The 72089-nt window shown below is 39.9% G+C and overlaps 1 protein-coding gene and 1 long non-coding RNA gene across 2 annotated transcripts; one reads left to right on the forward strand and one right to left on the reverse strand.

Moving 5' to 3' along the window:
- Positions 1-26511: 26511 nt before the first annotated feature.
- Positions 26512-32586, reverse strand: LOC115845584 (uncharacterized). Its single transcript, XR_009563271.1, has 3 exons — positions 32463-32586; positions 30697-30809; positions 26512-29471 (listed from the first exon to the last, which is right to left on the reverse strand). It is a non-coding gene; the product is annotated as an uncharacterized lncRNA (long non-coding RNA).
- Positions 32587-35114: 2528 nt separating this feature from the next.
- TARS1 (threonyl-tRNA synthetase 1) lies at positions 35115-57711 on the forward strand. Its single transcript, XM_030843607.3, has 19 exons — positions 35115-35487; positions 39115-39195; positions 40994-41184; positions 44322-44445; positions 45741-45862; positions 46360-46477; positions 47087-47151; positions 47236-47314; positions 48361-48507; positions 49891-49989; positions 51010-51176; positions 52161-52323; positions 52427-52564; positions 52924-53001; positions 53120-53220; positions 53335-53439; positions 54991-55063; positions 56624-56738; positions 57173-57711. Exons 1-19 carry the CDS (start codon positions 35470-35472, stop codon positions 57319-57321), a joined length of 2133 nt encoding a protein of 710 aa, XP_030699467.2. The 5' UTR covers positions 35115-35469; the 3' UTR covers positions 57322-57711.
- Positions 57712-72089: the final 14378 nt, after the last annotated feature.

Consider the following 72089-nt stretch of genomic DNA (forward strand, 5'->3'; position numbering starts at 1 on the left):
ATGCAAGTGATGGGTTAGTTCCAAATGCAGAGTGACCGGAGTTGCCCTAAGTGCTGAGCTCTCTGAATTTAAGGGCAAGTGGGGGAGGAAAGAGAAGTTATAGTATTATTAACAGCACAAAATCAAGTTATTGAAGATTCATTCAGTAATGAGTAAAATCAGCTCGGATACCAATCCTTCTAGTCCACATGAAAATATGAAAAAAAAAAATTATTAGATTCCCCAACCAAGCAATTAGTAATGGGGTTGGCCTGATAAAAAGATAAGAATTAATGGCCTAAAGAACGATGGTCTGGGATTACACCCACCTTTTAAAATAAAGCCAGATGAAAAGATGACTAAGCAGGGGAAGGGTGTTTAGGTGGTAGGGTAGAGCTTACAGTTGATAGCACACTGCTGGCAATATTATTTTCTTCTTGTCCATGTTATTAAATTCCTTAAAGGTCCCGTAGGCCATCTAGATGAAACTAAAACCACAAACCAGTGTAGTCATCTTGTTCCTAGACCACCAACAATGAAATTCCTGTTGCTAATGGTCAATTTCCTTGAAATCATTTTAGCAAATCGAATTCTAATAAAGAGCCTCCAGTTTTGATGTTGGCCAGCTTTCAAGCCCTACCCCTCCTACTGCCTCTTTTTGTCCCACACCAGAGCAAGCCATAACAGGGTACACACACTCTCTCCCTTGGCACCAACAGACTATTCAAACCACACAAATGTTGGCCAGAGATAACACTTATCCTGGCCCTATCCCCTAACCCTAATAAATAAAAACCAAAGTTACTCGTTTCTCCTTTCACTCAAACATTCCACACACGCCTGAGTACCAGGCCTATCCTTTCCCAGGAAGAAAAGACATAAAAACATACAGATTTGAAAGGAAACATAAAACTGTCTTTCTTTGAAGATGGCATGATTATATAAAATCCTAAGGAATCTACATGAAAGGAACAGGAAGTAATATGTGAGTTTAGCAAACTGGCAGCATACAAGATCAGTATAAAAATCAATTGTATTTCTATCAACTAGCAGCAATTGTAAATGGAAATTATTTTTTAATTATCATTTACAGTAATATCAGATCCATAAAATTCTTAGGTATAAACATAACAAAATATATGTCATGACCTGCACATAGAAAACTATAAAGCATTGCTGAGAAAATTTAAAAGACATAAAGAAATTGAGAGATATACCATGCTCATGGATCTGAATATTCAATAACTCAATATTAAGATGTCAATTGTTTCTAAATTAATTTATAGATTCAATGAAATCCCAATCAAAAATCCCAGTTGACAAGCTGATTCTCAAATGTATATAGACATACAAAGGAAATAAACTAGCCAAAATCCTTTTGAAAAAAGAACAAAGTTAATTTCATAACTTACTATAATGCTACAGTAAAAAAGAAAGAATGATACTGGCATACAGTTAAATATATAGATCAAAGGAACAGAATTTAAAATCTATAACAGATAAATTTATTCTATAAATATAAAGTATATATATACATCCAATTTATTTTCAATCAGTTGGATTGAAACAATGTTCCAAGGCAATTCAGTGAGGAAAAGGAAATCTTTCCAACAAATCATGCTGAAATAACTGATTATCAAAAAAGAAAAGAGAAACCTCTCAACTCTTACATTCTCCACTATGTAAAAATTAACTTGAAATGGATCACAGAACCAAATATAGTTTTAGTAAGAGCTAAAACTATAAAATTTCCAGAAGAAATCATAAAAGAAAAATCTTAGTGACTTTGGTTAGGCAAAGTTTTCTTAAATTGGATACAAAAAGCACAAAATATTTAAAAATTGAATCCCATCAAAATTTAAAACTTTTGCTCTTCCAAAGACACTGTTAAGAAAATGAAAAGGCAATCCATAGGCTATTATATGAAAATATTTGTAAAACATATATCCATTGAAGGACTTTTTATATTTTTTAAATCCCTTAAAATTCATTAAGAAGGAAACAACAACAACAAAAAGAGCAAATGTTTTGAACAGACACTTCACCAAAGGAGATATATGGATGGCAAAACAGTCTCAACATCATTAGTCATCAGGGAAATGTAAACTAAAACCATAATCGAATACTACCAGTCATACTCTAGAACTCTGGAATTTCTAAAATCAAAAAGACTGCCAATGCCAAAGGGTTGGCAAGAATGTGGGGCAACTGAAATGCTCATAAATTTAGATTTCTTAAAGAGTTAAGCATAAATCCACTTCAGTTTTAGTCAGAAACTGGCTGAGGTAGAATCCAGGGCCTAAGCATTTTAAAGCCTAGTTAGTCAGAAGCCAGGTAGGGTCTAAATCCACTTCAGTTTTAGTCAGAAAGTGGCAGAGGTACAATGCAGGGCCCAAGCATTTAAAGCCTAGTTATTCAGAAGCCGGTGAGGGCCAAAATCCATTCAGTTTTAGGCAGAAACTGGCTGAGGTAGAATCCAGGGCCTAAGCATTTTAAAGCCTAGTTATTCAGAAGAGGGGGGCTTCTGGGAAGACGGCGGAAGAGTAAGACGCGGAGATCACCTTCCTCCCCACAGATACACCAGAAACACATCTACACGTGGGACAACTCCTACAGAACACCTACTGAAGGCTGGCAGAAGACCTCAGACCTCCCAAAAGGCAAGAACCCCCCCGCCCACGTACCTGGGTAGGGAAAAAGAGAAAAGAATAAACACAGACAAAAGGATAGGGACGGGACCTGCACCAATGGGAGGGAGCTGTGAAGGAGGAACAGTTTCCACACACTAGGAAGCCCCTTCGCGGGCGGAGACTGCGGGTGGCGGAGGGGAAGCTTCGGCGCCGCGGAGGAGAGCGCAGCCACAGGGGTGCGGAGGGCAAAGCGGAGAGATTCCCGCACAGAGGATCAGGGCCGACCGGCACTCACCAGCCCGAGAGGCTTGTCTGCTCACCCACCGGGGCGGGCGGGGCTGGGAGCTGAGGCTCGGGCTTCGGTCAGAGCGCAGTGAGAGGACTGGGGTTGGCGGCGTGAACACAGCCTCAAGGGGCAGTGCGCCACGGCTAGCCGGGAGGGAGTCCGGGAAAAAGTTTGCACCTGCCGAAGAGGCAAGAGACGTTTTCTTCCCTCTTTGTTTCCTGGTGCACGAGGAGAGGGGATTAAGAGCGCTGCTTCAAGGAGCTATAGAAATGGGAGCTAGCCGCGGCTAAAAGCACGGACCCCAGAGACGGGCATGAGACGCTAAGGCTGCTGCTGCCGCCACCAAGAAGCCTGTGTGCGGGCACAGGTCACTCTCCACACTCCCCTTCCGGGGAGCCTGTGCAGCCCGCCACTGCCAGGGTCCCGGGATCCAGGGACAACTTCCCCGGGAGAACGCACGGCGCGCCTCAGGCTGATGTAAGGTCACCCCGGCCTCTGCCGCGGCAGGCCCGCCCCGCACTCCGTGCCCCTCCCTCCCCCCGGCCCGAGTGAGCCAGAGCCCCCTAATCAGCGGCTCCTTTAACCCCGTCCTGTGTGAGCGAAGAGCAGACGCCCTCCAGCTACCTACACGCAGGGGCAGGGCCAAATCCAAAGCTGAGCCCCTGGGAGCTGTGAGAACAAAGAAGAGAAAGGGAAATCTCTCCCAGCAGCCTCAGAAGCAGCGGATTAAAGCTCCACAATCAACTTGATGTACCTGCATCTGTGGAATACATGAATAGACAACCAGTCATCCCAAATTGAGGAGGTGGACTTTGGGAGCATCGATATATATATTTTTTCCCCTTCTCCTCTTTTTGTGTGTATGTGTATGCTTCTGTGTGAGATTATGTCTGTATAGCTTTGCTTCCACCATTTGTCCTAGGGTTCTATCCGTCCATTTTTTTGTTTGTTTCTTTTTGTTTTTTAATAATTATTTTTTTATTTTAATAACTTTATTATATTTTATCTTTATTTTATTTTACTTTATCTTCTTTCTTTCTTTCTTTCCTTCCTTCCCTCCTTCCTTCCTTCCTTCCTCCCTCCCTCCCTCCCTTTCTTTCTTTCTTTCTTTCTTTCTTTCTTTCCTTCTTTCTTTCTTTCTTTCTTTCTACTTCTACTAATTCTTTCTACTTTTCCTCCCTTTTATTCTGAGCCGAGTGGATGAAAGGCTCTTGGTGCTGCAGTCAGGAGTCACTGCTGTGCCTCTGAGGTGGGAGAGCCAACTTCAGGATACTGGTCCACAAGAGACCTCCCAGCTCCACATAATATCAAATCGTGAAAATCTCCCAGAGATCTCCATCTCAAGACCCGCACACAGCTTCACTCAACCACCAGCAAGCTATAGTGCTGGACATCCTATACCAAACAACTAGCAAGACAAGAACACAACCCCACCCATTAGCAGAGAGGCTGCCTAAAATCATAATAAGTCCACAGACACCCCAAAACACACCACCAGACGTGGACCTGCCCAGCAGAAAGACAAGATCCAGCCTCATCCACCACAACACAGGCACTAGTTCCTTCCACCAGGAAGCCTACACAACCCACTGAACCAACCTTAGCCACTGGGGACAGACACCAAAAACAATGGGAACTACGAACTGCAGCCTGCAAAAAGGAGACTCCAAACACAGTAAGATAAGCAAAATGAGAAGACACAAAAACACACAGCAGATGAAGGAGCAAGATAAAAACCCACCAGACCTAACAAATGAAGAGGAAATAGGCAGTCTACCTGAAAAAAAAATTCAGAATAACGATAGTAAAGATGATCCAAAATCTTGGAAATAGAATAGAGAAAATGCAAGAAACATTTAAGAAGAACCTAGAGGAACTAAAGATGAAACAAACAATGATGAACAACACAATAAATGAAATTAAAAATACTCTAGATGGGATCAATAGCAGAATAACTGAGGCAGAAGAATGGATAAGTGACCTGGAAGATTAAATAGTGGAAAAAATTACTGCAAAGCAGAATAAAGAAAAAAGAAAGAAAAGAACTGAGAACAGTCTCAGAGACCTCTGGGATGACATTAAACACACCAACATTCGAATTATAGGGGTTTCAGAAGAAGAAGAGAAAAAGAAAGGGTATGAGAAAATATTTGAAGAGATTATAGTTGAAAACTTCCCTAATATGGGAAAGGAAATAGTTAATCAAGTCCAGGAAGCACAGAGAGTCCCATACAGGATAAATCCAAGGAGAAATACGCCAAGCCACATATTAATCAAACTGTCAAAAATTAAATACAAAGAAAACATATTAAAAGCAGCAAGGGAAAAAAAAAAACAAATAACACATAAAGGACTCCCCATAAGGTTAACAGCTGATCTTTCAGCAGAAACTCTGCAAGCCAGAAGGGACTGGCAGGACATATTTAAAGTGATGAAGGAGAAAAACCTGCAACCAAGATGACTCTACCCAGCAAGGATCTCATTCAGCTTTGATGGAAAAATTAAAACCCTTACAGACAAGCAAAAGCTGAGAGAGTTCAGCACCACCAAACCAGCTTTACAACAACTGCTAAAGAAACTTCTCTAGGCAAGAAACACAAGAGAAGGAAAAGACCTACAATAACGAACCCAAAACAATTTAGAAAATGGGAATAGGAACATACATATCGGTAATTACCTTAAATGTAAATGGACTAAATGCTCCCACCAAAAGACACAGATTGCCTGAATGGATACAAAAACAAGACGCATATATATGCTGTCTACAAGAGACCCACTTCAGACCTAGAGACACATACAGACTGAAAGTAAGGGGATAGAAAAAGATATTTCAGGCAAATGGAAACCAAAAGACAGCTGGAGTAGCAATTCTCATATCAGACAAAATAGACTTTAAAATAAAGACTATTAGAAGAGACAAAGAAGGACACTACATAATGATCAAGGGATCGATCCAAGAAGAAGATATAACAATTGTAAATATTTATGACCCCAACAGAGGAGCACCTCAATACATAAGGCAAATACTAACAGCCATAAAAGGGGAAATCAACAGTAACACATTCATAGTAGGGGACTTTAACACCCCACTTTCACCAATGGAGAGATCATCCAAAATGAAAATAAATAAGGAAACACAAGCTTTAAATGATACACTAAACAAGATGGACTTAATTGATATTTATAGGACATTCCATCCAAAAACAACAGAATATACATTTTTCTCAAGGGCTCATGGAACATTCTCCAGGATAGATCATATCTTGGGTCACAAGTCAAGCCTTGGTAAATTTAAGAAAATTGAAATTGTATCAAGTATCTTTTTCGACAACAATTCTATGAGACTACATATCAATCACAGGAAAAGATCTGTAAAAAATACAAACATATGGAGGCTAAACAATACACTACTTGATAACAAAGTGATCACTGAAGAAATCAAAGGGGAAATAAAAAAATACCTAGAAACAAATGACAATGGAGACATGACGACCTAAAATCTATGGGATGCAGCGAAAACAGTTCTAAGAGGGAAGTTTATAGCAATACAATCCTACCTTAAGAAACAGGAAACATCTCGAATAAAGAACCTAATCTTTCACCTAAAGCAATTAGAGAAAGAAGAACAAAAAAACCCCAAAGTTAGCAGAAGGAAAGAAATCATAAAAATCAGAGCAGAAATAAAGGAAAAAGAAATGAAGGAAACGATAGCAAATCTCAATAAAACTAAAAGCTGGTTCTTTGAGAAGATAAACAAAATTGATAAACCATTAGCCAGACTCATCAAGAAAAAAAGGGAGAAGACTCAAATCAGTAGAATTAGAAATGAAAAAGGAGAAGTAACAACTGACACTGCAGAAATACAAAAGATCATGAGAGATTACTACAAGCAGCTCTATGCCAATAAAATGGACAACCTGGAAGAAATGGACAAATTCTTAGAAATGCACAACCTGCCAAGACTGAATCAGGAAGAAATAGAAAATATGAACAGACCAATCACAAGCACTGAAATTGAAACTGTGATTAAAAATCTTCCAACAAACAAAAGCCGAGGACCAGATGGCTTCACAGGCGAATTCTATCAAACATTTAGAGAAGAGCTAACACCTATCCTTCTCAAACTCTTCCAAAATATAGCAGAGGGAGGAACACTCCCAAACTCATTCTACGAGGCCACCATCACCCTGATACCAAAACCAGGCAAGGATATCACAAAGAAAGAAAACTACAGGCCAATATCACTGATGAACATAGATGCAAAAATCCTCAACAAAATACTAGCAAACAGAATCCAACAGCACATTAAAAGGATCATACACCATGATCAAGTGGGGTTTATTCCAGGAATGCAAGGATTCTTCAATATAGGCAAATCAATTAATGTGATACACCATGTTAACAAATTGAAGGAGAAAAACCATATGGTCATCTCAATAGATGCAGAGAAAGCTTTCGACAAAATTCAACACCCATTTATGATCAAAACCCTCCAGAAAGTAGGCATAGAGGGAACTTTCCTCAACATAATAAAGGCCATATATGACAAACCTTTCCTAAACATAATAAAGGCCATATATGACAAACCCACAGCCAATAACGTCCTCAATGGTTAAAAACTGAAAGCATTTCTACTAAGATCAGGAACAAGACAAGGTTGCCCACTCTCACCACTCTTATTCAACATAGTTTTGGAAGTTTTTGCCACAGCAATCAGAGAAGAAAAGGAAATAAAAGGAATCCAAACTGGAAAAGAAGAAGTAAAGCTGTCACTGTTTGCAGATTACATGATACTATACATAGAGAATCCTAAAGATGCTACCAGAAAACTACTAGAGCTAATCAATGAATTCGGTAAAGTAGCAGGATACAAAATTAATGCACAGAAATCTCTGGCATTCCTATACACTAATGATGAAAAATCTGAAAGTGAAATCAAGAAAACTCTCCCATTTACCGCTGCAACAAAAAGAATAAAATATCTAGGAATAAACCTACCTAAGGAGACAAAAGACCTATATGCATAAAATTAAAAGACACTGATGAAAGAAATTAAAGATGATACAAATATATGGAGAGATATACCATGTTCTTGGATTGGAAGAATCAACATTGTGAAAATGACTCTACTACCCAAAGCAATCTACAGATTCAATGCAATCCGTATCAAACTACCACTGGCATTTTTCACAGAACTAGAACAAAAAATTTCACAATTTGTATGGAAACACCAAAGACCCCGAATAGCTAAAGCAATCTTGAGAACGAAGAATGGAGGTGGAAGAATCAGGCTCCCTGACTCAGACTATACTACAAAGCTACAATAATCAAGACAGTATGGTAATGGCACAAAAACAGAAATATAGATCAATGGAACAGGATAGAAAGCCCAGAGATAAACCCACGCACATATGGTCACCTTATCTTTGATAAAGGAGGCAGGAATGTACAGTGGAGAAAGGACAGCCTCTTCAATAAGTGGTGCTGGGAAAACTGGACAGCTACATGTAAAAGTATGAGATTAGATCACTCCCTAACACCATACACAAAAATAAGCTCAAAATGGATTAAAGACGTAAATGTAAGGCCAGAAACTCTCAAACTCTTAGAGGAAAACATAGGCAGAACACTCTATGACATAAATCACAGCAAGATCCTTTCTGACCCACCTCCCAGAGAAATGGAAATAAAAACAAAAATAAACAAATGGGACCTAATGAAACTTCAAAGCTTTTGCACAGCAAAGGAAACCATAAACAAGACCAAAAGACAGCCCTCAGAATGGGAGAAGATATTTGCAAATATAGCAACTGACAAAGGATTAATCTCCAAAATTTATAAGCAGCTCATGCAGCTCAATAACAAAAATACACACAACCCAATCCAAAAATGGGCAGAAGACCTAAATGGACATTTCTTCAAAGAAGATATACAGATTGCCAATAAACACATGAAAGAATGCTCAACTTCATTAATCATTAGAGAAATGCAAATCAAAACTACAATGAGATATCATCTCACACCGGTCAGAATGGCCATCATAAAAAAATCTAGAAACAATAAATGCTGGAGAGGGTGTGGAGAAAAAGGAACCCTCTTGCACTGTTGGTGGGAATGTAAATTGATACAGCCACTGTGGAGAACAGTATGGAGGTTCCTTAAAAATCTACAAATAGAACTACCATATGACCCAGCAATCCCACTACTGGGCATATACCCTGAGAAAACCATAATTCAAAAAGAGTCATGTACCAAAATGTTCATTGGAGCTCTGTTTACAATAGCCCGGAGATGGACACAACTTAAGTGTCCATCATCGGATGAATGGATAAAGAAGATGTGGCACATATATACGATGGAATATTACTCAGCCATAAAAAGAAACGAAATTGAGCTATTTGTAATGAGGTGGATAGACCTAGAGTCTGTCAAACAGAGTGAAGTAAGTAAGAAAGAGAAAGAAAAATACCGTATGCTAACACATATATATGGAATTTAAGAAAAAACAATGTCATGAAGAACCTAGGGGTAAGACAGGAATAAAGACACAGACCTACTAGAGAATGGACTTGAGAATATGGGGAGGGGGAAGGGTAAGCTGTGACAAAGCGAGAGAGAGACACGGACATATATACACTACCAAACGTAAGGTAGCTAGCTAGTGGGAAGCAGCCGCATAGCACAGGGAGATCAGCTCAGTGCTTTGTGTCCGCCTGGAGGGGTGGGATAGGGAGGGTGGGAGGGAGGTAGATGTAAGAGGGAAGAGATATGGGAACATATGTATATGTATAACTGATTCACTTTGTTATAAAGCAGAAACTAACACCCCATTGTAAAGCAATTATACTCCAATAAAGATGTAAAAAATAAATAAATAAATAAGAAATTTTAAAAAAAGAGTTAAGCATACATTTACCATATGACCCAGAAATTAAAATTCTAAATGTTTACTCAAGAAAAATGAAAATGCATGCTTACACAAAGACTTGTGCTCCTGTGTTCATAAAAGCTTTCCTCATAATAGCCAAAAACTTGGAGAAAAAACAAATAATCATCAGATGGGAAATGAAATAAACATATTGTGATATACTCATGCAATAGAATACTACTCTGTAATAAAAAGAAACAGACTATGATAAACCCACAATATGGATGTGAATCTCAAAAGCATCATAAGTAACAGAAGTCAGACCAAAAAACAAACTACATACTGTATGACTTCATTTATGTGAAATTCTAGAAAAGGCAGAACTATAGTGAAAGAAAGCAAGTCAGTGGTTAACAGGAGCCAAGAAACAAGGAGAGGGAATGGGCTGCAAATGGACACAAGGGAACTTTTTGAGATGACAGAAATGTTCTACGTCATTCTTACAATGATTGTTACACAGCTGTGCGTATTTGTAGGATTTCACCAAGTTGTGCCTTTTGTCCTATGAATTCTATTCTAAAGACCTGTTCTAAGGAGAAACCTTTGATGTGTGGAAAGAGTTTGCCACAGTGGTATTTATTGCATTAAAAAAAAATAATAGCAGGGCTTCCCTGGTGGCGCAGTGGTTGAGAGTCCACCTGCCGGTGCAGGGGACACGGGTTCGTGCCCCGGTCCGGGAAGATCCCACATGCCGCGGAGCGGCTGGGCCTGTGAGCCATGGCTGCTAAGCCTGCGTGTCCGGAGCCTGTGCTCCGCAACGGGAGAGGCCACAACAGTGAGAGGCCCGCGTACCGCAAAAATATTAAAAAATAAATAATAATAGCAAAAACTTGGGAATAATGCCCAACTGTAAGGAGTTTAATTAAATAAATCATGGTATATTTACAAGATGGATATCTTTGAAGCTATTAAAAAATGATGGTGTTGTTGAATATTTAATAACACAAAGATATATGGTTACTTTAAGGTAGATAACAAAGCAGTATTTCCATAGTCCATTTTATTATCCATTTATGTGACTTTTACATGGGCAGGTGAATATATATGAGCCTATAGAGATATTTAGATCTCTATATATTATTAGAAAGTTATGCAACATTATATTAACTGTTTTTTTTATTTTATTTGTTTAAGTGTCTGATAATGAACATATATTTCCTTTGAGGGAAGAGAAAAAACAAAAGTCACTAGTTTAAAAAAATACATGTCCTTAAGCCTATAATTCACTCAAGACTTCCTTTTTAGCTCAATAAAGTCTTGCATTTTCATCATAAAAAAAAAACACATGTCTTGCCTTTAAAAGACTTGCAGTCTAGATAGAGAAAGAGACATGTAAATAGTGTAATACATGGTAGAATGAAATAAGTACCCATGGAAATAAGGGACAATTGGTTGGGTCAAGTATACTTCCTAACCAAAGCTGGAACCATTGTTCTCTTCAACATCCAGACAATGACCATGAGGTTCTATCTGAAGCACTGAGCCCACTTTCTTCACTCATGATGATTTTCTCTCAGGGGATCCATGATTCCTGACTGCCACCCTATCCCCTAGCCCAGTGCATCAGACAAGAGTGTCAGTATTTGAACTTCAGTTGTAGACTGAGTGAAAGTTCCCTCCCACAACAAGCCAAGGATATACTTGGACGCTTGCTGCAGTGTCCTTGAACTGCAGGTCAAGGACAGATTCTAGAGGTCCTCTGGAAATTCCGTGATAAAAGATGACCTGCTTGGGGAAATAAGCACTCCTGAAAGGCATCATATGCCCCAATGACTGGCACACAGTAGGTACTTAGTAATATTTGCTAATTGTTTAGTGGATATATTGAGAATAAAAGCATGGGCTCAAGATTTTATCTTGAGGCTGGTTTTTGCCCTGGCTCAATCAGGGAGGGCTTCCTGAAAGAGCTGTAATTCTTTGGTTTGAAGCAATGTCTGCACACTGCCTCCACCCTTGTTGTGCTCTTACATTTGGGGTAATTCCAAGACAGAAATGTTTCCTGCTGGCCACTAGGATGCTTTCCATCTCACCAGTTGGGATATTTGTAGACTAAACCTATTTCCAGTGTTTTCTACCAAACTTTCCTGTAGTGCTGAGCAGGGCTGATCAAGTCAAGCAATGAACAGTTTGGTCCAAATTCTTCAACTCTTTCTCAATATTCTAGATTCACTAAAACCCAAAACAATCCTACCTGGCAGTTTTGTCTTTCATTTTTAAACCTCAGTGGGTTTTCAACAAAACTGAATCCCTGTTGCAGATTGATTTATGCTCTAGTCCATCCAAACTCGACTTCGCCAGAATTAGACTTTGCCTTCTAATTAGAATTAGCGATTCCTCGTGCTGAGGAAAGGATAGCAAGGCATCCCAATTTACATTCAGACAAACTAAAAGTGAAAAAATCAAGTGCGGATAGAGACTGTGTAGTATAATAAAATCCAGATCATGAATCTTAATTTGTGGTGTAGGAAAATGAATGCTGTGTTAGGAGTGACAGGCTGAGTCCAAAATCTGCTTTTAGGGCCTGATTGATTAAGGCAGGTCACTTAAACTTTCTGGGCTCAGTTTCCCTCTTTCTTGTCTAGGGGAGATGGTTTCTTTTATTTGGGCCACTAAGTTCCCTTTAACTCTAGTATTCTGTGATTTTGTAATGTTCCCTAACAGATGCTTGGGGGAGACAGTCTTTGGCAAGATGCTTTCGCCATCCCTGCCTTGTCTCATTACTTGTCAGTGTGTGCGACAACAATAAATAACCCATTGGTTGCAAGAAAAGCATGTATTGGATCAAGCTGATGTGTCAGCTCTCTGCCGTCTGGAGAGGAAAGAGGAGGCTTTGATGTTGTCAGAATGGGTTCCACATTTTGACCTAGGGACCCCTCAGTTCCAAGTGGGCCCCGTTGCCAAGCAGTATTATGCAAAAATTATTTACAGTGAAAGAAGCATTTCGTACATCAAAACTGCCAGAGGTATTTTATTTTATTTTAAAAAGAGAGAAAAGTATAATCCCAAAGATTAAATCCCTGATCTGGAAATGGAAAAAGCAAAAACAAAAGAGCCAGAAACCTGCTCTTCGTATACTGTTCCTGTTTAATAGCAGGCAAAGAACAGGCTCAGTGATGCAGCCAGTCTGCCTGTTAATATGGAGCTAAACAAGATTCTTGGTTTATAATGGAGAAAACAGACATGAAACACTGTGTAATCCTACGTGGCTCCCAAAGGATTCAGGCCTTTCTCTGCTCAACCCTGGTCTCCAGATCAACCCTTTCTTTGGGCCGGGGCTTTGTGATGGCCTGTGAGATTGGTTCCATACAAGATGCAGCAGAATTCCTGTCACATGAGAATTGATACTTCTCTTCTCCTTCCCCAGGTGTGCTGTTAAAGATATCCAAAGGCCTACCTTCCTCCACATTCACTCAGCTCCATTAAAGCAGGATAGCATTTCCTGGAGTGTGTTCTATGGAACTCTAATCCTGACAAGTAAATAAAGGGATACATGGAAATACTAATAAATTTGAGACGTGCTGCATAATCTCTCCTTCTCTTGAGGTTCACTTATAATACCAAAGGCTCTAAGATGTTCCACACACAATAAATGGTAGTTTGTTACTGGCCAGGGAGAACAAAGACTATCGCACCAAAGGAGTCCTTCACTTCTCTGTAAAGATTGTCCGTATTTCCTGATCCCAAACTTCCTTCCTGACTTATCTCTCCTGACTGTTCCCTCCATTGGAAATAATCTCTCCTCCTCTGAACTAGATCTTTATTTGCATTTGTCTCATAAACTTTTTTTTTTTCCTTTGCGGTTCGCGGGCCTCTCACTGTTGCGGCCTCTCCCGTTGCGGAGCACAGGCTCCGGACATGCAGGCTCAGCGGCCATGGCTCACGGGTCCAGCCACTCCAGGGCATGTGGGATCCTCCCGGACCGGGGCACGAACCCATGTACCCTGCATTGGCAGGCAGACTCTCAACCACTGCGCCACCAGGGAAGCCCTCTCATAAACTTTTTAAATTACTTTTTATATTATGGATATATACAGATAGGTCTTAGCTGTTCTAATTGCCTGTACAATACAAAAGAGCAGATTCCTTGTTCTTCGGTGTTTACCACAGAAGACCTTGTACATGAGAGGAATCTATACATGCTTGATTAAATGGATCCATCAGTGTAGGAGTTAGCATCTTCTAAATATCCACACCGTCATTGGCAAATAACAATGGAATGTATGTAAATTCTTAAATCATTAAAAAAACCAGTACTATACTCAAAGCTAAAGTTGGGAAAATGAAAATATTAACACTAAAGGCAGAAGTGCGAAATGTCTCTCCTCTCTTCACTCACTAATTCAATTACAAAAAAAACTGGATATCATCACTCTTTCATCTTTAGGTCTGGAAATATGCTTCATATGCATGAAATTTATTTACCATAATTGAACATGACATCAGGGGGAAATATAAATTTCAGGAAATTCCCTATAAAGGGATGATATTATTCTTTGTGAACAGTATTATGTAGGCTCAGTATACACAGAACTATGGTATTAAAGGCTCTGATGCCAAACTTTGTTAGAATGGTGTTTGTTTTAATTTTATATTCTTGTTATTTAAAAAATACCAAATAAAAGATCCACATAGATGATCAATTTTGAAACAATTTTAGTTCCATAAAATATGCCTAATATTAAAACCAGATTGACAGAATTAGGTCAGTTTTTCAAGGATGGGAGAAATAAGTATCGAGCACTATGGAACAAATATGAATAAGATAAGATCTTTACCCTTGTTAGGCCTACCATACAGTAGGGTTTCTCAACCTCAGCACTATTTATATTTTGGACCAAAAAATTCTTTGTTGTAAGAAGCTGTTTTGTGCATTGTGGAATCTTTAATGGTAACCCTTAACCACATCCACTAATGCTAGTAGCACTTCCCTAATTTTGACAATCAAAAATGTCTATTCATTGTTACATATATCTCATAGGGGATAAAATTGCCCCAGTGGAGAAGTATTGCCATGCAGGAAGAGATTCTTAAAATTGTACAGGGTTTCAGAGTTACCTTTTAACCACCAATTCCCATTTAACAATCCTATTGGATGTAGGAAATGTAGAAAACCTTGGGCTAATTGTAGACTGAGTCCAAAACACAACAGTAAGTGTTTGATATTAATTCCCCTATTCAAAGATGAATAGAATAAAACGTAAAATATTTGTTCTTTCTGGGGGTTTGAATCATCCATTAACTATTCATTTAATGAGTTCTTCTTTGCATACAGCACTTAGCTAGGCATGAGGAAGATAGAAGGGTCTGATATGGTTCTGCATGCAATTAAAATCTCCTTGAGATGCAGCAGTAATAGAATTAAATTAAAAGCCATCTTAGAGATGATCTACCTACTCCCCTGTTTTTTATATGAGAAAAATAAGACCCAGAAAAGTCAGTATGACCTAAGGACATCTACCCAGTAAATGAACTTGGGCTAAAACATTAAGTGTCTTGACTTCCTGGCTTCAGGGAAGGGCCAATCGTATCTTTTCCATGGACTTGGTGTCAAGCTGGGAATGACATGAGAGGAGACAGACAGGCAAGACAGCATCTGATATGAGCCAGGAACTGAGTTCACACAGGGAAAAATAAGATTTGGGATCATTTTCTAAATCATTCTGAGGAATCCCAGACTACCTTCTTTTCTGGGGATCATCCCCACATTTGTTCTTCAGTCTTCAACTGTGAATACCCTACTGGCCCAGAGAGGGCCTTTGGGAGCAGCTTTACTAGAGGTGGGAGGCATCCCTAAGTTTTAAGCATCCTTGGAGCTGCCCAGCCCCAAAAGGCATCATCTTTATGATTCAAATTATGAACTCAAAAAATTCTCACACACCAAAGCACTAGCAACAGAAACAATCATTGTGCTTCTAAAACCGCAATTTTCATCACCTCCTTCCCTTTAGTATTTGACTTTGAACACTGAAATGGACTTGATTCCTTTTGCCTTACACAAGCTAAATTTTCCCTTTGTATCAAGGGATGAGTCTGGCATCAGTGAATGGATTATGTAAATCATAAGAAAAGTGAATCTGACTGTATGGTTTTATAAAGTTGAATTAATCCAATAACATAAATAAATAAACAAACAAACATAAAGCATGACGATTTCATCAAAACATGAAAAAGATCCATTGACAAGACTTCTTCAGGAAAAAGCTGAGGGAAGTCAGCTCACTAATATTGTCAGCTTCTCAGGAAGATTACTGGGAGAAAAGAAAAAGAGAAAGAGAGAAGCCACACCTCACTCTTTTAGTCCATTAAGCATAGAGGTGATCCTTCTAATGTGTGTGTGCACACATACATGTGGAAAGTGAGAGAGACAGAGAGAGAGGGATTCTGGGATAAAGGAGCGGCATGGATTTCAGAAGGAAAAAATGAAGAAGGTAGCTGGTCTAGCTCAGGTTAAAAAACAAAAATGCAGAGAGGCAAGTACAGCTCCAAATAACCAAGGTAAATAAGGTAGTATCGTCTTTCTCCCACTTTCTCAGGCAGAACAGGCCACTAAGGCATTGGGGTGATCTTGCCCACTCTTCAACCCTTCTATACATATTGGCTGAGTACCAACTGTGTAATTCCTTTTCTCTCTTATGACCAAAGTTCACTTGTGTGAAAAATTTTGGAGAGGAGAAATCAGGACACACAAATCCAGAGAAGATGTCATCATGCCAGTTTCAGATATTATTCCCAACCCTATGACTGAGTCCAGTGAAGGGGGGACTACAGGCAAAAGCTGTAGGAAATGTTTGTAAAGGGACTCCATGAGGTGTGGAGACCTGCTCAGTAAGGCATTGATGTTCTGGGTGACAAAGTGTGGCACAGAGCTAGGAAGCGGGGCTTTCTCTACACCTTTGTGTGAAGCATTCCTCCAGTACTGTGAGAACTTTGGGAAGCGTTAAGGAGACTGCACTCTTTATGGGTCAACAGCTTCCTCAGAAAGAGTACCAACAGTTGGGACACTGTTGGGGCATGTCTCTCAAGGAGACTTTGTATTTCTTCAACACCTCAATAAATGCTTATGAGCAGCCTCTGTGCCAATCATTCTTCTACATTCTGAGGATACTGCAAGAAGCAAGGGCAGAAGAAAGCAATCAGAGAAATAGAACAGCCCATGAGAAATTATTGGAGCTCTTTTGGAATATCCCAGAGGCTCCCAGAGTTGACTAGGGTGAAGTGGAGCCGGAGGGCTACAGTTGAAGGCTGAACTATGCAGATGGGGACACAATCCAGTTACATTTTGGTTCATATTCTTACTGTGAACCCACTGGTATGTGCACACTAGTGTGTATGCACTGCGTATCCACGCATGGATAAGGGCTGGAAGGAAATATACCAAAATGGTAACAGTTGTTATTTATGGGCAGTAGGATTATGAATATTTTTATATAATTTCATATAATATTATCTTTTCCAAATGTTCTATGGTGGAGATATATATATATATGTTATTATTATTATAAGCAGAAAAAGAATTTTTTATTTTGTAAAGGAGGAGGTGATACTACCCTGTCATTAATTTAATTTGCTTTGGATAGCATGATTCTCTAAATTCTGACCATGCTATAAATTTAAAAGAGGTGTCTTTCATGATAAACTTACGAAAACAAGAATTGACAAATTTCTCTGCTGCTTTGTAATTTTTTTTCATATAAACCCTGGTTTCATCTGTGTCACACGTTCCCTGGGGTGGTGCTAGCTAATGACCTGCCATGCCCCCATACAGGGGCCTTACAGGGGCCATCCCCTGGGGCTGTCCCCTTGGAGTCTTTCCTCCTGTGAACTCCTTCAGCCAGTGATAATAGTAGTAACAGTAACAGTGATGGTTACTGAGCATTTCTGGGGTTGGGGCCTGTACCTACATCCATGAAAACCCTATGACAGTGGGGTCAGGGGGGGACCGTTCACTGCAGGGAAGCCGCTTTTAAATTCTCTGATGATGTTCTCAGGCGGACGGGTGTAGGGATGCTGGTTTTGGTTTTTGATTGTCCTTTCTTTTTTAAAAAATTTTTATTAGAGTTGGTTTACAATGCTGTGTTAGTTTCAGGTGTACAGCAAAGTGAATCAGACATACATATACCTGTATCCACTCTTTTTTTTTTCCCCCATATAGGCCATTACAGAGTATTGAGTAGAGTTCCCTGTACTAGACAGCAGGTTCTTATTATCTATTTTATATAGAGTAGTGTGTCTATGTCAATCCCAATCTCCCCATTTATCCCTTCCCCTCATATCCCCTGGTAACGATAAGTTTGTTTTCTACACCCATGGCTCTACTTCTGTTTTGTAAATATGTTCATTTGTACCCCTTTTCTTAGATTCCACATATAAGCGATATCATATGATATTTGTCTTTCTGTGTCTGACTTACTTCACTCAATATGACAATCTCTACGTCCATCCATGTTGCTGCAAATGGCATTATTTTGTTCTTTTTTATGGCTGAGTAATATTGCATTGTATATATGTACCACATCTTCTTTATCCATTCGTCTGTTGATGGACATTTAGGTTGCTTCCACGTCCTGGCTATTGTAAATAGTGCTGCAATGAACACTGGGGTACGTGTTCTTTTCGAATTATGGTTTTCTCGGGGTATATGCCCAGGAGTGGGATTTGTAACTAAATGTTTAATCTTATTTCATCTTTTACTCCTTCCAGAAAAGTAAATTTTACCAGAAATGAAAAAGAAGAGGGTAATTACCTTTCTCTGGGAACAATCATAAAAATAAGCTCTGTAGGGCTTCCCTGGTGGTGCAGTGGTTGAGAGTCTGCCTGCCGATGCAGGGCACGCAGGTTCGTGCCCCGGTCTGGGAAGATCCCACATGCCACGGAGCGGCTGGGCCCGTGAGCCATGGCCGCTGAGCCTGTGCATCTGGAGCCTGTGCTCCGCAACGGGAAAGGCCACAACAGTGAGAGGCCCACATACCGCAAAAAAAAAAAAAAAAAAAAAAAAAAAAGCTCTGTAATTCCTTGCAAGATATATTCTACATGAATAAGAAGATAATTAATTGAACTCTTCAGATAATTCAAGAATTTAAATACCACATCTTTGCCCTGGTGTCTCTATAAAAAGATGAAACGGTTTACATGTGTGCCTTGTTTTATATTCTATTACCATAAACGTGGCAGTTCTAATTCATTTGTAAGTAGTTCCCCTTGAAACATCTGGTCTTCAAAAGTTTAATGCTACCTCTAATGTAACCATGTACCTTAATGTTTTATATACATAAATGTTTTATTCTCCTGGAGAACTTTAATTCAATCTAATACCTGATACAATTGATATTCCTTTGTTAGAAAAAAAAAAGCAATGAGAAATTTTATCTAGTTTTTCCCCCTTCAGATCTAATTGCAATTTTTTAAAAAGTGGCAGATTAATTTTCTTAAAAACAATGCAATGAGACTTTATGCCAACACAAGAAACATGTCTGTGCCAGGATTAGAGAAATGAATATGACATAGAGATACACAGCAAGCCTGGAAAGGCCAGGCTTGAGTGGGGCACAGAAATGAGGGTTCAGCATGGGGACCCCAAAATGTGGAGATTCCTGGAAGTGAGAGACTCCGGAAAGAGAGGTGATGGTGCTGATGTACACTGTTGTCCAAACGAATCACTAATTACTGCTTGATGATGGTTTTAGTGGCAGCTGTGCACCTGAATCACTACTCCCAGAAAATAAACTATAAACGCTGATTTGGTCAAACCCACCCTTCAACAGAGTTCATCCAAGACCTTCAGAGAATTGCCAAGGACGTTTACTGTCCACAAAACATGCATGACTCCAATACAAACTCCAGGGCAAACTCACCAAGCTTCAGAAGCCAGAATGTCTCCATCATAAAGAAAGGATGCTCCAGGTGACCTAGCCATGGAAGCATACATACATGGATATGTACGTATACTTTGTTCTGGAAGCCCAGATCTTGGGGTCTGTTTGTGCCTTCCAGACCTAATTGGTTAAGAGTAACCTTTGAAGTGAGGAAGTTCACCTTCCTAGGTCAGGTTCATTGGGAACTTTGATGTACTACAGACCTTCCTTTGAGCCCATGTTTCCTTTCAGAGGCCCTCTGATAAGATCTCCTGGGAAATCTAAAAGAAGAGTTGTGAAGGGCATCCCAGATCATAGCCAATGTACAGAAAGTCTTGACAGTTGTTTCTTTCTACTACATTGAAAATATGGGAACTCTCCAGTCAATACTCTGCTGTTTTCTCATTCAGTCCCAGCCTGCCCTGAGAGCCAGGCAGAGCCAGTTGGAAGACATGAGGTATTGGGGAGCTCTCCCCTCCCTGATGGAGATAAACCAACTTGGATTCTCTGTATACTTCTAAGTCTTGACAGATGAGCTGTTCTGCCTGAGAAACAGTCCAACAACCTTACTGTAAAAATGCATACACTTTCCACATTACAAATGCCAGACAGCTAAAAACACAAGCCCTTCAGTGACTGTCAAATCGCACAAGAGGATGCAGATGGCATTCATGTTGAATTACAATACAATTCACCATCTTTTTTTTTTTTTTTTTTTTGTGGTACGCGGGCCTCTCACTGTTGTGGCCTCTCCTGTTGCAGAGCACAGGCTCCGGACGCGCAGGCTCAGCGGCCATGGCTCACGGGCCCAGCCGCTCCGTGGCATGTGGAATCTTCCCAGACCGGGGCACGAACCCGTGTCCACTGCATCGGCAGGCGGACTCTCAACCACTACGCCACCAGGGAAGCCCCAATTCACCATCTTTATGGTATTTGCCAAAGCTTTCTCATTGTTTCCATTTCTTTTCTTTTTTCTCTTAGGGGAAAAACAGAAATAATATGCTTTGGGGTTTTTTCACTTAAAATGAGGAACTCAGATCTAAGTAAACAGTACATCTTAATACTTCTCTTGCTTTCAGGGGAGAAAAACAAGTGGAAAAATTATTAAATACATTTGGAGAGAAGAAGAATCCCTCCCTTGTAAGCTAAAATATGAATGAAACAAGTAGAGTCGTATATCTGAAAAAAAATTATTTTGACCCCTATTACCAAAGCTAAATTACAAGAATCACCTGGAAAATATGTTTGGTGGCAAAATATACTACGGCACTCACCAGTTGGAGTTATTAAGATTTGGGTCACATTTCCCAGTCTACAGTGATGTAGCCTAGCAGTTCTCTTATGGAAGCTCTCTTAGGTAGGTAAGTCTGTCTTGAGGCTGAGGCAGGTAGATGTGATGCCAGCACTCAGCTCTGCCATTTACCAGCTACATGTGTTCTTGTGCAAGTGGATTAACCTCTCTGAGCTTTGGTTTCCTCATTCATAGGCTGATGACAATAACAGTACCTTCCTCGGACTTCCCTGGTGGCGCAGTGGTTAAGAATCCCCCTGCCAATGCAGAGGACATGGGTTCAAGCCCTGGTCCAGGAAGACCCCACATGCCGCGGAGCAACTAAGCCTGTGTGCCACAACTACTGAGCCCATGCTCTAGAGCCCGCAAGCCACAACTACTGAAGCCCACGCGCCTAGAGAGCGTGCTCCACAACAAGAGAAGCCACTGCAATCAGAAGCCCACACACCGCAACTAAGAGTAACCCCAGCTCGCAGCAACTAGAGGAAGCCTGCTCGCAGCAACAAAGACCCTACGCAGCCATAAATAAATAAATAAATTACAAAAAATAGTATCTTCCTCATCAGATGTACTAATGTATGTAAAGCAGTCAACACGGTGCCTGGCACGTAATAAGTATGCAAGCATGCATTAAACCCAGAGTCAGCGAATTATGGCCTGCAGACCACCAGTTTTTGTAAAGTTTTACTGGAACACATTCACACTCATCATTTACATATTGTCTGTGACTGCTTTCTGTTCACAACAGCACTGAGTAGCTGCAACAGAGACCATGTGGTCTGTAAAGCTGAAAATATTTGCTACTTGGCCCTTTCCAGAGTTTCCAATTCCTGGATGAACAATAAAAAACAACTATTATGATAGTGATAGCTCAATTTTCTTTTCTTTTCTTTCTCTCTCTCTCTCTCTGTGTATGTGTATAGAAAGGAACTGACTTTCAAAGTATAGCAACTTACTGAAAATCACCCAGCAAGGTGGTGACGGGGATTCTCTTATCCCCATTCCCACTCCATATTCCTTCCTGCACTTACAGAACCTTAAAGGAGGTCGTTTCTTTCAGGAAGTATGTTTAGCTTGCGGTCCCATAACACATTTGCTATTTTTTTCAACTGATTGGCTTTCAATTCAAATTGAACTTACTAAAACCAAACATTATCATTTAGGGCTTTGAAGATGATTAAATGTTGTACATAGGTTTGTTCATCCCAAGAACCCTACCCCAAAATATTCTTGATAAAACTTTGGCTACGACATCCCCCCACTGTGCTTATCTCCCTCTGGGCTCAGTTTGCTTTGAAGTCAGTGGATGCAGAAAACGTCCCCAGGGGGAGTGTCCCCAACTGGAGGCTTGATCTCTGAAAGTAAGTTCAACAAAAGCCTCAGGGTCACTCCAATGATCATTGAGCCCGTAGGTTAAAAGCTGAGGAGTGCAGACAAATTGGCAGTTACAAATTAGGTGTCCAGAAAGACAGTTCAACTGAAAAAAGTATTTTACTTCTACAACACCCGGGCTCACTTACTGATAAGCTCTAAAGAGACACTTTTACAAAGTGAATTTGATGTGTAGCTTTGTTCTCTTCACTTCTATCCCCAGAACACCCTTGTTATTAAAATAAAAAGTAGAATTTGAACTAAATCCTTAAAAAGGGAAAACATATGCAAGTAACTCAAGAGAGAAAAGGTTAATAAACAGGTTTAATAATCCTGCTTATTAAACCCCCTCTATGGGTTTATCACTGAGGTTGAAAAAAGACAGCATCAGAACACACATAAATGGTTTCTCCTGGCCCATTGTGTTGTCTGCCCTTCTACTATGTAACCCTTACAAAGCTTTGTTAAAAACAAGAAACTTTTACAAATAGAATTATTTTCTTACCCAGATGTTATGTCGGTTTATTTGCTGAGATACAACGTCTTTCTCTGATCCAAAGATGAACTTCCAAACTATACTAAAGGTCATATAGAATAAAAGAACTTAGTGAATTGAAAAATTATGCTTTAGGGTTTGGAGTTGATAAAAAAAAAAAGAAATAGCAACTAGATTTGAACCATTGGAGGTTTTGATGTTAATTTTTTTTTTAATTTTTATTGGAGTATAGTTGATTTACAATGTTGTATTAGTTTCAGGTATACAGCAAGGTGAACCAGTTATACATATACATATATCCACTCTTTTTAGATTCTTTTTCCATATAGGCCATTGCAGAGTATTGAGTAGCTGTTAATTATTTTGACTCTTTAACATTTTATTCAATTTAAGGTAAATTTATTTTCTTCTTTCCTAAATGACTCTGGGATTAAGAGCAAGTCTCAGACTTGAGGCAGAATTTTACAGCCAAGTTACAAAAGCCTGACAAACAAAGTTTATAATGGGAACACACAACAACATGACCAGCACTACTGTGATGGAATCAAAATATGTGAGAAATAAATTTTTTTCCAGTAATATACAGGAGAATATGAAATTCCCACATTGAAATAAAGCATATTTGCTGGTTATTTACTAGGAATAACCAGTATTTCTATGTTGAGGGAATACAGAAATTCAATCCGCACACGCCTGAAAAATGCAAACACAGGTAATGGCCAACTTGTCTTGCTTCCTCATTGAAACCAAATGGAATTTGCCTACAACAAGCAACTCTTATTTTGTGAGTATAAATTCAACAAGAGATTTAAAAAGAGGGAGAAAAAGACTGAAGCCATACTACATAAAATAGGAAAAACAGCAGAATACCCCAGTTGTCCAACCCAGGGCAGATATAAAATAAAACTGAAAATAGCTTAAGGAAGATGCTCTACAGGTCTTGGTGTTCCTTCATGTTGCATTTGAGCAGGAAAAAAAAAAAAAAAAATGGGGAGAATAAAAGATCTGGTCCCTTAGCTTTACAAAGTTCCATCCCAGCTGGAGAGCCATAGTGTTACATGCATTCATGAACACAGATGAGTCACACCTCAGTACTGGTTCAGTGTGTCCCCATTTTCCAATCCCTGGCAGAATTTCTCTGATCATTTTTTATCTTTCAGAAAGTAGATCAGTCCTGTTATTTACCACCACAGAGAAGTTAACCCATGGCCCACCCTCCTTTCTGTTCTTCTGTCTTTTTAAATTCTGGGTTCTCCTGTTTTCTCAGCTCATCTCCCCACATAGAACTTTTCTTGGGAGGGGATGTGCGTTCACTTTTCCTTACTGTCATCATCTTAATAGCTTACAGTTATGTAGCACTTCCCACTTTCCACACTCTTTCAAACATCCCAGGGGGCTTCCCTGGTGGTGCAGTGGTTGGGAGTCCGCCTGCCAATGCAGGGGACACGGGTTCGTGCCCCAGTCCGGTAAGATCCCACATGCTACGGAGCGGCTGGGCCCACGAGCCATGGCCGCTGAGCCTGCGCGTCCGGAGCCTGTGCTCCGCGACGGGAGAGGCCACAACGGTGAGAGGCCCGCGTACGGCAAAAAAAAAAAAAAAAAAAAAAAAAAAAAAAAAAATCCCATAGCGCCCCTAGGCAGTAGTAGTATTATTCTCAATTTACTCAGGAAATGAAACCAGTATTAACAGACTCATTGTTTATATACAGGATCCATTCCCAGCCCCATCCCGAAAAAAGGATTTATTATAACTTCTCATTTATAAGCATTACATAAATGACTTTCTCATATAAACAAAACATTCCTTTTGGACACCAAAGCTCCATTTTAATCATTTTGTAAGAAATCCTTCTCAAAAAACTTATATGTCATAAAGGATAGTCAATGCAATTTAACCTTTTCTTGAAGAGCCGAATATAAATGTAAATATCATTATCTTATAATTATGTAATATAGTTTTGTTCCTTTGAGTTTAGCAATTTTCCCCCTTATTCCTTTCAGGCTATCTGCTGTAAATTCCCATTTTAGTGGGCCTGCCTCTTACAGTCCCATTTCTGTTTCAAACACCCTGAAGTCATCTAAACCAAGAATTAGACAACCATGTTTATTAAAAACTGCATGTCAGATAAGGTTCAAGGAATGACATAGAAATTATTGTTAATAAGTTTGGTGCAGAGATCTTAAGAAAGCTATTTCACTTTTCAAAGAAAGCCCTTTTCAACTTTTCCACCCAGGACCGTGTTAAGAAAGGAAAACCTGAGGTTGCCAAAGTCTAACCTTCAGATAAGCTAGGTGGTTGTGAACTTTGATTTCCATTTTCATTCACATCTACCCAGTTTCTTATATCCTCCTGTGAGTTACCTGCCAACAGGTCTCAAAGCAGAGTAGGAATCTATGAACAATATTACTTTTTTGCCCAGTGTTACTGGTACTAAATTAAGTCACAACAATTTGAACAATCTACTCCAGACCCCCAAAATTACTCTGAATAATTTCAAGAAGAAAAAAAAAATAATCAGTTGATAACTGATGCAAAAACATCTTTTCCAAGATTTACTTACTTTAATGAGAGGAAAGTCCACTGGAATAGAAGTCAAGAAGTCTAGTTTTAATGCTAACTAGCTATGTGATCTTAGCTAAATCACTTGATTTATCTAGTTCAAATAGTCTATTTTTGTTTTTAATTAACTGACATGATTGAACAACATGAATTTTAAGGTCCCATTCAGCTTCCCGTATAACCTGGCATTTAAAATAGGGTTTGATAAGCAAAATCTATGAAGTGTATGACATCTAGTGGCTTCTCAGTTCATGTACATCCTAACTATTCAACAATTCCCATGAAGTCACCATGGATTAGTACAATCTCATACATGCAAATATTTAGAATTTTAAAAGAGTGATCTAGAGGATAATCTAGTTCAACCTCCTCATTTTACACTCACGACAACAGAACAAATAGTGGTCATGTCCTTGCTTAATTAAGGACCCAGAGCTAGAGGTTACCCACAGTCTGCTGACTCTAAATCCAGTGTGTTTATCTTCTTTATTTTTATGTTCCCCACAAATGCCAAAAAAGGCAAGAAATAGTACCATAAAAGACCAAGAAGGATTTTATTCTTTTATGCAAGATCATGTCAATGAAAAATTAATCAGTTGATCTAAGAAAGAAATGCAAAATTTTATTCAAGCCAAATTGAGGATTTTAACCTGGAACAGCCTCTCAGAAAGCTCCCAAAACTATTTTGGGTGTTAGAAGTCAAAGCACAGTTATAGGGCTTCCCTGGTGGTGCAGTGGTTAAGAATCTGCCTGCCAATGCAGGGGACACAGGTTCAAGCCCTGGTCTGGGAAGATCCCACGTGCCGTGGAGCAACGAAGCCCATGTGCCACAACTACTGAGCCTGAGCTCTAGAGCCCGTGAGCCACAACTACTGAACCCACGTGCCACAACTACTGAGCCTGTGTGCTACAACTACTGAAGCCCGTGCGCCTATAGCCCGTTCCCCGCAACAAGAGAAGCCACCGCAATGAGAAGCCCACCGCAACAAAGAGTAGCTCCCGCTCACCGCAACTAGAGAAAGTCTGCATGCAGCAATGAAGACCCAATGCAGCCAAAAATAAATAAATAAAATTTTAAAATTAAAAAAAAAAAAGAATTACCAAAAAAAAACCCCACAGTTATATACGTTTTTGAGATGGGGCTATACATTAAATGATGTAGATAGTTTGCACAATCCAAATCTGAAAATACAAAATGGTGGATCACTGTGACCCTTTACAAGATTGTAAGGAGACAGGTTAGGGGGTCCCCTGAGAAAGAGAACCAGAAATGGCTTTCTTGACATAAGAGAATCCACTTTGGCCTAAGCCGTTTTGTGACCTAAGCCTGGCCACAATGCTTGCCCTTAAACAGGTCAAAGTAATTAATGATTTTAAGGGAGGGAATGCAGAAACTAGGGAGGAGCAGTCAAGAAACAATAGTGCAGCCTTGGGGCAGGGTCCTGGCTCCTCAAGGTATATACACAACATATCTTTGAGTTCTGCAGGAACTAAGGCCCCCCCCAACCAGGTGGAGGATAGAATGATGACTTCAATCAACCTGTGCCCCAATTCTAGGCTGAATTCTCCTCTGCTCAAGCCCCTTCACGAATATACATGTACCCTTAGCTTAAAACTTCCCCAATTTTGCTGTTTGGGAGACACTGCTTTGGGAGTGATCCCCAGTGTTCTCCTTACTTCCCGCAAGTAATAAATCCTTCCTTCTCGTGATCTTTAGCTCTGTTGTATCTACTGGCTCAACACCCACCAAGAGGAGAACCCAGTTTTCAGGTAACAAGGTCAAAAAGGAACATAATCTTTTAGGAGTTGTTGGTGCTAGGAGATAGTTGCTCTTTATGGCTGAGCCAGTATTTCTGCCAAAAGGGGGGTGTGGTTGATGCATAATGCAGCTACACAATGCACAGTAGAGGCGAAAGAGGAGGCCAAAGGGCAGAGAAAAAATTTTATGTTTGAATATTCCTTAACTTGCCTTAGAATATGAGTTTTTATTTCACCAATCATTATCTGTCATCATACCTGTTAGTGATTATCACACTGTTTTATAATGGTTGTTTACTTGTTTAAATTTCCTCATTAGTCATGAGTTTCATGAGACTAAGAACCCCAGGTCTCACTCATTTTTGTGGCCCTGGTACCTACAATTATATTGAGCCTATCACTGATGCTAAAATCTATATATTTACTATCTATCTATCATCTATTTATCTACCTACTTATCAATCAAGGATTGGTAACATATTGTCAATATATCCTTTTTAAATGTAGTGAAGAGTGTGCAATTTTATAAAATAAAAATGTAATTGTGTATTACTTGTATGGCCAAAAAGAAGATAAGTTTATTGGACTGTTTTCCCCACCTTCCATTGGAAAACCACTTATCTTCATCCTGCATCACTTGGGTGGGTCTCCCTTGGCCCCGGAGGAGATTCAGCCCCAGAAGTTCATGACCCAGGCTTGGCCAGTTTGTCTTCCCCATTTTTCTGGGCGTGTCTGTGAGGGTATTTCTGGATAAGAGTAACATCTGAATGAGTAGACTAAAGCAGACTGCGCCTTCCTAATGATCCACTGAAGATCTGAATAGAATAAAAAAGCTAAGTGAGAGGAAACTCCTCCTGCCTGATTATTTGAGGTGAGACATTGTCTAGTGGAAACTCAATTTCCCACTGATTAACAGGATTACGCATCCTGGCTAGGACGGTAATGTGGGAAGTTGGGTGGGGCTGGGGAAGTAAAGCTAGATCCCAAATAAGGGCGACCAGATCACTCTGCTTCCAGCTTCACTCCACTACAATCCACTCTCTCTGGTACAGCCAGCGTAACAGTCCTAAGACAAATCTGATAGACCTAATCCTTCTTATGTCTCTCCATTGGTCCTGAAAAAAAGTGTAAACTCTCTATACATTGGCCATCATCTCTAAATTCTGCTTCTCTGTCCAGGACCTTTTTTTTTAAACCCCTACCCCATTTCTACGTGGCCCGTTATAGACACACAATTTTAAACATGTTTTGGTTTTGTTTTGTCGTTTGTCATGTGCTGAGATCACTCTTCACTTGCAAGACTGTCACTCAGTGAAGAAAAATTAGAATTATGATCCTAGTTACACTATACATAAAAAAGAAAACAGGTAAAAGAAGCTATTTATTCCTGAAAACCTTTCTGGAACAACTAACCAATAAATATATGGTAAACACATGCTATGCAGTAAACCCTTAGTAAAGGTGCATTGGCTAATACAGTGACACATAAAACAGTGTTTCTGTCTTCAGTTAGCTGTATGAAGAATATGGAGACAATATTCCAAATATTAAAATAAAAGTTAAAAATGATAAAAGATACAAACACTAAGATCAACATAACAACAGGAATGCCTTCATATGCTTTCATGTGATACTCCATGATTGCCAGGAAATCACCCAGTGTTGAGGTGATGCAGTTTGGAAGAGTGGAAGAAACATACATTTTGGAGACAAATAGACCTGTGGTCCCCTCCTAGCCCTGATTTTACTAACTCTATAACTGTGACCAAACCACTTAACCTCCCTAAATCTGTTTCCAAAATGATGAGGTACCATGCAGAATAATTATGGGGATTAAATAAGTTGCTCAAAAGCAGTAGAGATTTCCACCTGGAACACAGATGTTTGAATGTGAAGCACCTAGGCTGGAGCCCCTGGGATGTAAATGACCATCCTACAGCCAGAGGGCCCCTGAATGGTGAGGAACTGGAGAAGTGGTGCTCCTTGAGCTCTGTGCTGAGATAAAAGAAGCAGATCACAGAGCAGGAAAGGACCCAGAAAACACAGGTGAAGGAAGGAGAATATTAGAACACTGTAAAATTGATCACGTGTCTCCCTATTTGCTACCTCTGTCCTCTGTCATTCCCCCATCTACTCTCTACAAAGGCAAATGCAAATGCTTAAAATAAGAAACACTATGGACTTCATTTCAGCGACATACACGAGAGAGGAGGTGAGAAGAATCCCATCTCACAATCTGTCTCGGAGGAAGAAAAGTCTCTGGAAAGAAAGTAGCTTCTGGCATCTTCAGAGAAAAGGGAAGTAAGCTGAGTCCTATGAGCCTGCACAGAAAAAGGGAGAGGTGAGAAACGCTGCAAATGTGACCCTTAATTGCCATGAGGCACATTCAGGTTCCCAACATCTGATTAACTTCCAAAAGAAATATATACCCAACATATGCTCTAGATACAAATGGTAACTATGAGGTTTGCTAAGACCTTATGCTGGCCATAGACAAATGGCAAGATTTAGATGGATCTGAAGGGCTAAGATCATGAGCAAGTGAGCAAAGGCCAGGATACAGAAAAACACTGTCACCTCTCCTGGGGTACATCTATTTCACTGAAATTTATGAGGGCAGAGAAGAAACATAAACTGGAAAGTTACGAGGGCCTAAGTCGTGAAAGCTCTTTATTGCTAGGATAAGGACAACCTTTGCTCTAGGCAATGAAAAATCATTGTAAGGTTCTCAGCAAAGAAGAGGTATGACAAAACTGAAGATTAATTCAGGGGGATTTTTTAGGATAGTTCCTAATGAACCTAGAGTAAACGTGAGAGGGTAATTAGCCAGAACATTCATTTCCCCAAACATTATTAACTTTTATAGCCCTTTAGAGTTTGCAAAGGACTTTTCATACACCTAGTTTCATTTTATTCTCCCAACAAGTTCCAGAATCACGTGTTATTCTTATCTACATTTTATAGCTGAAGAACATGAAGATATCAGACAGGGTCTGCAGGATCTGCCTGAGAGAGTGGCTGCTTCAGTATTTCCCTGCACTACACATTAGGCTGGGGCATTCTGTCAAGTACTCTCAAAAGGAATAATATTTGCTTTTTATAGTCTTTTTCTGCCCATGTGCAGGATATTAAAGCACAAAGGCAGCTAAGATACACACGGACTATAGAGCTCTGCTCTGTGGTAGTACTAGGACTAGCTGTAGTTTTAGAACTAGGTCTAGGTATGCAGAGCTAGATCAGCTGTCCCAAATTCCACTCCTCTTTGCATGACTTTTGAACTGTATTTAAGGATAAAAGCCTGGAGGGAGTGACTTTTTGGACTTTGTGGTTTATCCAGCGATTTCACCAGCTATGTGATCTTAAGTAGACTCTTGAGAATTAAAAAAAAACATTTTTTAATTAGTTTGTGTTATTGACAAAAAGTCAAGGATATAGGCCTTTATTACAAAGACAATATGTTCTTTTGGGGGACTGCAGTAGAGAAACAATTCAATTAAATTATTGCAAGCCCAAAGGTGAAGAAGGTAATTAAAATATTAAAAAGACCTGTGTCTGAAGTCTCTGTCTCAGGGAAGCAGGTGTTCTTAGGAGACCAAGAGGAAGGAGAGGTGCTTGGAAAATACACTTCAGTTTTAGTGTTAGAAATCAGCAGTGTTACACTGAAAGTAAAACAAGAGAAGACAAGCTGATTAAGCTGCAGAGAGAAATTCCCTTAAGAAAAAAATTACTATGGTAGAGGCAAGAAGGGAAAAAGCGTATCTTTAACGAAAGGATAGATAGGAAACGGAGGTAGAAAGGTAGAAGGTAGAAGAGAACTAAGGTATTCTTCAAAAAAGCAGTAGAAAATGGGGAATGTGTTAGATGTTATTAGGTCAAAACAATGAGATCCACTGAAATAAAACAGGATGGGAAGCAAAGCCACTAAACAAACTGGAAAACTCAGAAGAAACCAGGGTTCAAACACCACAGAGTGCCCTCTTCAAGGTGTAGATAGGCTTTCTATTTTGGAAGCACCTACTAAAGGTTGACACTGTCATTCAAAATGCCCACAGAACATCTGGACAGTTTTGAAAAGTAAACCAGAAACATTGGTGTAAAATACTCAAAGAGTTAGACAGTGAGTTTCAATTTGACCAAGTAATTATGCTTGTGCCCTGAGTAAACGTATGGTTTTATATATATATATATAATAAATCTGCATCAGCATCATCTTCTGTGCTGTGGTCTATAGTGATGCTATATGCTATGAATCTGCATGATGCTTGGTATCAGCTTCAACAGCATTCACAATTTTAACCATATTTTTCAGATACAAAATGATTTGCAGGATTAACTGCAAAGAAATCAGAAGGGAAAAAATTCATATCAGTAAGGACCATATGTCTGATAGCTCTAATGATTTCAGACTAAAACATAAGCCAAGATTTATTTGGAAAGCATTGTGTCACTCCAAATGTGACTGGTAAGTAATTTTATCATAATAATGAACACCTTATAAGTGGTGTCACATTTTCCAAAGTGCACTGCATGGAACAACTAGTCTTGTCAGATGTTGTTAGAAGTTAAGCACCCTTGCATCCCCTCCCCAACAAAAACCTCCACAAAAACACCCTCTTAGTTCTTTTTAAGTGAAATAGCACCCAAATTCCTTTATAGTAGCTGTAAATACTGCTAAATGAATCACAAACACGTTTTGCCTTAGAGATAACACTCGCAGCACCTGTCATGCTCAGCATCTCCTTCTAAAGGTGCCCACAGTCCATGAGGAAAACAGCTGATCCCTGCAGCACAATGGCTAAACCACATGACCAGCCCCTCTGCCATTACAGATAAGACCAGGGGAGGCACCCGACCTAAGGAACAACCAATCCATCCATAAGTTGGCCTGTGACTTACAATGATGTGGCTTGGCAATTAGACAACTACTCTGATTCTCCCTGGTAACTTGAACCAGGACATGTGGAATAAATTGGCCAGTTGGTAATAGGAGGAGAAGCAAAAGACAAGACTGACTGAATCTTGTTACTAGCAGAGTACTAGAGTTCAAAGCACAACTTCCTTATACTACAGAGCACCTCGGATTCTGATCAACCATCAAGCTGCAGTCTTTGCATGGGCCTCGCATGAGGCCCAGTTGTCAATTTTCCTGCAATCCACCTGGCCTGGCTACACAGATGAGATTCTCCTTTCCCTTTCTACTTCATGTTGTTTAAGAATAAATTTCCTATTTGTCAAAATCACCAAATGAGTTTCCTTCTTGCAACCAAAAGACCACGTCTCCCCATTCTCACTGTAATCAGATTCATTCTTACCTGGTTATGTTCCAGCTGAATGTTTTCCTAAGATGTACTAACAGCAAAGGAGAACTTTCCATGCAATCTTCCATTGTTACACACCCTCTGTACTTCCTTTCTTTTTTAATGTTCTTACCTGAGTGAATAAGAGATTATAGATCATCTTGAATCTTCTCTAATTCATATTTCTAAAAAGTTGATTATGTGCAATCTTCTATTATTTTTAACATTTTTTGTAGTGTAGCTCTTAAATAATTTTGTTCCACTTCTCAAAGCAGAGATGTTGAGAATCACTGTCCTAGAAAGTATGTAGAGTAGTAGACATAAATTATAACACTGGATGTCAGTCAATATTTTTTTTGTTGGTAAATACAAATAAAGTTGCATAAGAGCATGTTGTGCTCTGGATCTGAGATCTGCTGGAAGCTCCCATCATCTTTGCTTAGCCCTTAATGTGCATGATGAAAGTACCCCTTCCTAACACCAGAGGGCACTGTGCCATCAGGATACTGCCAGCAACTGATTTTTGCAGCTGCTTCTATCAATACATTCCTAAACCACATTCAACCTCTCAGAAAAGCCTTCTGCTTTTTCTTTTTGCTATTCTTGGGCCAGGACTGGTTCTGAGGTTACATGAGAACAAGGGATTAAGAGAGGCTGCTAAAGACCAAGTTTCACAGGGATAAGAACAATCTGTAATTTTTTAGCCATTATTATTCTGCCTCTAGCAAATCCAGTATCTTGATCTTTCTGGTCCTCATTATTCTCATTTAAAATTAAGATACAATTCTGGCTTCCTTGGTGGCGTAGTGGTTAAGAATCCGCCTGCCAATGCAGGGGACACGGGTTCAAGCCCTGGTCCCGGAACATCCCACATGCCGCGGAGCAACTAAGCCTGTGCGCCACAACTACTGAGCCTACGCTCTAGAGCCCGCGAGCCACAACTACTGAAGCCCGCGCGCCTAGAGCCAGTGCTCCACAACAAGAGAAGCCACCGCAATGAGAAGCCCATGCACTGCAACAAAGAGTAGCCCTCCGCTCACCGTAAAGAAAGCCTGTGCGCAGCAGCAAAGACGCAACACAGCCAAAAATAAATAAGTTGTTTTAAAAAATTTTTTAAATAATTAAGATACAATTCTCGGGAAAACATGTCTAATGAGCATAATTAAACAGTTTTGCATTAGAAGGTAAGACTAGATCCTGTTGATTCTCATTGCAATTTAAATATGGGAAGTCAGATTGGTTTACTTAAGCCTATAAAATTGTGTCTAACTACTGGAACTTCTTAAAGAGAATACCCACCAAGTACTATCAATAATCTACTCTTATTATAAAGCTTCTTCTAAATCTCATTAGTACAGGGGTTAGGGCTTCTTTCTTTCACAATCTAGATTAAGAGGTAGTTTTTCAAGCAAGGATTGTCTCAACACTCATTAATTCCCTCAACATATACTGAACATTAACTGTGTGCCAGGCTTATATCTGCTAGATGCTGGCAAAAATACACAAGTTGTGCTTTCGTGAAGTTTTCAATCTGAGGCAATAAAATATTTTTTTAATTGTAAAACTGAACTGATAGGTGCTATAAAGAGAGCTCCAGGAAGCTACCAGAATATATAACAGGGAGACTTGCCCCATCTGGTAAGGGTGGTCAAGAATGGTTCCCCTAAGGAAACGATTCTTGAGATCTAACAACTAAGTATGTGCTAAATATGCAAAAACGGACGTGGGGCAGGCAGAGATGAGGATGGGGAGAATAATCTCAGCAGGTACAAAAAAATCTGTGGGAGAAGACCTGAGAAATAAGGTCACTAAGGTTCAGTTCAGTGTATGGTGGGGAACTGGGAAAGCAGGGCAGAGGCCCTCAAAGCCATGACTATCTTTATACTGAAAAACACTTAAAGAATTTTAAGTTGGAGGTTGCCATGATCCTATTTGTATTTAAAAATACTATTCTGGCGCCATGTGAAAAATGAACACAAAGTCAGGTTAGGAGGCTACTGATTATTGAGCTTCACGGAAGGATGACCCTGAAGGTGGCAAGTTGAGAGCTGATGTTGAGAAAGTAAAATCCACAAAACTTGGTGATGGAGTATATAAATTATAAACGAGCTCATTGTGCTTCTGATTTCAAGTCACCAACTGTTTTAAATTGGCTGGTAAATGAAAATAGAGCCAGTGGATTACAAACACTGAGCCCTCTGCCTGAGAGAATCCCTGGGGTCGGCGTGGTTATTTTCTTAAGCAAAAGATTCGCTGCATTCTCATGGGCTCTGTGGAAATGCTCCCCGATAGATTGGCGGTGGCGGGTACAAAGGAATGTCCGAGGAAGGGCGCTCGCCCCTGGATCACCAAGGCTTGGGTCTTGGGAACCCTGGAGTGCAATAAGGAGGGCTCGGTCGATTCACCGCCACAGACTTCGGGGCCCTGAGTAGTCCCCAGAACTCAGCAGTCACACCAGGTCGGGTGGCGCCGAAGCAGCAGCGAACGTCGGCCTCTATTCCGGTGTTCATCCCACTGCCAGGGATGATAGTCAGCTTGCCGGAGATTTGCCGGAAGCTCAAGACAGCCCCTCTTCTTCGCTACGGTGGCCGAAAAGGCCCTGGAATAATAAGCCAAGTCAGCCTGAAGAAGGCGCACGCGCATTGCGGGAAAGGCTCAATACCTGACGGGCAGAGAGTGCAGGTTTAGCGTCTGTAGTTTCTTCTCCCGCCCCGCCGCACCCTGATTTTCTAGAAGGGTTGTCGCCCTACAAGCTTGGTTTAGAGAAAGGAGGACCCGCCATTCCCCGTTGTCAATTAGCTGCCCGTCATCCATCAGGTTAGGAGGCGGAGTTTGGGCGCTTTCCTGTTGCATCAGCAGGTCCCTCCCGGGCCACGTGGCGCAAGCGCAGTGTTCCTGGGCGTTCCAATCCACCTCTGCCTGGCGACCACTGTCCTTTCCTCCTGACCGAAGTTTTGGGGTTTAGTTTTCTCTTAGTGGTTTGCCAGTGTCCGAGGAGAAGGCGAGTAGCCCTTCAGGGAAAATGGGAGACGAGAAGTCGGTGAGTGGGTTGAGTGGATCCTGGAGGCCGGGCTGGGGCTCTCCTGGTACCCGTGTTGCCCAACCGGGGGAGGGAGGGGGTGGAGGAACCCGAGGGGGGCGATGGAAATCCCGGACAAGTCAGGGTCCCCTTTGGAGAGGAATCTCAAATGGATAAAGCCGGACGGGGCTTAAGATCGTCTCTGGGACCATCCTCTTTTTGTAGATGAGGACACTGAGACCTTGAGTGTCTTGCTCAGAGCCACACAACTAATTAGAAGCCGAGACAATTAGAATCTAGGGCTTCGGACTCCTAGACTAGGGTATGTGGCTCTCTTTCGTCGGGAAGAATGTTGCAGAGCCTCATTTACTTTTAAAACCACCTACGGGTAAAAAGCCCCAGTTTAAGGAAGGGAAAACCAAGTCATCGAGATCTGCCCAAGTTTTGGGTGGTTTATAATAAATGGTGGAGACTGGATGACCCCAGCTGACAAACTCTAGAAAAGTTACACACTTCCCTGCGTGGTGGTGGAGGCATGCCTTATACCATTCATAAATGCTCATTTCACCTCTGGACTTTCCCTTTAGTGTCATAATTTGCTTAGGAACATCTTCCCAGTCCTCTTCTGTGTACCAACTTTTGGGTTGAAATTTTAGATTGCTTTTACGTTGACATATAATATGTAAACTCGCCTATTTTTGTTTTGTTTTCATTGGAAGTAAAGAACAGTTGCCCATCACGATGTCACTTGTTATAGGAAAGGTGAAATGGGCCTCAGGGTTCCAGAGAGATCCATTTTAACGCCCTGGCTCTACTGTTTACTAGCGATGTACAAATGGGAAATTACTTACTTTCTTTGAGCCATTGTTCTCATTTGTAAAATGGAGAGGTATTTAGAAGACAAAAAAAACGTGATGTTAATTTTCTTCATCTTTACCATTATTCCTGTTCATTTAGCAAATATCCATGTGACCAAAACCAAAAACATTTAATCAGAGAAATAGAATTATTTCCCTCTCTTTCTGTTTTAAAGCTATACAGGCAGACTTGCAATTAATTTTTACCCTCTTTTTTTAAAATAAATTTATTTATTTTATTTATTTATTTTTGGCTGCACTGGGTCTCCGTTGCTGTGCGCAGGCTTTCTCTAGTTGTGGCGAGCAGGGGCTCCTCTTTGTTGTGCGCAGGCTTCTCGTTGCGGTGGCTTCTCTTGTTGTGGAGCACTGGCTGTAGGCGCGCAGGCTTCAGTAGTTGTGGCACGTGGGCTCAGTAGTTGTGGCGCACGGGCTTAGCTGCTCCGCAGCATGTGGGATCTTCCCGGACCAGGGCTCAAACCTGTGTCCCCTGCATTGGCAGGTGGATTCTTAACCACCGCGCCATCAGGGAAGTCCCTTTTTACCCTTCTTTTCACCTGATATATTTGACTAATTACATTGATCATACAGTATGGTGAAGGCATACAGGTAATCTTATAATCATGTTGGTTAGTACTTGATTAGAATGGACTTAAGGTGTGTTCATTGTTCATCTATTGACTATAAATGAACCTTCAGAGTTCATTAAATCGTGAATACCTGAGTGGGGCAAGTGTTAGCTCAACATGAAATTCGGAGTCATATTTTAAAAATTTGTTTTGATTTTTAAATTATACACGTCATAAGTTTTATGAAATTGAAAAGAACAATCAGATTGTCCACAAGGGATAAATGGATAAATAATGGAATGTTATTTGGCAGTAAAAAGCAGTGAAATACTGATACGTGTAACATGGATGATCTTGAAATCATTATACTAACTGAAAGAAGCCAGTCACAAAAAACCAATATTGAATGATTCCACTTATATGAAATGCCCAGAGTAGGCAAAACTGTAGAGACAGAAAGATTAGTGGTTGCCAAGTGCTGGGGAGAGGGGAGAACAGGGAGTGACTGTTCATGGATACATGTTTCCTTTTGGGGTGATGAAATTGATCCTGGTGATAGTTGGGCAACTGTCTATGCACTAAAAACCATTGAATTATATGCTTTATGTGGGTGAATTTTACGGTACAGAAATATATCTTAATAAAACTTTAAAAAAAAATTCAAAGATCAAAAAAATATATGAAACAAAAGTCCTCCTGTCACATCCCCAGTTCTACCCTCAAAACTCCTTCACTGCTGATAACATCCCCACTTAGAGCTGACCACTGTCAACATCTGGGTGGGTATCTTTTTTTCCTGCCACTTGTAGGTTTCCTGAACCTAGAAAAATCATCTAACTTTTTAAAATTTAATCTTACCTATAAAATGGGAATAATAATGATAGTCATCTCACAGTGTTTCTATGAGAATCAGATGTGATTGTGGAGGAACTTTGTAAACTGTAAAACTTTATGTAGTGAAATTTGCATTAGAATGTTTCTATCTGAGCAGTTACAAAGAAGTAAGTAATTTATTTCTGAGAAGATGCTCTTTGGAGTATCCCATAATGTGGCTCCGTGTTTCTCGACCTCAACGCTCTTGACATCACAGACTGGATAATTCTTTGTTGTGGGAATCTGTCCTGTGCGTTGTTGGATGGTTAGCCACCTCCGTGGCCTCTACCCACTCTCTTTCTGTTGTACGCAACACACCACACCGCCCTCCCACCTTCCCCCAACTCCCCACCCCCGGTTGTGACAACTGAAAAGGTTTCCAGACATTGCCAGGTGTCTGTTGGGGGCAAAATTGCTTCTGGTTGAGAACCACGGGTAAGACCAGTTCTTGCCATTGGTTGCCTTTTTGCACAGGACTTACTGTAAAACTTTCTATGACTTCCTGGAATTGAATTGAATTGAATTCTAATTGAAGTACACATCTTTATGGTAACTTTTAGTGCTTGCTTCTGTCTAAGCCCTCATCTGTCTTAACTGACAGTGTTTCCTAAAAGGTTTAGTAATTTTCGCTCTCTCTCTCTCTCTCTCTCTCTCTCTGACATTTCCAACAATAAGTTTCTGTGTACACCTAGAACAAAATTTCCTCCATTCTCAAAATCCAGCCTGTTGAAATCTTCTCCATCCTTTAAAGTCCTTTAAAGCCCTAACAGTTACTAGTGTCTTACCTTATCTGACATCTGATCAGAGTACTACAGCTGTGTTCTTTTCTCCTTCAGGAGTTTCTCACATATGTATGCCTTAGTTTCCCCAAAGAGATTAAGTTTGCACATGGTAGGGATTGGGTCTTATGTTTGCTTCTTCTACAGGGTTTAAAAAAAAATACTGTGAGCACAGAGGCTCTGGGTAGTACTTGTGGGATGGATGGATATATATTGCATTAGATTTTTTTTTCTGAAAATACTACTGAATAAATTGCATGCTTCTTGTAGCTATATATTTAGTATATGTCCATTTAAACCTGAAGCGAGAGTCATGTGAACAGGTAAAATGACTGAAATTTGAGGACTTGAATATTATCAAGTAACTCTTCTACTTTTTTAGGGCTTGTCTTTATTGTAAGTTGTTAACTTGTCTTTGACAGTGGTGAAATTTTCTAGTCTTTCAAAATCAGATTTCCACTTAAAAAAAAATAGATGCTAAAATAACATCCTCAAAACTTTTCTGGAGGCAGCATGGATGGGTGTCAAATGAGATTAAAATGTAAAACCTTCATGCCTTTTTTGCTTATTTAGGTAGGTGCCAGTGAAGAGAAACGAAAGGAAGGAGGCAAGAAGAAGAACAAAGAAGGCTCTGGGGATGGAGGTCGAGCAGAGGTAAATGTTTTCAGGGCTCTGTCATCAAAGATTGACAGAGGCAGGGAGCTGTCTCAGACTCATCCTATGCAAGATTCTAATGGTTTTCGTGGGGTTTATAAGATGGCACTAGATGGAAAAATCAGGGAGAAGAATTAGGAAATTCTGAGAGGGGGAGGAAGACTTGCAGTTACTTGTTATTGAAAAAGGAAAACAACTGAAGTATGATTGTAAAATAATCTGTGGGATTAGATATTAGAACAAAAGTTGGTGAAAAGAGGACTGTGGTAATTAGTTGCCAGGTCGAATGCTAGCTGTCTGACCATTTCATTCAATGAGACGTTAAGAGACTTGGTGTTTGGGCTTTTACTGACTACAACAGAAACCAAAGAAAGCCTTGTTCCTTCACCCCATTAGCACTGTTTCCAACTGGACCTGCCACTGGAGTTTGGTTTTAAGCCAGGACAAATCTCTTTGCTGCCTCTCAAGTGTAGAGAAAAGGCTTTCAGTTCACCAGGCTCACACTAAAAGGAACTGGCATTTCAAGAGTCATCCCAGAATTGACCTGGCTCCTGGGTCTTGCTTTAGGAGGCAGTTAAGCTTGTCTTCCTACTTAGATTTTGAAATTGAACTGCTGTGAACCGTGCTTGACTTTTTGCTTTTGTCATTGCAACCATTTTGTTAGATCTTTAGAAAACGACCAGAATGCAAGACAAAGGAATAGGTTTTTAAGAAGTATGCTATAGCACAGTAAACTGACTTTAAAGAGCTGTTTTTATAAATGTTCCATTGCTAAATTTATAGTGCTTCCACTTAATTTAGGGTAAGTTTGTAGGTGATCAAGAATCACTAAGTGTTGCCGAGAGCCCTGCATAACCGCTTCTGTTGTGTTTTGTCCATTATATCCCACTGTAATTGTGGGGAATTGTTGATTGTGAATTTCAGAATTTGTAAGTAAATAAGAAAATGGCGTATGTTCCCTAATTTCGTTTTTGTACTTTCAATACAAGTAGTACATGCTGTTCTGTTACAGCTTGAGATTTAGCCTGGAAATAGGAAACAAAGGGTATAATTAGAGGACTGTTTTGAATAGAGAATTGTGCGTGTGACATGTGGTTGATTATATGTGTTTTAAATGATCTGTCTGGAAAAAAAGTGTACAGTGAGATGTCGAAGACCTTTCTTCCTCCTCCATGCTCCCATCATCTGTGTACTTGTCTTATTCCCCTTCTAAGGGCAGTGGGCAGGTCTTACTCTTCTCTTGCATCCGCAGAGCCAGGCACAGAGAGTATCTGCTCCATGAACGTTGAATAAATTAAGTTTGACACTAAGTTCTGATCAGGAAGTGCCAAATGGACGTGGAGATAAACAGCAGTAAGATACAGAGGGTCATGTGGGTGGGTAGGACTGTAGTGATGTCAGAGTATGTGGGACCAGGTAATGTGCTTTGGCCTGAGGGATTCAGAGCAGGGTTGTAGAATGATAGGCTTTGAGCTTTTAGTTAATTTATTGATGCTTCTTCATTGAGGATTATGGACCCCTGTGACAATTTAATGAAAAGCCCCCAAAGAGCACCCAAATGACTAAAGAAAGGGAAGGACTGTGGTCGGAGGGAATTATAAAGATATTAAGGCTTTTCCGTTTAGAAAACTGAAGGCCAAGAAAAAATATGATTGAAATGAGAAGGAAATTTTGTATAAGGGAAAAACAATAAAAACACTACTTCATACAAGGTAACCTTTGTTTTTATTATTTCTTCCACTTTTCTAAAAAGGAAAGCAAGTGTGTACTGATTATTTCTTCATTTGTTGTCTTGCAGTTGAATCCTTGGCCTGAATATATTAACATACGTCTTGAGATGTATAATAAACTAAAAGCAGAACACGATTCCATTCTGGCAGAAAAAGCAGAAAAAGACAGCAAGCCAATTAAAGTCACCCTGCCTGACGGTAAACAGTTGGATGCAGAATCCTGGAAAACTACACCGTATCAAATTGCTTGTGGAATTAGGTATAAGCTATACCTGTCTGGACCTTCTGTTGTTTGTAGCTGAACTTTTTTTTTTTTTAGCTTTCCAAGTTTTATCCTCATAATATTTTTATGTTCCTGTTCAATGTTTTTATTGTTTAATTTACCTTATTTGGGATTTTTAAAAAACCAAAATAATGTAGAGCTTTATAGTCAAGATTCAAAGTTAATATCTGAAAGAGTCAACTTCGGTCTTATTTTACAAAAGATTTTATATAATTAGTTCTCCTACTTTGATCATAAAATGTCACATAACCAAGTAGAGAGTACTTCACCTATTTTGACTAAAAAGTCTCAGTTTTAAAGTTAAAAATGAAGGTAGCTCATCTCAAAATGGGAAAATTAAGAAACTAATATATGAAATATATTATTAAACTATATATGAAATATATGAAACTAACATGTGAAAAAATGTACTATTTTTTATAAAAGCTAATGTTAAAACTTTTGTCGGGCTGGGGAGAAGTTATTTCAGGTAACTGAGAATTAGATGCATACTTTGTAATAGAGTAAATGCTTTCCTAATCTAATATGATTGGGATGAATAGTTGGTAAGTTTATCAAAAAAATGATAAAGTTGGGAAGGCATAAATTGATACATGTATCTTCTACCAAGTGTTGGCAAACTGGTCTTAGCCTGTTTTTGTACAGCTCAAGAGCTAAGAATCGTTCTTATGTTTTTAAATGGTTTGAAAAAAATAAGACAACTAAGAATATGCAACAGAAACCATGTATGGCCTTCAGTCTAAAATATTTATATGGCTCTTTACAGAAAAAGTTTGCCAACCGCCATTTAAACATTTTAACTTAAAACTTGTATATATTCATTTATTCACTAATATGTATATAAGGCCAAAGTTTGGGGGGTGGAGTGCTAATTAAACTTTTACATTATCTTAGCACACTTGAGAAGCCATCTGAGTGCAGAAGCCTTCCAGATTTTTATGTAGTTGTTTCATCCACACCTGACTTGACAGTATCTTTTTAGTGACTTCCCTTTATCAAGCCTTCCCAAACATTCACCTTGGTTTGAATGTAATTCAAACCAAGAAACTGTAATTCCCTCGTTGTATTACTTATATATTTCTATTTATTTATAATAATTACATATTGAGCTGAAACAAATGAAATCATATATGAATTGTCAGAAATGGTTGATTATCATCAATTTCATATTGTTGAACCTAAGACATAAAATAACAAGTGCATAAACAAATTTGGGAACCATCACAGCTGATTCTTGGTAAGCCTACTATGCAACTGGTGGGAGTTAGGCCCACGAGCTATGTATTGGTATATGCCCTGGCCTTCTTACAGAAGGAATGGAATGTTGCTGTTAATCTGACAAGTACTTCTACCTAACATACTTCTGCCTTACTCCAAAGGAAGTAAGTAAGAAAGTTGTAATGTTAAGCAAGTTTCCACGTGAGATCATAAGTGACTAGATAGACCTTTAAATATCAGTTCAGCCTTTCACTTGAGAGATAATTTCGCAGGTGAGGTTAAAAGATTCCTCCGTTGTTGCACAATGAGACTGTAGCTGTGTCAGTACTAAAATCCAGGCTCCTGTTAGTGCAAGAACTTTTTCTCTACATGCTACCGTATTGTTCTTCAGATTATGTTGTAATTTATCAAGTGGCCCATTGGAAAACTAATTTTCTCTTTTTTTGAATTAAAACTTTTATTGCGGTGTAAGTGTCATAACATGTTAGTTTGAAAATATTTGAGGCGGGGAAACTGCTAGCCTATTATAGACTGTCATTTCTCTAGCTGCACATTCACACCTATAAGCTGACTAACCTTACTCAATTCTGCTTGAGCCCCGCAGCTTCCTGAACGTCTCCTAATTTATATCTCTGCTTGCATCCATGCCCATTCTCAGCATTTGAAGTGCCATCTCCTCTCCTTTTCTTCTTGTCCAAATCTTTTGATGCTTCGTCCCCTCATTACTTTATGTTTTAAAGCCTGTCCAGACTTCTCTGAACTGTGCTGCTTTCCCCTCCTCAGAACTCCTGCGACTTCTCCACTTGGTGGGTCTAACATCTCATCACTTGAGGAGAGAGTTATCTTTTGTACTGTGTACTGGACATTTAGATGACATTTTTATCCGTATTATAAAATGTTTCATTAAATAGTATTTCACTTCACCTGTATATTTGTTATAACTAATATCATCTTAGGCATTTGCAGAATTATGAGATTAGCATTGCTTCTCAGAGGAAAGATCTGTTACAGATTTCAAGCAGGATAAAAGCAGAGAGGTTATTTAGAACCATCTCCACCTCCCTTTTTTTCCTTTGGGATCTAAATAGCTTGGCTTTATGGAAAACTAATTTTGGAGAAATTTAAAGATAAACTACTGGAAATTGTTATTGTTTATAACAGTTGCCATGTCTGCTTAAACAAGAAGCATTAAATGAGGTCAAATAATAGTGTTCGGAATTTTCAGCATCTTCTAGTTATATTCTTAGGGACTTTTTTGAATTTTGTCACTTTTTCATTTTATTTCAGAAAGGTAAATGTACATCTATATATAATATACAGGCGTACCTCAGAGATATTGCGGGCTCAGTTCCAGACCACCACAATAAAGCGAGTATCACAGTAAAGCATGACACACGGATTTTTTGGTTTCACAGTGTATAAAAGTTGTTTACACTGTATTGCAGTCTATTAAGTGTGCAGTTGTTTGTCTAAACAAAAGTACATGTTGTAGTTTAAAAATACTTTATTACTAAAAAATGCTAACTGTCATCTGAGCCTTTGGTGAGTCATAGTACTAACATCAAAGATCACTGATCACAGATCGCCATAACAAATACATATAATAATAATGAAAAAGTTGGAAATACTGTGAGAATTAACAAAATGTGACACAGAGACACAAAGTGAGCAAATGCTGTTGGAAAAATGATGCCAATAGGCTTGCTTGATGCAGGGTTGCCACAAAAAAAAAACAAAAAAAACCTGCAGTATCTTCACAGTGCAATAAAAGGAGAGATATGCCTGTATATAATGTTTATTTTCCTGTTCTTGTTCTCAAATTAACTGTTGTGCTGCAGAAAATTCTTTTTTAGAGTCTTGTGTTTTTATACATGTGTGTATGTTTTTCTTAAAAGTCAAGGCCTGGCTGACAACACTGTTATTGCTAAAGTGAATAAAGTCCTCTGGGACCTAGACCGTCCTCTGGAGGAAGATTGTACCTTGGAGCTTCTCAAGTTTGAGGACGAGGAAGCTCAAGCAGTAAGTTTTTATTCAGATTCACATTTGCAGACTTCTCCAGCTTATTACTAAAGCCAACGGGTGGCTAAAGTTGGTTGATGTCTCATTGTCATATTTGAAATCTTCGTTTTGTCTTTCATGTAGGAAACATAGTAAAAGTGCTTGTCTTGTAAAATTAATAAGTGCACTTATTCAAGTTTATTTTTACTCTAGATACTTCAGTGGGGAAAAAGTGCTGGGAATTTTATTAAAAATTGATTAAGCAAGTAAAAATTGTTTTCTGCATTATTAGTCAACACTTAATCAAGATGCATATATTTAACAAATTCGAGCATGATTTAAAGTTCTCTTCCTATTGGGCAATTGATTTCTGTATTTTTCTTACCTTAAAATGCAGATCTGCTGAAAGCACTGTAAAAGTCAATCTGCATTTGATGGCAAAGTTTTCTCCTTATTTCCCCATGATGGAATACCATATAAGAAGAAGTAAAAGACGTTGTTTTAGTGGCAGTGGTTTACTTATGTATGTGAATCAGTGGCTTTCAAATGTATTCTGGAGTCCTTAAGTTTTTTATGAGAATTTAATTTTACTTATTATTTATTTATTTATTGAAGTATAGTTGACTCACATTATTAGTTTCAGGTGTACAGTTTTTATGAGAATTTAAAAAATCTTTATTTTGGTACCTTATTAATTAATCTTAAAAACATTGCTTTGGGTATATTCTGTCTCATCTGAATTACCACCTTAAAACCAAGTCCTACCTTTTGATTTCAAGGCCCGTATGTGGTCCTTGGTTTTATAATTGTACTGTAGGGTCAAGTTGTACCATCTTAGTTTTGTTTGGGGCCAATAAGAGAAAAGCAGATATAATTCTTAAGTGATGTTCCACAGCCAAGTGGAAGGCCAGAGCCAAGTTCCAAGCCAACCCAGATATTTTGAGTCAGTTCCAGGGATTGACTCAAAAGATCCCGGGGCCATGGCAGTTAATAAGACAGTCACATTGTGAGTGCCTGTTGTTTTCAGGAAACAAAATCCATCCCGTTTAATTAATGATGCTAAATTTGTATTTTAATTAGTTTGAAAACAACTAAACCAGATAATTTCTAAGGTACAAATACAATTTAGTAATTAGAATCATTTTAAATTACGTTGGCTCTGAATGGACTGACATTGCAATCTATAGATTTGTAAATTTAGGTTTTCACATCTTGGGTTTATTTATAATAAACTTTATATATCTTTCAAAACAAACAAATTAATTTACAGCTTGTATGCCCAGACTCAAACCATCCCATTTTTCTTTGATTTTCAGGTATATTGGCACTCGACTGCTCACATAATGGGTGAAGCCATGGAAAGAGTCTATGGTGGGTGTTTGTGTTACGGTCCACCAATAGAAAATGGATTCTATTATGACATGTACCTTGAAGAAGGGTAAGTTATGTAACTGGATAAAGAAAAATAAAATCTGAATTACTGTGGGTCCATACATTATTTTTAAAGAGTTCTCAATTAAGGAGGAATGATATAAAACTTATTGCTTCCTAGTCACCAAGTACTCCCCTAACAAAACTTAAAGTGCTGAAGTAACTCACGATGTAGTAGAGAGCTCTCTTCTAGGTCAGTGGAGGTGGAACCCTAAGCTATGTCGGGAAATAAAATGAAGCTTGGACCTCTCCTGTTCTTTAAACCCGGTTCTAAAGTTAGAGGAATGTTCACTAGTTGGAATGGTCTTCATGATGACCAAGGTCAAAGCCACTGAAAATATGAAAATAGTTTATAAAAACTGTCTAGTTAAAAATTATTAATAAATAATGCAGGGGTCTAATTTTTTATATTGAAACCCTTGAAGTATTGTAAAGAAAGGTTCCCCCAAGCTGCGGTGTGAGTGGAATGGAATGGAAAGAGATTAATTATATTTTCTTCTTCAGGGGTGTGTCCAGCAACGATTTCTCTTCTTTGGAGGCTTTATGTAAGAAAATCATTAAAGAAAAACAAGCTTTTGAAAGATTAGAAGTTAAGAAGGAAACTTTACTGGAAATGTTTAAGGTAAATTGAACTGTAACATGGCCTCCACTTTTATTTCACTCATTAATGTTACGTAAAGTACATTGGGCTCTACGCAGTGCTCTGTGGTGACCTAAATGGGAAGGAAATCCAAAAAAGAGAGGATATATGTATATGTATAGCTGATTCACTTTGCTGTATAGCAGAAACTAACACAACATTGTAAAGCAACTACTCCCATAAAAATTAATTTAAAAAAATAAAGTAGGGCTTCCCTGGTGGCGCAGTGGTTGGGAATCCGCCTGCCGATGCAGGGGACACGGGTTCGTGCCCCGGTCCGGGAGGATCATGCGTGCCGCGGAGCGGCTGGGCCCGTGAGCCAGGGCCATTGAGCCTGCGTGTCCGGAGCCTGTGCTCCAAAGCGGGAGAGGCCACAGCAGTGAGAGGCCCGCGTACTGCAAAAAAAAAAAAAGTACATTGGGGCTTAGTGTACTAAGTTCTTTAGAAAAATATAACAGTGTTTTTAAAACATGAAATACGTATTTCTATTCATACGGTGATTAGATGTACTTTGAATTGTATTTTAGCTATAGTATTTAGAAGTAAAAATTAAAGGATGGTTACTTAAAAAATAATTTTTCCTATTTTCAGTACAACAAGTTCAAATGCAGGATATTGAATGAAAAAGTGAATACTCCAACTACCACAGTCTATAGGTGAGAACATCAAGTGTCATTAAATACCATTGGTGTATATGTCATTTTAAGTCTATGTTAAAATTCCTTTTAATTTATCTCTAGGTGTGGCCCCTTGATAGATCTCTGCCGGGGTCCTCATGTCAGACACACTGGCAAAATCAAGACTTTGAAAATACACAAAGTAAGCAATGTAACTTTGAAGGTGCTATATAAACGTATTTGTATACAAAAGATGTATGTTTAAACTTGCATTCGTTTCTCTTTTCAGCCATTTTTCTCTCGCATATTTAAGGGTGGATTTTTTTCTTGTGCTGTCTACCGACTGTGGGCACTACGTGCCACTAGGCTTTTTTTTAACTGAAATTCTCTCAAGCACTGACTGAGTGACTCACCACCAGAGCACACGGGGATGGAGATTTGGAGGATTTACAAAATCACAGTCATGGGCCATCGTGGCTCTAAAAGCTTTGAGACTCACTGGAGGAGTGTGTGCTCTTGCCTTTTGTATGTCTAAGGTAGTAATTACCCAAGTTGTTCTTTTCTAACCAAACTAATCCTACCAGTCAGATTTTTTTTTTTTTTGGCTGGTTGGTTGGTTTTCCATTTTTGCTGAATCATCTTGTGGGAGATGCCCCTGTAGTCAGTCGTGTTCGTGGAGTTGTGGTGTGAGCGGGTCTTGAGGGCAGGGCAATTTCAAGGGCATTAAGCAGCCAGCTTTGTGCTGTGGAATGAGTACAGCCACCCTAGCAAGGCCTCAGCAACTGAGATGCTTACTACATGTGCACTTTTTGTGCCATTTTTCTTGTCATAAGGACTAAATATGAATTTGACTCATGATGTGACTGAGAGAGAAAACGCCTAACTCTTAAAATAAATGAGATATTTAAACATTTGGGGACTTCCCTGGTGGCGCAGTGGTTAAGAATCTGCCTACCAATGCAGGGGACACGGGTTTGAACCCTGGTCCCAGAAGATCCCACCTGCGGTGGAGCAACTAAGCCTGTGCGCCACAACTACTGATCCTGTACTCTACAGCCCCCATGCTCCGCAACAAGAGAAGCCACTGCAATGAGAAGCCCGTGCACTGCAAGGAAGAGTAGCCCCCGCTCACCACAACTAGAGAAAACCTGCGTGCAGCAACAAAGACCCAACACAGCCAAAATAAACAAATAAATTTATTTTTCAAAAAAATTTGAATATTATCTCATGATTATTCCTTCTTTTCAGAATTCCTCCACCTACTGGGAAGGCAAGGCAGATATGGAGACTCTGCAGAGAATTTATGGCATTTCATTCCCAGATCCTAAAATGTTGAAAGAATGGGAGAAGTTCCAAGAGGAGGCTAAAAACCGAGATCATAGGAAAATTGGAAGGGTATGTTTAAAAGAATAATGATGTGTGTAGACTGAGTTTTCTTTATTTTCATTTGAATTGAAATTGTATTACGTACCAGGAATCTACTTCTGCAGAGATGCTGTAGCTTTCAGTAATTATTGTACTGTCCCGTGAAAGCTGTAAATTACTTATTCAGTGTCCACATTATCTTTCTAGAGTGTGTTCAGTACCGCACAGAAGTTCATTTTGACTACTCCTTTTATTGAGAACAAATGCTGATGACCTACATTTTTCTTTAAAAAAAGTATTGCAGCATAGCAGCATTTCATAGAGCTGGGAGATGCTTTAGAAATCCCCTGGTCTCACTGACTTATTTTAAAGATGTGGAGGGCTTCCCTGGTGGCGCAGTGGTTGAGATTCCGCCTGCCGATGCAGGGGACATGGGTTCGTGCCCCGGTCAGGGAAGATCCCACATGCCGCGGAGCGGCTGGGCCCGTGAGCCATGGCCGCTGAGCCTGCGCGTCCGGAGCTTGTGCTCCGCAGCGGGAGAGGCCACAGCAGTGAGAGGCCCGCGTACCGCAAAAAAAAAAAAAAAAAAAAAAAAAGAATGTGGAAACTTAAGTCCCAGGAAGATTCATCTGCTTGTTGCCCAAGATGACATAGCAAGTCATTGATGGATTCTGTGGTGTCCTTTTCTTTATTCTTCTACCCCTGACTGTTTTCTAAGCTGTCAGTTGGGTTTGGTAAAAATACTCCCTTCTAGAAGAGTGTTTACTCTGTGCCGCGCGTCAGGTCACGGCTGTTAGGTTGTGAAGTTTGAGCACAGGCAGCATCCACTGTCCTGTGCTGCTGACTGCCTGAAATAAGATCCAGCAGGAAGGAGGCCAGCAACAATTGGTGGGGTCCCTCCCTGAGGAGTTGGGCATTTGGTGGGCAAGAAGGTAGGAGGGTGTGCCTCTTTCACCATGACCCAAAGTTAGCCAACTTCTTCTCCATCTTCTCTTTCATTATCAGTGTCTTTTTCTCAGTCTCCTTCCTGCTGTTCTTACTTTAAAAAAAAAAAAAAGAAAGAAAGAAAGAAAGAAAGAAAAAAAAAGGGAGGGAGGGAGGGAGGATCGTTGAGCTTTGAGGAATTAAGACTGAGAGCCCCTGCTGTGCACAGTAGAAGAAAACTAAGACCCTTGCTCCGTGTGACTCTTGGGTAAACTTGACTGGATTCGGGTATGTAACAGTCAGAGAATGTACTTGTGCTAAGTGGTAAAGCACCTGCAACACCAGAAATGTCAACATGTTTTCCTTGATTTGGGAATGGCACCAATTAAAATGTGAAGCATCATGACCATACTCTGAACTCAAGAACTCTGAAGTTTGTGTTGATATTATATACATATATAAACTTTCTTTTGCTTTCGTTTTACCCAGGACCAAGAGCTATATTTCTTCCATGAACTCAGCCCTGGAAGTTGCTTTTTCCTGCCGAAGGGAGCGTACATTTATAATACACTTATTGAATTCATCAGGGTAAACCATATTCATCACTTTCTTCTGTAGATTTAAGGCATACGTTGATTTTATTAAATAAGATCTGCCAAAGGGAAAGATAATCTTTTGTTTGAGAAGAAACATTTCAAATAATAAATGAAAATGGACGTATGAGGTCTCATAAAATGTTTAAAAAATTCTTTCCTTCTAATACACGATCTTGTCCACATACGTGGGTGTGCACGCATGAGACAAGCTGGTGAGCCTGCAGTGGGGCCTGTAACCCTTTACACAGGAGCTCTGTGGCTTTCTGACCATTCATTTGTATTTTCCTAGAAAAAGCAAGTTAATCTTTACATTGCTTTTTTTCTTTGTAAACTATGAAGTGTTTCAAGCATACATTTATAGAGAATAATACTGCCAACATCTCTGTAGTCCCACCTAATTTAACACATAACTGCATTGGGCTATATTTGCTTCAGATTTTTTAATTGAGGTAAAGTAATACATATATAGTAAGGGGAAAAAAAACTCCCCTTTGAGAGCCCTTTCTGATCCATTTCCCTCCTTTCCTAGAAGAAACTACTGTTTAGAAGTTAGCATGGTTGGATTCTTTTTGTCCATGTTATTTTTACATCTACCCCATAAATATGTACCCTAAATTATAGTGTTTGTTTGTGTGCTTCAAACTTACGTACGTGAAGTCTCATTGTATATCAGTCTGCACTGTGATTTTCATTTTAGATAGGTACAGATCCAGTTTGTTTCCAGTTGTTACGTATTAGTCTGTCATATAACTACCACAGTGTTCATTTCTTTACTGGGGGACACTGATGTAATTTCCCATTCTCCCATATTACCAGCTGTGCTGCAGTAGCCTCCTTATGCGCATGTGCAGGCGCTTCCTCTTTGGTGTACACCTCCAGGTGGAGCTTCTAGATTATAAGATGTACATCTTGAACTTTACTAGATAGTATAAAATTGCTCTTGAAATTTTTACTTCCACCAGCAGTATAAGCATCTATTCCTTACACAGGCATTGTATGTGTTTTCTAACAGAGTGAATATAGGAAACGAGGATTCCAGGAGGTGATCACCCCAAACATCTACAACAGCCGACTCTGGATGACCTCGGGCCACTGGCAGCACTACAGCGAGAACATGTTCTCCTTTGAGGTGGAGAAGGAGCTGTTTGCTCTGAAACCCATGAACTGCCCGGGACACTGGTATTCTGCAATTTTGAGTTTCTAGCAAAGATTTTCTTGCAATCAGTCCCAGATTGTTTTCCCTCCTTTGAAAGTATTTTGTGAAAAACAAATTATGTAATCAGAAGAGTATTTAAATGCATCATCATTGTGGTGGTGTAACATCTTCTGTGCCCAGCTAGATCCTCAGATCTATAGATAGTCAAGAATGGAACCGGGGTAGCAGCAGTGAACAGGCAGAATACAGAACAGGGGTGACTGAATATGGGGCACAGCAGTTTTTTGTTTTTTGTTTTTTAAAGAAACATGTATCAAAATCTACTGCTGATGAATTGACCTCCTTAGAAAATCTTCCTTGCCTTGAGGCCGCTCACTTTCTATCCTTGAAAGTTGGGTGAAGAGCAGCGTGGCGGCAGACTAGGGAGAGCTGTGGCTGTAGGTGGCTGAGTCATCGCTCCTAGCACTGCTCCCAGTAGCAAGACCTCAAGGGCAGAGGGCTGAGACAGAGGAGTCTCCACGAGGGGACTAGCTTGTAGGTCAGGGAACCAAGGTCAAGTTCATTCTTAGTTTTCCCAGATTCTTCAAAGTTTCTGAAGCACTTTCAGACTAAGAGGGAACTGAAGCACTTTTGAGAGCAACAAGAAAGTACAGACTTTAGTTTCTGCTGATATAAATGATTTGTATATAGCTAAGATTTTCTTTAAAATATGAGCCTTAAAGGCAGTCCTCAAATTAATAGAGATTGAGCACAAGGCTATGACTCCAGACTTATGGGAATACATTTTTTATTTTCTCTTAGTTATAGATGGTTGTATTATAATTTATTTGCTACTTTATTCATGCAAGTGCTTACACTGTTGTATGAAGCCCAGACTTTGAAAAGTGTTGTTTGTGTGAACAACTAGAACCAGTAGCTTTTTGACAGCCTTCCTTATAGTATTAGAGAAGCAGTTTTATTCTTGTGAAATTAAATATCAGTGGATTTTACTTTTCTGTTTTCTTTAGCCTTATGTTTGATCATCGGCCAAGATCCTGGCGAGAGTTGCCTCTGCGAGTAGCTGATTTTGGGGTGCTTCATAGGAATGAGCTGTCGGGAGCGCTCACAGGACTCACTCGAGTACGAAGGTTCCAGCAGGATGACGCTCACATATTCTGTGCCATAGAGCAGGTATGAGACACTGGGGTGAAACACTTGGAAAAGAAGTGTCACAAAACTTGAGGAAAATTAATGACCACTGTGTCCCTGTTTTTTTTTTTTTTTTAATTTAAAGATTGAGGATGAAATAAAAGGTTGTTTGGATTTTCTGCGTACAGTATATAGCATATTTGGGTTTTCTTTTAAACTGAACCTGTCTACTCGCCCGGAAAAATTCCTTGGAGATATTGAAGTATGGAATCAAGCTGAGAAAGTAAGTGGTGATTTTCAGCGTGCTTCAATATTATTTGACTGAAATTGGCTTGCGCCATAATGTGAGAAAGCAAAGCCTCTTTAAATGGATAAAAGCAAAAGAAAATTGGAAATGGTTTCTAGGCTTGTATAAGCTAGTTTTATTTCTCTATGATTTTGTATTTTAGAAATGGTTGAATGTTCTTTTAGTCATCAAGCTGTAACCTTTAAAGGGGTTTGTGTATGAGTATGTCTAGGTGGACAAAATGGTAAAACAAAGAATAGTGACACATGAAAGTAGTTGTAGTATTTTTAGTCTCAGATTAGGCTGGAAGAAGTTGCATTTGACCAGAAGTTAAAATCATTTTGCTTTATCCTTAGCAACTTGAAAACAGTCTGAATGAGTTTGGTGAAAAGTGGGAATTAAATCCTGGAGATGGAGCTTTCTATGGTCCAAAGGTCAGTACCAAAGTCTATTTGAGAGTAATATGTCTTTCATTTTTGCGTGAAGAAGAGATTACTTTAAAATAAGTTTTAAAAAATTCAACCCTAATACAACCCAATCTTTGCTTCTTAGATTGACATACAGATTAAAGATGCCATTGGTCGGTACCACCAGTGTGCAACAATCCAGTTGGATTTTCAGTTGCCCATTAGATTTAATCTTACTTTTGTAAGGTGAGTTTCTAGTGTCTGCTCTGAATATTCTTCTTCAAGGACATATAAAGGAATATATATATATATATATATATATATATATAAAATAAAGCAAAACAAATCTTTTCTTTCTAGCCATGATGGTGATGATAAGAAAAGGCCGGTGATTATCCATAGAGCCATCTTGGGGTCAGTGGAAAGAATGATTGCTATCCTCACTGAAAACTATGGGGGCAAATGGTAATTTTTGTCATTGTTTCCTTCTGTTTTTGTCTGGACTGTGTAAATTGACTGTCAGAAATGTCTGCTGTCCAATTTAGTTATATGATGGAAAGGAGGAATGATTCTAGTTGGTCACTTCTAATTAATGATAAGTGTTCACTAAAAAGTAAGGAATCACAATCGAAACCCAAACTTTTTAGCTCTATGAATGTTTGTTGTAATTATTTTTATTTTAGCACTTGATTTGTTTGAATATTATATAAATGCTTTCTAACTAGGAATTATTATTCAGTAAGAAGCTTATTGTTTTGATTGCTTTTCAAGTAACTTTAGGAATTTATAAAAGTTTGATGTTTTTGTCTGAGTAAACAAGAGTAGGCTTTTAGCAATACTTTGTTCAGTGTTGCTGATCATAATAAACAAGTATTTTAGACTCTGTAGAAGCCAAGATTTTTTTTCTTTTGATTGAAAGTACAGACTCCAAACTGATCATCATTTTTGTGTCCTATTTCTAGAAGCTTATGTTTCTACTGGCAAGATATAAGCACATAACTTGCATTTTATTTTCTAAGCAGCTTTATCTGGGCCCACATTTTGTAAAGGCAGTTGAAAACAGCACATGGTTATAAAACACCCATTTTGTAGAGCCTGACAGACTACACTGTAGTCATCTCAGTTTCATGTTTAATTTGGTTGCTTCAGACATAGGGTGGGGTGGCGGTGTCATACTTGTAAATGAAATAAGCTAATCTTTTAGTTATATTTCATGAAATCAGATCAAATGTGGGCAGTATTCTCTATGCACAGTCTAGAGAATAGGGGGATCTTCAGATAACTGCTCTACGAAACCTGTAGTAGGTGGGGGGAAAAGCCCACAGTTTGGGTAGAATTTAGTGCCTACTCCAGCCTTTTCCCTAATGTAACAAAACAACTTGAACATAGAGGAGTGACCAAGAGAAACACTGGCCTGATGTGTGCAGCATGGGGAGGGGTTAGACACCTGAAATACCTGAAAGGTAGAATTGAGGATGGGGGTCACCTTTTAATAAGTAGTGAAAACACACTCATTTTTGCCAAGTACCGTCACCAGTTATTATCGGTTCCAATTTGTTGAATCCTGCAAAGTGGATCTTGAATAAACTGAAGGTACAGTCTTTGTCCTCCAGTGAAGAAAAAGTAATAAAATAACACTTGAACAAAATAACTTTTTGAGTAAAATAACTTGAATCACTAAGTGTTTCTTAAACTACGTTAAGCCCTCTGGCAGCAGGCATATGGTGTTCTGTTACCTGATGCGTTGAGTTGTGGGCTGTAGTCCCTGCCCTCTGTTTGCTTTGCTATATCTGCTTAGCAAGACAAATCTTAGTTACAGGTTTTCCTGATTTAGGGTTCGTTTTCTCCTCCTGAATCTCCCTTTAGTCCTTTTTGGATATTGAAAAAAAGCCAAGTTTTTTAAAGTGGCCCTTGCGTGTTTCAGGAAGTGGTACTGAAGAGTAATCTAAGAATTGTGCCATTCTTGTTAAGGAAAGTGCCCAAATCCACATTAAATGTTTTTAATTTCTTCTAAAGGCCCTTCTGGCTGTCTCCTCGCCAGGTAATGGTAGTTCCAGTGGGACCAACATGTGATGAATATGCCCAAAAGGTAATCCTTAAGTATGACTTACTTTAAATTTAAGAGCTGTCGCTCAGCTTTTCAATCTCATAAACTACGTGTATTCTTGGTAAATCAAGCTGCTTGCGATATAGAGAAATGTTTCTATTTTCAGTCTTTGGTAAGCCTCAGTAGATCATATTACCTCTTTAATGCTTTTTTATGTGGTTCCATGGTTAGTAGACTTAATTTAGAGAGTGCATACTTGTAGTTTTTAGTTTTTAGCATTAGTAAATAGCAAATGCTTCAGTATGACATGTAAATTCAAATGCATAGTGCAGTTTAAACTGCTCTTTGACTTCAGTAATTTTGCTTTGTTTCTAATGCACATTTCTTTAATTTGAAACTTTTTTTCAGGTTAATGGCATGACAGAGCAATGTTTGCCTTACCTACCAAAAAGCTACCTTACTAACAGATGTACACGTATCCATTCATACTTCATACCTTAAAGACTGGAACACTCTGTTCTGTTATAGCAACAATTTCATACTAAGGAATTTCAAATTATCAAAAGCTGATATTAAAAAAAGCATTGTTTCATAACTGGCAAAGTAATAAATTGGCTAGTTAAAACACAAAAATCTAAATATCAATGAATAACATTGTAACATCAAAACCACCATGTTTTCAGGTCATCAGAATAAATTGCACTCGGGTCTCAACTGTCTTTAAGAAATAAATGATCATTAAAACAGCTGATAGGCAAACCATTCAAGATATACTGTGTTCCTATTACTGCACATAGTAGTTTTAGTTAGAAATGATCAGAATCAGCCATGCTCCATGTTTAATGAATTTTACTTTATTGTATTTGCATTAAGAAAGCTCACACAGTAGGAAGAAAGTCTGTATTAGTTAACTCACTTTTCAACTGGAGATAGTACTGACTTTCTCCTTTCCATCTGGGGGTGGAGTAGCGTTTAGAATTACGTGGGGTGGATTTTGGTTATATTGAGTGGACGGGAGGGTGAGCACTGCTATTGCTACTTAATGACTAGAGACCACAGTTGTTAAACAGCCTAAAATTACCAGGCTTCCTCCCCAATTACAGAATAGCTCAACTCACATGTGCAGAGGACTCGTGTTAAAAAAAAAAAAAAAAGACACTGGTGCTTTATTCTTTAAAATAGGTTACAGTTGAGAGTGAAGTCTTATCCTGGCACTCTAATAAACTAAGTCAGAACCCTTCTGAAATTTGCATACTTATAAAATCCAAGGAGGTTCATTGGTTAATGATCACTAAGGCACAACAACCTATTAGTGAAATAAAAATGGTTCATTCAGATCTTTTTGTCATATTAGTGGTAATTGGTTGTCAGATGGATGGAAAATGTAAGCTAGTTTATTTAATTTAATTCACAATTTATCTCTCGAGCAGAGTATATAGTTTTGTAGTTCTAAGTCACAATAATATATGCTTCAGTATATCTGTTAACATTCCTTTTTAATGCTGGCATGATTATCCAAATTGTTTGTTAAATAAAAATATTTAAGATCAAAATATAATTCTGATTTTAGATCTGAAGAACCCTCTATCTCTATTTAAATAGGTACGGCAACAATTCCACGATGCTAAATTCATGGTGGACATTGATCTGGATCCGGGCTGTACGTTAAACAAGAAGATCAGAAATGCACAGTTAGCACAGTACAACTTCATCCTAGGTAAGAAAGGAGACTCACCAAAGGAAACCTGCCAACCTTTAGGAAAACTTGAAATGCTGAGACTTAGGCTTAAGGGAACTGCGGTCATCAGTAGTTCTTTCCAGTCCTGATCTCAAACTGTATGTTTGTTCCATTGATGTAACAAAGAAACACTTTGGTTTGAAAAAGAGTACTTGAAAGGTTTGTCTAAAAATCTCCCCTTCACCTCCTATTTTTTCATATGGTGAATTTTTATTAAGTTGGCTGGATTAAGTGACTTGGTAAACACAGCAGTTCTAGTCATTGCAAAATGGTGAGTTGGGGTTTTTTGTTTTGTTTTTTAATGATTTGGTCACCTGTACATTTTAATGAATCAGAAGCTACAGGGTGGATTTCTGTTCCAATAGTCAATAGGAGTCCTTTCACCTAACAAAGCTTTGTGGGTTTTGGTTTAGTTGTTGGTGAGAAAGAGAAAACCAGCAGCACTGTCAATATCCGTACCAGAGATAACAAGGTGCACGGAGAACGTACTATTTCTGAAACCATCGAGTGGCTCCAGCAGCTCAAGCAGTCCCGCAGCAAACAGGCAGAAGAAGAATTTTAAGGAAGAACTTTGCCCAGATTGGCTCAATGGAAAAGGATGAGCATGTTTCCATAACAGTAACTGTACAATTGAAAACATCAGCTTCTACTGACCTTGGAATAGTTTGGCGGAGTCCGCAGACATGAATGCAGGATCAACCATGTTTGACCTAGACAGATTTTAGAAAATATGTATTTGAAGGAGTTAATTAAAAGTGACACAGTAAAGTGATTTTATTCATTAAATTTCTGAGCACTGGAATAAAAACATGAGGAATGCTCTGATGTAATGTGGAAGAATGTTTTTGTAAATTTAATACAGCTAAAATAAATTTTTTTTCAAATTTGATTACTGGAAAAGAAAGATTAGAATTGGATTATGATCTAGAAATAAAAACTTTTATTCCCATAACTTTCAACTGCTCTGTCCCTCGTGTCCGTACAAACCTACCTGGAACAAATGGCGTGATTCAATACTTATCTTTTATAATACAAATGATGTAAGTTGGGTGGAGGGGTAAGATCTGTAGTGTACTGCTGTTCTCAAACTGGGGTATGAACCAGGTGCCTGCTTCTCAGTCACAGGGTGACATCGTGTAGGAATGTCACTTAACTGTTTTGCGATGCAAACCTTTTAAAACAAATTAAAACCAACCATGAAGCTAATTTAGAGTAGATTTGCACAAATTTTTAAGAAGAAGGATGAGTCTTCAAAGAAATGCATGTTCATAGATGTAGAGAACAAACTAGTGGTTACCAGTGAGGAGAAGGAGCAGGGGAGGGGCAATAATAGGGGTAGGGGATTAAGAGGTACAAACTATTAGGTATAAAATTGGCTACAAGGATATATTGTGCAACACAGGGAATATAGCCAACATTCCATAATGAATATAAATGGATTATAACCTTACAAATTGGAAATCACTATATTGTACACCTGTAACTTATATAATATTGTACATCAGCTACACTTCAATTAAAAAAAAGAAATGTGTGTTTATGGCAGACTGTTCTGGGCCATAGAATCCTTTATACAAATTCCCTGTTGTCTCATAAAGGATAATTGATGATTTTTTTTTTTAAACCATTGAATGGTGTTTGGGAGAACACCACAAAATAAGGAATTTCTTATGTGGATACATATCAATTCCTCTTTAGTTTTTTATTTTTTCCGGTACGCGGGCCTCTCACTGTTGTGGCCTCTCCCGTTGCAGAGCATGGGCTCCGGACACGCAGGCTCAGCGGCCATGACTCACGGGCCTAGCCGCTCCGCGGCATGTGGGATCTTCCCGGACCGGGACATGAACCCGTGTCCCCTGTGTCCCCTGCATCGGCAGGCGGACTCTGAACCACTGCGCCACCAGGGAAGCCCTATTTTAAAAAGACAACATCTTGTCAGTTCGCCAGTTAACTCCAGTAGTTTGTTTGCTAGGATCACTTCCAAGCAGAGCCCATTTGCATAAATGAATCCTCACTTTAATAAAGGAGATAAGATCTTTAATCATAGAGATTTTTTTTTCCTGAAACTTCATAATTAAGCCTTGCTTATGACTGTCTTATAACTTAGCCTTGGATAGGTTTGTAATTAACTACTATGCTTATCCTTAGGAAACTAATTTTGTATTTGAATCAGAACTTTGCATTCTCAAGTCATGACACCACAATTTCTGATTCATTTTAAAACTATTTGACTTTTATTTTTTTTAAATTCACAGTATCTTAATTTGGATTTTTCCTCAGTTTTAAAAAACTCATATTACAGCATTATTTTAAATGGCTTCTGTAATAACGTAGTCCAAAGACCAACTACGGTTTACCTAGATTTCTTTAGTACCTGTTTTACACTTAAAGCAACAGATGGCTTGTATATTAATAATTTTCTTGAAATATTTGGAGAAGCTTCATAAATCTTACAAAACTTAAGATATAAAAGTATAATAAAGACATAGGTAGGCAAGACTGGGAATCAAAGACTCCTCTTTGTAACTGACACCTTCTTAGCTTAGTCCCCACTTCCAGTGGAAGCATAGGGGACCACTCTCTTATCCCATCAAAGCTCTTATGTCTGTAGTTTGTTTTCTTTTCCTTCTCTTTTCTGGAGAGCAGAGACGTCTTATCGTTGTACCCTTCTGATTGCTTCTGGCATATAATGAAGAATTGACTGAACCCAATTGCTGGGAATTCCCTGGCGGTCCAGTGGTTAAGATTCCATGCTTCCACTGCAGGGGGCACCAGTTTGATCCCTGGTCTGGGAACTAAGATCCCACATGCCCTGCGGTTCGGCCAAAAAGAAAAAGAAGTGACAGAACCCAATTGCTACGACTATCGAGAGTTATGATCTGGTAATGAAATATACAGACAGGAACTATGTGAGAACAATGACATCTGCGAAGACAGATTTTGTCAAGTCAAACAGGTACGAAAAATAAAGTAGGTACCAAGATGTGTAAAACAGGCACCAAAACCACAATCAGGCTAAACCAGAATCTGTAGAGACATAAAGTCAGGAGTACTGAACAGGCAGGTAAAGATGGTTTAGGCAAGTGAAAGGGCAAAGGACCTGGGACGGTGAGCTGAGGTCACACCTGAGCCCCTGGTGACCTCGTGTGCCCAGTGCATCCACTTGCTTCACTTCACCTTTATACATCCCCAGACATCTGCGCTGTGACTGCTAGACTGTGCTTCTCAAATTGTACTGGACGTGGGAATCAGCAGGAGATAGCGTGAAAATGTGCATTCACTCTGTAGGTCTGGGTCCTGGGATCCTGCATCTAACGAGCTCCAAGTTGATGCTGACAAGCACGGTTTGAGGAGAAGGTAAATCAAATTGTAGTAAAAGGCCTATAAGGAAACCAGCCTATTGTATTTTGGACCCTCATCTGATTCCCATGCTCCCAGGCAACCACTTTAGCCATGCTGCTGTAGGCTTCTGTTCCTGTTTCTAAATACATTACTCTCTGATTCATCACTTTTAAAACCCTTCTTCCGACTTACTGTTTTAGAAGATGTGGATTTTAATTTACACCTGTTTATTTCCTCTCTCCATCCTAATATATCTCAACTTTTTGTTAAATCCATAGTAGCTGTTATTGTTACTATGTCCACAAATATTATGGTCTAATAAATTTTATTCTGTGATTATATTTTCCTAGTACAACTTTTTTTTTTTGGACCTTTAATTTTTTCTTTCTTTTAAAATGTCTTCCTTGAGTATTTGACTTAAACAGCTCTTTGTTATACCTTTCATTACAGTTTTCCCAAGTCAATTTTCTCCCCAGCTTTATTGAGGTATTGACATATATGTAATAAGTTTAAGATGTACAATGTGATCATTTGATACACATAAATATTGCAAAATGATTTACTGCAGTAAAGTTAGTTAACATCTCCATCCCCTCTAATTACCATCCAAAAGTCAAATCTGACAGTTCACTAGTTCCATTTCTCTTCCAAGGCAAGTCTCTTCTAGAATCTTCCAGTGTCCTGCTCATGGCAGCCCTCACCTGGGTCAGCTCCCACCTTCCCTCCATGTTTGATCCTCTTCCCTGGATTCCATGTCTTCCTTTCTCTTCGTTTACTACTTCATGTTGGTGGACAGGATTTTCCAGCTGCTTTTCAAAGAAGGATGCATGAGGTTAGGTATAGAATCCTTGGTTGAAAATATTTTTTTTTCTCAGACTTTGGAAGACATTGCTGTCACTTCCTTCTGCCTTCTAGTGTTTCTCTGAGGAATCTGTTCCAATTCCCAGTCCTTTGTGTGTTACCTGTCACTTTTTTCTATGAAAAGTTTAGATCTCTTTTCTTTAGGCTTATTGTTCTGAAATTTCCTGGTGATGGTGTAGGTCTTCTGCCTTCCATCCTGGTGAGCAGACTTTTCATGCTGGAGATGGTGCCCTGCAGTTCTGAGAAATGCTTTTTGTGTTGTCTTTGATGGTTTCCTCCCTTACCTCTGTTCCTAATGGGCCTTCTATTATTAGGTGTTCTACTTTAAGAGAGATTTCCTTAACTTTCTCTTTCCATTATTTCATGTGTGTGTGTGTGTGTGTGTGTGTGTGTGTGTGTGTGTGTGTACATGCACAGACTGGAGAACTGTACTAAATTGTGATCTGGTGGGCAGTTTATTTTTCCTTTTGTTCTTAGTGGAATTTCTATCATTTAGGTGATTTACTTTCTTTTTTTTTTTGCAGGTGATTTACTTTCAAGAGTTCTCCTTAACTTTGTCTTCCCATTCATTCTATTGATTTAAAAAAAAACGTTTCAACTGTCACTTTTTTAGGTTTCCAGCATTCTTCTTTGTTCTCAGCCTATTCCTTATATAATAACATACTGTAGGGGTTATAAGTGTCTTTAGAAAAGTTTCTTCCAATCTCCCTGCAAGATAAGCCTATGGCTTTTTGGTGTTGCATGCAGGAAGGGTTTGGGAGGGGAAGTCTTATCATTCAGTATGCAGACTGTAACTTAACTTTCCCAATGTCCAGGCAGAACTTCATCCTTGTTCTCCTCGGACCCTGGTGTCCCAGAAGGCTACAATCTCTCTGATTCTCCAGAGAATAAACCAGTCTTCTGGGAGGTGCAGCATGGAACAATCATCTGACTGCGCAGGTAGGGTTGCAGACAGAGGTCTAACTACTCTTTATGCAGACTTTGAAATAATACCCTTATATTTAGTCCCCTTTCTTCCATTGTACCCAGTGCCTCTAATTCCTGAGACTTCCTGGGTTCCTCAGGGCAAATGATCTTGCTCTTCCTACCCTTTACAGGCATTTAAATTTGACCTTCCTTTTCTCTGCTGCATCATATACCAATGCCCCATTTACCTTCTGTTACCACAAAACTGGGTTCGCCTCTTGGTGGGTGTTGAGCCAAAAGACACAACCAAGCCAAAGATCTGGAGAAGGAAGGATTCATTACTTGCAGGAAGTAAGGAGAACACTGGAGATCTCTCCCAAAGCAGTATCTCCCCAACAGCAAAATTGGAGAAGTTTTAAGCTAAGGGTACATGCATATTCATGAAGTGGTTTGAGCAGAGGAGAATTCAGCATAGAATTGGGGCAAAGGTTGACAGATTCCAAGCTTTAGTTGAATGAAGTCACGAGGGTCAGAAAATGTCAGCATCATCCCTTAGGCTCCAGGTGATCAGGTGGTTGAGTGCTCAAGGCGGGTTTTAATTCTGCAAAAATGTGCTTCAGGCTAATCCTTACCATTGAAGCAGAACTGGGAGTCTTTACAACTGATTCATTAATCTGTAGATACTATCCTTAAAGCAGACATTCCCCAAATCAGTTATTCCTAAAAAGTTTACTTAAAAGCTCTTATCTCAGTTACCTCTATTTTATTTACTTCAAAGTTTTTGACAGCCAAAAAAAAGGAATTTCCTAATTCCCTGGCTGTCCAGGGGTTAGGATTCCATGATTTCACTGCCGAGGGTGCAGGTTCAATCCCTGTTCGGGGAACTAGCATCCCACAAACTGCGCACTGTGGTTAAAAAAAAAAAAAAGTTTTTGTCATATTATTATTTTTCTTGCTGACAAAATTTGTAACAGGGATAATAAGGTCTTATTTCAGTAAAACTAGGTACAATAAAAATATTATACTTAATGTTGAGGACTCTGAATTAATCAAACCAACAAGCTTAAGCTAATGTTAATACCAGGTATGAATTCAATCCTGAAATTTCCCAGATCACGTGAACCTGAAATTCATTCTGGCCAGCTTCTTTTATATTTCTTGAGTAAGTGCTTAATTTCCTTTAAGCCAATTAAATAGACCTTTCATAAATTAATTTTGGCAACTCCATACATCTACAACACACACATAGATACGTACAAACACACAAACACAGAGACCATGAGTTCTCATTCCATAATTTCAGCCATGAATCAGGCACAGCAATGTAAAACCCGTCACTTACAAAGGAGGTTGGATTCAAGTTGGGTGTCTGGTAGATGGAACAAATTAAGGCCACCTGTCTGGATGACTAAACCCTCTCTACTAATATTTATGGAAAAGACCCCCATAATATATTTGCATTTTTAAAAGCTGGCAGAAGGGTTCCTGGAGAAGTGCAGGTAGAACACTGGCACCTCAGAGGCATAGGAGGAGAAAGGCAAGTTCCTCCTTGGAAAACTTTGTTTCCTGAAGGCCAGAAAAAAGTCTTTTCCTCAGTACTTACAAGCCTCTTAAGGTAAGTAGGGGCAGTTTGGGGAGTGGCAAAGGATTGATGGGTTTTCAGATGATTTCTGGAGCCACACCTCTGGTCCCATAAAGACTAGATTTGTCAAACAAGGACAGTTCTTTTCTCCTCAGAGAACTGGGTGGTCACCTCAATGAGATGGAAGGACTGACACAGCCGTTCCCTGTGTTGGGATGCTTTACTCTCCCTCCTTTTGCTTCGCAGAGAAGGTTTCCCCACCAAATTCCTATCAGGCCCCAAATATCAGCTATGGTCAGTTTAGTCAGACTGGCGGCCTTGCATTTTGGTAACCTATTTACAACCACTTTGGGGGGTCACACACCTCAAAAGTGCCGTGTGTTCCCAGAATAATTTCTGGGCTTAAGAAATTCTTCAACTATGGCCCTCAGTTTGGCCTTTGGTCTGAAGAGATTTGCCTGCAGCCTCAGGTAGTCCCATTTCCAAAGGTAACTGTTTAGTAGTATCTTCAGAGTGGAAAGGCAATCAGGCAGAAGATCACTAGAATGAGTACTCAAAGAAGCATAGAGCTTAAAGTTTTAGGGACCTTTTATACCATTCATCTTCCACTAGCCTTCTACAACAAATCTTTCAATGAGGCTATTTAGGAGTTGTGAAGCCCTTTGGGGCTTCTGCATACCCATGAAAATAGGTACAATAGTTTAAAATGAGGGCTCTGTAAAATTTTAAGTTTAGATATTTCTCCAAAGGATCTGTTGAGTTAGCTCTAGATAGAACTAGTTAGAACTTCATTTTCGCAGGGAAAGCCTCATCCATGAAGATGCACATCTATTTTACCTCTAAGCAGCAGAGGGCGATCTTGCCCTCCTCATGCAAATTGACATACATTTGACAAGGTTGAGATAAATCAGCTAAAATAACCTTAGCTAGTTGCCACTTCTCTATAAAGACAGAATTACATTCTTTCATAGAGTCCAAGCAGGGCTTCGAAACCCTCTCCTGATAAAGTGTGAGGCCTAGAATACCTGCTTCCTGGACTAGTTGGTTCACAAGAGGAAGGGGATAGGGCTGAGTGGACACAACTGGCTCTTTCTCCTCTATCAAATAACTGTCCCCTTAGTTGGGGAGTGGGGAGTGAAGTGAGCTGAAGAGAGGGACCAGGACACTGAGTCTAAATAGGAGTAGAGAATAAACATCCCCTCTTAGAAATTATCTAGAATTTTATTCCTATTCAAAGTTACTCCAGCCCGTGAGAATGCCCAGGAAGATCAGAGAGAATTCACACACGCATATTTTGGCTCCAAAGGTCAAAACATCAGCCCAGGCCTTTTCTCTGAAATATAAGTGAGACTCTGAAGTTTTTTTCTATAGCCACTATTTTCAAAAAGCATCTACCACTTGGAACCTCCATTATCCTCAATTGACTGTATACACAGAGGCCCAAGGTCTTGGTTTATGTGATCTGGAATGAATAAATTCAGTACCCCGACAAGTCTCAGCCCCAGCTCATGCACTAAGAGAAGAAGCAGCACTTATGTTATAAAACCTGTGGCTGACCCTGGGCAATGTGTAAGCTGGACATGGGCGGGGCAGTGGGGGGGGGGCGGAACTGAAGGGGAAGGCGGGGGACCTGGGCTCCAAAGTCCAACTAGAAGTGGTCGAATCCCTTCCCCTCTGTGGGCTTCAGTTTCATTTCCTGCATAAAATGAGAGGTTCAAATATGGTGGCATCCTTCCACCTTAACACGAGTTTTATTTTAAATGTACAAAAGGAAGAGTTTTTTACTAACGATATGCCTATGTTAAAAAAATCAACAAAGTGGATGTGATGACATTTCAGATAAAGAATAAAGGTTTGTAGATGACAGAACGTACAATTACTGCTCTCTATCAATATTCTTAGCAGAGGGACTTCCCTGGTGGTGCAGTGGTTAAGAATCTGCCTGCCAATGCAGGGGACACAGTTTCGAGCCCTGGTCCAGGAAGATCCCACATGCCGCAGAGCACCTAAGCCCGTGCACCACAACTACTGAGACTGCGCTCTAGAGCCCATGAGCCACAGCTACTGGAGCCCATGAGCCACAACTACTGAAGCCCGTGCACCTAGATCCTGTGATCCCCAGCAAAAGAAGCCACTGCAATGAGAAGCCCACGCGTTGCAAGACACACGTAGAGAAAGCCCAAGCACAGCAATGAAGACCCAACGCAACCAAAAAATAACAATATATAAATTAATTAAAAAACCAAAAAACTTTCTTAGCAGAAAACAGCAGAACTTGGTCTAGGTCCGGTGGAGAAGAGCTCGTTAAAAGATACTAAGTATTTACTTCACAGAACCTGCAGGTCAGGATTGGGGTTGGACGTGGAAACTGTGCAGGAAGGAACAGCCCAGAGGGCAGTGCTGGATTCCTGGTGGAGCCCTTGCTGCAGCCTCCAGAGGACTCCAGCTCAGCGCACCTGCGCTGGGGCGGGGCTCCGCCTCGCATCTCCACCAGGGCTGCCTAGTGAAGCTGGGCATCTCTCTGCCATCATCGTTCATTCCCCTCTCTCGGCCAGCTGGATTCCCAGGGTGCCTGCCTCCTTCTTCCCAGTGAAAATCTTGCTCCTTGTGCTCTAGTTTCAAGGGAGGTTGGTAGATGGCTTTGCCTCAGGGAGGTAACATGCATAAGGGAGTAATTGCCCAGATGAAGGAACAGAACTCAAAAATATTGCGTTACCAAAGAGTACAGCAAATGTCCCTGCCCGCTGTTATTATATCATCCTATAGGCAGAAATCCAGGAAACTGAGATTTAATGCAGCACTGAATGCATTTGATTTGCTTGTGAATGCTCATACATCGTGGGACCAGAGAACCACCCTATGTTAGTTTGCCATCATATGATAGTTATTTAAAAAATCAATTCTGGGAAGTGAAAGTTGTTACTGTGCTCATGGCTCTGGAAAAGGGCGTGTTTTGTTAAATGACTCACTGAATATTAATTCAATGTGCAGCTAAATGGAGAGGTTGGTTGAATAAGCTGTCTTCAAGAGGATTTTTGAGGGGAGGAAGAGCAGTTGGGCAGAGGGGCCAGTCAGCTCTTAAGTGTTGGTTTTGCAGTGGTTAGCTCTTTTAACACATTTCAAAATCACCTAGGGTCCTTGTTAAGATCTTAGGCTGATTCCTGACTTAATGAATCGATATCTGGGGAATATCATCGGGCATATACGATGGTTATAATGGTGTGAAAGCAATACACATTCAGTAGAAACAGTACTTTGAATTTGGATCTTTTCCTGGGCCAGCGATATTTCGTTCGATCCTCTCTTGTGATGGGGGCAGCGACAACCAAAACTCCCAGTCACCCATGTGATCACGAGGACAACACCTGATGCAGCCATTCTGTTTTTCACTTTCAGTACAGTATTCAATAAGTTCCATGAGATTTTTCAACAGTGTACTGTAAAATAAGCTTTGCGTTCGATGGTTCTGCCCAACTGTAGGCTACAGTAAATTTTCTGAGCACCTTTCAGGTAGCCTAGGCTAAGTTATAGTTTTTGGTGGGTTAGGTGTATTCAAAGAATTTTCAACTTACGATATTTTCAAATTACAATGGGTGTATGGGGACGTAACCCCATCGTGAGTTGAGGAAGACCTGTATAGTTTAACAAGCTCCTTAAGTGATTTCTTCCATGTACCAAACCTTGAGAACTACTGCGTTATATGGGAAATATAGGTACCTTGAGGAAACAAAGCTTAAAAATTAAAAACTTATTAGTTAATTAATATAGCAGTGTACCATTTACACTGTATTATTTATTCTAGTCTCTGTTGATTTGGTGTAACATCTGCTATTTACGTTGTAGTCTACAAAATCCGAAGTGACAGTGCTTTACTTTTATCAGTACATTTGAATTTCAAATGTCTAAACGTTTCCTAGGAGTCCTTAGTCTGCATTTTTCTAAGCCAATCATCACAGTCACGGTACAGCCTCTTACCTAAGCTTCTCAATCATGGTCTTTGATAGCAGAACTGGAAATAGGCCTTGTTTCCCCTCCTACTGGGCTTTTAGCCTTGAATTGGCATTTATTTTTTGAAATGTAAAAGTCATCCTCCTTCAAGGAAAAATATTCCATCAAATTTTCCCATTAGCTAAGTTTTTGAAGCCAGTACTTCCCAAACTTAATGTGCATCAGAAAAATCTAGAGAGCTGTGGAGCCTGCAAGGCCTCTGACTCAGTGGGCCTGGGATGTGGGTGGGGTCTGCACACTGGGCACTCAGCCCAGTGGTTGCTGGTGCACGAACCACCCTTCAAACTGCTTGGACTGCCCCAGATCCCCTTGTGATTATCCTTCGTCATAATCACAGGAGGATAGCTGAATTATGTAAGACAGTTTCTAATGAGTGAAGTCTCAGGCTCAGGAAGAATGCAGACAAATTGGGGTGATCAAAGTGTTGCATCATGTGTACAGAAATTCCAGGGCTGTGCCCCTGTGTTGGCTGTACCAGGAGAGACGCTGCAGTGACCTGCGGGGGAGACATGGAGCCCAATTGTTCATCATTTCTCAGCTGTGGGCTGTGCTTCCTGAGGGCAGTGATATGTAACCACCCCTTACACAGGGCTCTAGGAATTTAATACTTTTGTTTATTCCTTTCAACAACCCTGTGAGGAAGGCATTATTATTATCAGCCTCATTAAAAAAAACTGAAGGTCAAAGAAGTTGTCTTGCCCGAGATCATGGCCTGAAAACCGTCACCAGCTACCAGTGAGGATGGATGAACTCCTTAGGGAGCCTTGGCACATGGCTCTGGGCTCAGGTCACTGGCAGCAAAGCTCAGGTTAGAGCAATTGAGCTGCCCTGAGCAAGCCAGCAGAGCTTCCCTTACCTGGGAGTGAGATGCGGCCTTGGGTTGACACCTGACCCCTTCTAACAAGGCACTTGCAGGTGTGGGATCTTGGGAATAACCCTCCTCTCCTCCCTTCCCCGAAGGCATGTCATAGGGTCTGAAATCTCTCCAAGGAGTATTTTGTCCCTTTGAATTTAAATAGAGCCCATTTGGTCTTAGTGTTACCTGTAAGGGATACCATTTCAAGACCCTGAAAGTACCATTTCCTCTGTAGAAATGGGGATGCAGGATGGCAACCGGCCCATAAGAGGTAGGTACACACTGAGCTTTGAGCTTGTCTGTGGTGGGCTTCACTGTGTGGTGGCTAGTTAAGGTTAGAGGCGCAGGTGGTGGCTATGAAACAGAGGGGTGTTGATGAGTAAGGATAAGGAAAGACAGGACCCTCCTAGTGCCCAGCCTCAAGACAGGGCAGAACTCGTTCTAGGTATGCTCTGGGCTGAATTAGAAAGACTACAGAAACTCATGCACTGGCATTTGGGTAAGGCTTCTCTCTCTCCCTCCCTTCCTTCCTTCCTTGTTTCCTGAATAATTGAGTCCAAATATCACTAGGTAGGGCTGAGAAATATTGGGACCACCTATTGGGAGGGACAGGACCAGAGCAGGGTGTCAGAGCCTACATGGGGTGAGGGAGGCACTTGTGTGGGTGAAGGAATGGTCAGAGCAGAGGCCCTGCACCCCTGGTAGTCTTGGCAGGGTGAAGAGGGCGTCCGTGTTGGGTAGCGGTGGTGGCCCAGAACGGGAAGTCAGGTCACAGGGGAGGGAGGGGTCAGTGGGAGGTGGGGGGAGGTGGTGGTAGGAGATGGAGGAGGAGCCCACAAGGGCATTTATGGAGCAGAGTGGGAGTCAGGGAGTTACAAATATGCAGGGAAACTCAAATCAATCTGCAGTACTGCTTTGGAACTGAAGGTATCATTGTGGACCCATGATTTTCAGTATATATAGATAGGTATGAAAATATAGCTATGACTGTTCATGTGTACATACCCACACTTACACAGACACCACCTCAAACGAGTGATCCAAAAAAAATTTTGTTTTGGTTGCGTCTCACGTCTTGCGGGGTCTTGGTTCCGCGACCAGTGAAAACACGGTGTCCTAACCCCTGGACCACAAGGGAATTCCCAAGTCATCAAAATTAACATTACTAGCAACGGGGCAATTTCAAATGGTGTGCCCCCGATAGGATTCAATGAGAAGATTATATCACTTCTGTGATATTCCTGCCCCAAATCATCACCTGAATCTAATTATGAAAAAGTATCAGGCAAATCCAGATTCAGAACATTCTACAAAACAACTGGCCTGAAACCTTTGGACGTGACAAGGCCATAAAAGTCAAGGAAAGACTGATTAATTATTCCAGACAGAAGGAGAATATGATAAGTAGATGCAATGTGCAATTCTAGATTTGATCCTTTTCTATAAAGGACATTACTGGAACAATTGGTGAAACCTGAATGGTGTCTGGGGATTGGATGCTGGATGGGTATGAATCTTGAGTTCCTGACTTTGATGGTTGTTTTGCAGTTATATAGGAGGAGGTCCTTGTTTATGGGAAATATACTGAAGTATTCAGGAGTGATGGGGCAGCAGGTCATCAACTTATTCTCAAATGGGTTCAGGAAGAAAAGTTCTTTGTGCTTTTATTGGAACTTTTCTGTAAGTTTGAAGTTATTTCCAAAAAAAAGATTAAAAGATGTATGTATTTCTTTAAAATTGCTTTTGGGATTAAAGAAGTTCCTCTTAACTTTCTTTTCTCATTGAGGTATAATTTACATGCTAAAAATTCAGCCCTTTGGGTTGTATAATGCAATGAGTTTTTGACAAACATATATAGTCATGTAACCACTACGAACATATAGAAAGCTTAACTGTGTATATCTCTGACTTTTAAAACTGTTAAGGAATTAGTTGGGCTTTAGAAATGCTCTAATTTATTTTACAGGTATAAATATTAAACATTTTATTACAATTCCCTTTCAAATATTCAGATATGGAACATGTAATACTAAAATATGTTTGACCCTCTTAAACAGGTTAGAAATCGTATGATAAAACAAGCAAAGGGGCATGGCATGAAATCTGCCCTTTACTGCAGAGAATGTTTGCCTCTCCTGTCTTTTCCCCATCAATGTGGAATTAGTGCAGCGTGGGGAGAGCGATGTACCTCTGCCAGGAAAAGCCTCATTGGCAGCAGGGAGAAGCCCTACCCACCTGCCCCTCGGCTCCCCAGGCACCTTCCTCAAGATGCCACTCTCCCCACGGCTAAAAAACACACCTACACGCTCCACTGTGGTCTGCAGGCACTTAACTTCCTTGTCCTCCAGTCAGCTAATGGGCTGTGAGGTACGGGCTGACACTTGCTCAGACCCAGCAGAGACCAGCGCTGTGAGCAGGGGCTCAGCTCTCACGGTGGCTTGGAGGGAAGGAGTCAGAAATGGATCATGTTCACTGCAGCTCTATTTACAATAGCCAGGACACAGACGCAACCTAAGCGCCCATCGACAGATGAATGGGTAATGAAGAGGTGGCACATATATACAATGGAATATTACTCAGCCATAAAAAGAAACAAAATTGAGTTATTTGTAGTGAGGTGGGTGGACCTAGAGTCTGTCATACAGAGTGAAGTAAGTCAGAAAGAGAAAAGCAAATACCGTATGCTAATATATATATAGAATCTAAAAAGAAAAATGGTTCTGAAGAATCTAGGGGCAGGACAGGAATAAAGACACAGATATAGAGAATGGACTTGAGGACACAGGGAGGGGGAAGGGTAAGCTGGGACCAAGTGAGAGAGTGGCATGGACATATATACACTACCAAATGTAAAATAGATAGCTAATGGGAAGCAGTCCCATAGCACATGGAGATCAGCTCGGTGCTCTGTGACCACTTAGAGGGGTGGGATAGGGAGGGTGGGAAGGAGATGCAAGAGGGAGGAGATATGAGGATATATATATATGTATAGCTGATTCACTTTGTTATAAAGCAGAAACTAACACACCATTGTAAAGCAATTATACTCCAATAAAGATGTTATAAAAAAAAAAGAAAGAAATGTATCACTGAGCATGAGATTCATAGGTTCTTTCCTTAATTCATTCTCTAGCTTCCCTGCTGACATTCTTGCAGCCAGACAGTAAAATTCAACTTGTCACAACTCAGAGGTTCAGGGAAAGGGAGATTGTTTTCTCTGTAATTGGAACTTTCTCCTGAGCCCTCTCCTGTGGGATACTAGGCAAAAATTAATTACATCTCCAATCCTGTGTAAGGCGTATTCCCTTTAAGTGGGGTTCAGTTTCCATTAGTTAAAAATGCTCAATCCCTCATATAACTTCTCTTCCCATCTTTATTATTAAGATTGTGTCTGATTTTGAAGAATATAGCTTACTTGACCTTGTGGCTCTGCAGGGAAGTTGGGGTCCCCAGGAAGCCCTAGAGACCTGTGCTGCCCAATACATCTCCTGGTTTCTGGATGATTTGTCTTTCCTGCTGGGTAACATCTGGGTGGGTATGACTCAGGGTTGTTATTGTTCCATAGGCAGTGCACTCAGAGGTGCTTTCTGGGTGGTCCTATTTCATGTCAGCTCCTGCTGGCACCATGAACAACTAGAGAGCAGGCTAAGACACTCATTTGTCTCCAGCTTCTACTTTTTGTCCTGCAGGGTTTTCTGCAGGACCCCTTTGTCCCAATTAAGACAACTCCTTCTGGCAATTTCCTCAAGACAGACAGGCAGGTATGTCCAGGTCC

Source organism: Globicephala melas, chromosome 3 (assembly GCF_963455315.2).
Source record: "Globicephala melas chromosome 3, mGloMel1.2, whole genome shotgun sequence".
Taxonomy (NCBI): domain Eukaryota; kingdom Metazoa; phylum Chordata; class Mammalia; order Artiodactyla; family Delphinidae; genus Globicephala; species Globicephala melas.

Excerpts from the sequence above, each read along its gene's own strand:
- TARS1 (XM_030843607.3), top strand. Across the intron at positions 48,508-49,890 it reads ATCATAGGAAAATTGGAAGG|GACCAAGAGCTATATTTCTT; the intron begins GTATGTTTAAAA and ends CGTTTTACCCAG. Across the intron at positions 52,324-52,426 it reads TATTCTGTGCCATAGAGCAG|ATTGAGGATGAAATAAAAGG; the intron begins GTATGAGACACT and ends TTTAATTTAAAG.